This window comes from Salvia hispanica, chromosome 5 (genome assembly GCF_029641045.1).
Source record: "Salvia hispanica isolate PSC_SH4W2 chromosome 5, Shi_PSC_v1, whole genome shotgun sequence".
NCBI classification, from domain to species: Eukaryota; Viridiplantae; Streptophyta; class Magnoliopsida; order Lamiales; family Lamiaceae; genus Salvia; species Salvia hispanica.
This window is the reverse complement of record NC_142696.1, coordinates 10,788,415-10,859,988: the sequence shown is the minus strand read 5'-3', so window position 1 is coordinate 10,859,988 and position 71,574 is coordinate 10,788,415. Positions and strand designations below refer to the sequence as shown.

At 38.2% G+C, this 71,574-nt stretch overlaps 3 protein-coding genes, 3 long non-coding RNA genes and 2 pseudogenes across 21 annotated transcripts; 2 read left to right on the top strand and 6 right to left on the bottom strand.

Annotated features, from left to right (window-relative positions):
- Nucleotides 1-20,197: 20,197 nt before the first annotated feature.
- LOC125189881 (uncharacterized) lies at nt 20,198-21,219 on the bottom strand (annotated as a pseudogene).
- Nucleotides 21,220-25,628: 4,409 nt separating this feature from the next.
- On the bottom strand, nt 25,629-26,712 carry LOC148926272 (uncharacterized). The gene is made up of 2 exons (XM_089059058.1): nt 25,748-26,712; nt 25,629-25,656 (listed from the first exon to the last, which is right to left on the bottom strand). Exons 1-2 carry the CDS (start codon nt 26,710-26,712, stop codon nt 25,629-25,631), a joined length of 993 nt encoding a protein of 330 aa, XP_088915184.1.
- Nucleotides 26,713-35,978: 9,266 nt separating this feature from the next.
- On the top strand, nt 35,979-43,799 carry MUS81 (Restriction endonuclease, type II-like superfamily protein). 8 transcript variants are annotated; one of them, XM_089057855.1, is made up of 16 exons: nt 35,979-36,334; nt 36,601-36,689; nt 36,797-36,875; nt 36,971-37,057; nt 37,144-37,269; nt 37,676-37,731; nt 37,834-37,898; nt 38,322-38,442; nt 38,534-38,655; nt 39,275-39,432; nt 40,447-40,504; nt 40,700-40,858; nt 41,410-41,489; nt 41,752-42,046; nt 42,449-42,535; nt 43,591-43,799. In XM_089057855.1, exons 1-16 carry the CDS (start codon nt 36,141-36,143, stop codon nt 43,693-43,695), a joined length of 1,881 nt encoding a protein of 626 aa, XP_088913981.1. In that variant the 5' UTR covers nt 35,979-36,140; the 3' UTR covers nt 43,696-43,799. The 8 variants fall into 8 exon arrangements, with proteins under 8 accessions (XP_088913981.1, XP_047941321.1, XP_047941324.1 ...); XM_048085364.2 differs by having other exon boundaries at nt 35,980-36,334; nt 37,676-37,898; XM_048085367.2 differs by lacking the exon at nt 43,591-43,799 and adding an exon at nt 42,745-42,884 and having other exon boundaries at nt 35,980-36,334; nt 37,676-37,898.
- A 3,282-nt stretch (nt 43,800-47,081) lies between these two features.
- LOC125188847 (uncharacterized) lies at nt 47,082-52,382 on the top strand. 8 transcript variants are annotated; one of them, XR_016130133.1, is made up of 11 exons: nt 47,082-47,435; nt 47,526-47,632; nt 47,886-47,961; nt 48,601-48,694; nt 48,772-48,876; nt 49,096-49,194; nt 49,374-49,488; nt 50,528-50,687; nt 51,260-51,554; nt 51,751-51,940; nt 52,156-52,382. It is a non-coding gene; the product is annotated as an uncharacterized LOC125188847 (long non-coding RNA). The 8 variants fall into 8 exon arrangements; XR_007170788.2 differs by having other exon boundaries at nt 48,601-48,698; XR_007170785.2 differs by having other exon boundaries at nt 47,883-47,961; nt 48,601-48,698.
- LOC148926271 (uncharacterized) lies at nt 48,208-50,219 on the bottom strand. Its single transcript, XR_016130138.1, has 2 exons — nt 50,041-50,219; nt 48,208-48,455 (listed from the first exon to the last, which is right to left on the bottom strand). It is a non-coding gene; the product is annotated as an uncharacterized LOC148926271 (long non-coding RNA).
- A 1,088-nt stretch (nt 52,383-53,470) lies between the features above and the next one.
- On the bottom strand, nt 53,471-58,601 carry LOC125190550 (putative calcium-transporting ATPase 11, plasma membrane-type). The gene is made up of 6 exons (XM_048087878.2): nt 58,428-58,601; nt 57,280-57,334; nt 54,754-56,702; nt 54,524-54,682; nt 53,997-54,458; nt 53,471-53,903 (listed from the first exon to the last, which is right to left on the bottom strand). The coding sequence occupies exons 1-6, from the start codon at nt 58,599-58,601 to the stop codon at nt 53,598-53,600; spliced, it is 3,105 nt and encodes a 1,034-aa protein (XP_047943835.2). The 3' UTR covers nt 53,471-53,597.
- Nucleotides 58,602-60,565: 1,964 nt separating this feature from the next.
- LOC125189883 (protein transport protein SEC31 homolog B-like) lies at nt 60,566-70,305 on the bottom strand (annotated as a pseudogene). Its single transcript, XR_016130758.1, has 24 exons — nt 70,202-70,305; nt 69,824-69,951; nt 69,704-69,761; nt 69,504-69,626; nt 69,239-69,338; nt 69,127-69,163; nt 68,938-69,043; nt 68,818-68,873; nt 68,629-68,726; nt 68,430-68,549; nt 64,662-64,704; nt 64,004-64,101; nt 63,803-63,953; nt 63,241-63,737; nt 63,010-63,020; nt 62,840-62,932; nt 62,405-62,590; nt 62,100-62,318; nt 61,946-62,043; nt 61,799-61,876; nt 61,643-61,729; nt 61,418-61,574; nt 60,866-61,108; nt 60,566-60,788 (listed from the first exon to the last, which is right to left on the bottom strand). The product of XR_016130758.1 is annotated as a protein transport protein SEC31 homolog B-like (transcript).
- LOC125187861 (uncharacterized) lies at nt 65,601-68,330 on the bottom strand. Its single transcript, XR_016130368.1, has 3 exons — nt 67,458-68,330; nt 66,418-66,480; nt 65,601-65,952 (listed from the first exon to the last, which is right to left on the bottom strand). It is a non-coding gene; the product is annotated as an uncharacterized LOC125187861 (long non-coding RNA).
- Nucleotides 70,306-71,574: the final 1,269 nt, after the last annotated feature.

Sequence of the window (71,574 nt, the reverse complement as noted above, 5' to 3'; positions counted from 1 at the left end):
ATCACTTGCATCGCACATTACTTCAAAGGGGTAATTCCAGTCTGGCGCGCGGATTATCGGGGGGAAAACAAGTCTATCCTTCAGTATTTGGAACGCCTTCTTACACCCTTCATCAAAATCAAACTCCACATCATTGTGCAAGAGATGCGTAAGCGGTTGGACAATTTTTGCGAAATCTTTGATGAACCTCCTATAAAAGCCTTTATGACCCAGGAACCCTCTATCCTTCTTCTGATTCGTGGGGTAGGGCAGCTTCGAGATTACATCCACCTTGGCTTTATCCACTTGAATCCCTCTCTCAGAGACTACATGACCGAGGACTATTCCTTCGGGTACTATAAAATGGCATTTCTCGAAGTTTAGGACTAAATTCTTCTCCTGACACCTTCTCAATACCAGATCCAAATTGGCCAAGCACGCATCGAAGGAATTCCCATACACCGTGAAATCATCCATAAAAATTTCAATGCATACCTCCAACAGATCTGAGAAGATGCTCATCATACAACACTGGAATGTACCCGGTGCATTGCATAATCCAAACGGCATTCTTCTATACGCATAAGTGCCAAACGGGCAGATAAAGGTTGTCTTCTCCTGATCTTCAGGATCCACATATATCTTGAAGTATCCACTGTATCCGTCTAGGAAGCAAAAATATTGCTTTCCAGCCAATCTTTCCAACATCTGGTCAATGAAAGGTAAAGGAAAGTGATCCTTTTTGGTGGCTTCATTAAGCTTCCGGTAATCAATGCACATTCTCCATCCAGTCACCAATCTAGTAGGTACCAACTCATTCTTGTCATTTTCAATAACTTGCATTCCCAACTTCTTTGGCACCATGTGAACTGGGCTGACCCATTCGCTGTCTGGAATGGAGTAAATAATCCCCAAGGATAGCAACTTCAAAACTTCCTTCAGAACCTCTTCCCTCATGTTTGGGTTTAGCTTACGCTGCGGTTCTCTATGCGCCTTTGCCCCCTCTTCCAGTCGGATGTGATGCATGCAAAGGTCGGGGCTGATTCCCACCAGGTCGCAGAGCGTCCACCCTATGGCCTTTTTGTTCCTCCGGATTACTTCCAGTAGATCATTCTCCTATTCCGCTGTCAAGTGGCTGTTGATTATCACTGGGAATGTTTCATCTTCCCCAAGGTAGGCATACTTTAGGGTCTCGGGTAGTTTCTTCAACTCCTTCTTTGGTGTGATGGCTTCCTGGGGCAGGGGGGTTTTTCTCCAGACCTCCTGTTGCCATTTCACCCAAGTCAGTTCCCTCGTCTGGGCCCCTCACTTGAATAGACCCCGTAGACTCGAATGACAGTGGTTGGTTGCAAAATGCCATGATCGCTTCATTAATCTGTTCGTCTGTCAGGTTCCGAGTTAATAGGGTTTCACACCATCCTGCTACCTCCTTGTCAACAGACTGACTCAGCTCCAAATTGTTAAACTGTTCCTGCATTAATTCGATCTCAAGGTACTCCTGGACCAGGGGGTTAATAACATCAACAACATGCAAATTTTCCACATCCAATGGTTTTTTCATAGCTTCATCAATGTTAAAGGTGTATTTCTCTCTATGATAGTCTAGGCATATAGTACCGTCAAACACATCAATAATAGTCTTAGCGGTGCGTAAGAATGGCCTTCCTGAAAGCACTCCGCTAGACTCAGCAGATTCAGTATCACTCATTTTTATTACATGGAAATCAGCTGGGTACAGGAAATCATGCACTTTTACTATCACATTCTCCAGCACACCTTCGGGTGAAATGCATGTTCTATCGGCTAACTGAATTACTACTTTCGTATCAACCAGACTTACCTCTATCAACTTCTTATATATCGAAAGTGGTAACACATTTATCGAGGCTCCTAGATCACACATCGCATGCTCAATTTTTATGTCACCCAGGGAAATGGGCAAAGTGAACATACCTGGGTCTGTGCATTTTATGGCATCCTCCTCTTCTGTATCACAACCGACACATTTTCTCCAATTACTATCTTCCCGTCGGGCTTGGTTTTTCCCGCTATGAACTCCTTAATGAATTTACTGAATATAGGAAGCTTCAAAGCTTGTAGGAAGGGCAGGTTGATCTCCAGTTTGCCAAAAATCTCCATGAAGTCTTCGGTGTCGTCCTTCTTCTTTTTGGCTTCCCCCCCGATGAGGGAATGGCTTCATGCGTTTCAACGTTCCTGCTGGACCTGGGACGGACGATTCTCTGACTTTTTTCCTTTCTTCCTCAACCTCCACTCCAGGCTCTTGGTCTAAGAAAAATGGATCAGCCATTCGAGGTAGTGGTTTCTCCAGGTCCCCTTTTTGAAGACCGTCTTCCACTCTGATATTCCTTATCTCAGTATCCTCTAGGTCAGGGGTCAGTTTCCTGCCTTCCTTGCTCGTCAAAAGAGGTGTACTCTCATCTTCTTTCATCACCAGACCTTCATAGCCCCGTCCTGACCTCAAAGTTATCTGACTAATATTTGCAAGATCAGGTGGTTTTACTGAAGCTGGTATCCTTCCCTCGTGTCCCCTCATCTCATTCAATGACGTGGCCAATTGCGACATTTGCTTGGCCAACATATCCATGGCAGACTTCTGCTCTTGTTGTGTATCTTCAATTTTGTGTACCACATCATTGTTTGTATGCATATTGTTCTGCATGTATTGTTGAGAGCTGACTAGGTCATGTACCATATCATCCAGATTCCTCGAAGGTTTATAGTTCGATTGATTTGCACTTGACCCCTGATTGTGGCTCGGTCCACTCCCCTAGTTCGGGCGATTGTTTCCCTAACCTCCTTGATTGTTGCCGAACTGGCTCCCTGACTCTTGATTTCCCTGGTGTGTATGCTGGAAATTCTGATTATTTCCAGTGGCGTTCCTCTGGTGTGGAAATTCTGATTATTTCCCCATGGTGGCGTTCTCTCCATGGTGCCTCCTTAATCCTCCACTGATTCCAGCTTGTATTCTGATTATTTTGATTCCAATTTCCCACTGCATATACCTGGGCTTGGAACTCTCCATCGGACGGTGGACCATAACAGAGCTGGAGTTGATTTTCCTCTGGACCTGGCGGTTTCTCTTTCTCCTGCGAGGTCGGGGAATTCTTTTTCTTAATCGCACTCAGAAGTGCCTTCTCCAACCGATCTATCATGTCCCCAACTCCTTCTCCTTCTTGTTCCTTGATTGCGTTAGCTGAACCTCTCCTCATGATACGTGGGTGGTCGTATGCCTTCTTTGCGTCGATCAGCCTTCCCAAAATCTCACGTGCTTCACTTGCCTTGTTCTTTGTAAAATTCCCACCGCTCGAGGAATTCATTAAGTCCTTCGACTCAGGATTAGCTCCTTCATAGAACAAGTAAAAAGTCTCAGCCTCCATCATCCTATGATTGGGGTAGGCGTCGAGCAGCCCCTTAAAACGAGGCCAGTACTGACTCAAGGACTCATCGTAATCCTGCTTGCATTCCTGAATCTCCTTCTTTAGGGCATTTGTTTTGTTGGACGGGAAGAAATAGTCCAGGAATTCCAGTTTGAAATCCTTCCATGTGTTGATCGAGTCTGGTGGAAGCCTCAGCAGCCAAGTATTAGCCTCCCCCTTAAGGGTAAATGGGACTGCACGCAGGCGGTAGTCCTCCTCAGTGGCATCGTTGGGTCGCTTTTGGATACTTCACAGCTTACTAAACTCGTTTAGGAATTCGTAAGGACATTCATTCCTTCGTCCAGAGAATGTAGGTAAAACACCCAACACATTTGTCTTGATATCAATAGTCCTCTGGCGCTGGTTCGAGACTATGGCATGGGCGGGTTCACTGTCCAGATGCGCGGTGAGTGAACCTATCTCCGGGTCGGGATCCTCCAGGTGTGCTATATCTATGTCTTCCTCCTCCTCGGTTTCGGAGTGCTCTGTTTCTGTAGACGACTTCGGGTCCTCTTCTCATGACGAGTTCCACTCCTTCTCACTTTCTGATTCGAATGGAAATGGATCTACTGTCGTAAACCCTGATCTGGTGGTGACTGTGGATGTTGATTCCTTAACCTGCCACCTGACTTGAGCGTCCCTCGACCCAGACGGGTTACTCCAGTTCCCAAATCGTGAGCCCTTGCTTATAAACTGTCAAGAAAAACAAATAACAGAAATTAAAACTATATACACTAAATTCTCAAACACGTAAACAAACTACGCCATCCATCCCCAGCGCAACGGCGCCATTTGAAGAGCTGTGAGTTTAATGGTCAGCGAAAGAGTGTTCAAAATTAAAATCCCTCGATCCAGAAAATCCTCTAGACGCTGGGTCTAGGAACTCAGAGAATCTTGAGCTATCTGTCGTTGGGCACACAATCACTACCTTAACCCCCTTCAAAACCCTCAACCCGCTTTAGCTAAAAGATTAGTACAAGGAAGTAGGGATCGAATCCACAGAGATGGATGCGTAAGTAAACATGTTCAAAGACCCGGAAACTATTTTTGGCTGCTGCCACGCAATTTTTGGGGTTGAGACTTACATCCTAGACTTTGGAATTTAAAGAACTTATCTTAACAGCTAGATCTAGACGGGATCTTTAGCATGCATAAACAGAATAAAGCAAGGCAATTACTGGATCTTTAGACGTGGGGACCATTCCCCAAAATGGCATAGTACGACTGAAAAGCTGCAAAATAACTAACCTAAGGACTAACTAACAGCGACATCAACTTCTCCAACTTTTATCATGAAACAACCAGTGAAAAACAGAGCAAAACGAAGATCGAAACAAGGTGAACAAAATTAAACCGATAGAAACGAAGAACAGGTAAAACTAATGCGGATCTGCGACTACTAGATGAGGCAAACAAGAATGCAGAATTTAAACAACAAAATCAAGCGAAATCAGTAGATCCATCCATGGGACGCTTAATCCACTCCGGATCCAAGCCATCCACAACAATCAAACATCATTTCCATCTCCGATTGATGCACTATTTATTAGCACTAAAAATACTTGCAAGTATACAAGGTAGATCTAGTATAGCTAAAGGTCAGTACCGAGATATCGAACACATGGAATAAGATTGCAACTGTCTATCATATACTAAGCATCATATACTATTTAGAGACACGAGATTTTTGGGTTTGGAATTTTTAAACTAGAAATAAATACATATCTAAAAAAACATTAAAAAATAAATAAAAAATAATATATAAAACATGCTGAAGAATGTAGAAGTTTAGGAACCACAATCAAAAAGCTAATATCCAAAAGACTTCCTTGAATTACGGTTTCTAGAGTTACTAAGCTATCACAGATGTAAAATTATATCTTCTCTCGAAGCATACAATTTGTAGATTGCTACCTAGAACCGAAGTGTCCTTCCTAGAACTAAGGCAACAACTCCTAAAAGCTCCTAAGATAAATTTGCTTCATTCAAAGGCTCAAATCTCTCGATTATATTGGCAAAGACGTCAATTTCCCCTCTTTCAAATTAGATTACTTACTTCTCAGTTCTTGTAGTAAAATCCACATGCATTCATAAGATGGCCAATCAAACAAATGTATAAGCACAAGAGAAATCGAAATAACTACAAGAGCTACCAAGGAAAAACAATTGAATAAATAACTTATAATCATAGCATGTTACCAAAAATTCTACAAAAGATGTTTAATACTCATAGACAAGTAAAACAACAAAAAGTACTAGATATGAAGAAAAACAAAACAAAACACAAAACCCAAGGTTGAATTATGCAATCTTCAGTCTTCTCTTGCCTGGATCTGCAGAGTTCCGCTCCAATGGAAGATGGAACAATAATATGTGGAATATGGGATGGAAGAAGTATAGGGATGGAGAGGATTGGAGGCTCTGAGATGAAGATTATGAATTAGGTTAGAGGTATTTATAGGATGGAAAAAAGTTTATTTTTGATAATTTTCGTGGCCTACAAGAAATAGGAGAGATTTGGCTTCCCAATATAGTAATTTCTTTTCTTCCGTGAATTTCCGCCTAAATTTCCACCAGCTTTTGACTGCACTGCGCAACATTCGTAAAATGGCCATAACTTTCTCCACAGAACTCCGATTTAGATGTTCAAGGTACCCACGCGAAGATCTTTCGAAAATGAAGAGAATGTTATGTATTAAGCACTGATTGGACTTCAAACTAGTTGGCAGATGGTCTCGAACAGAGGCTGTGTACCTTGGCCTTTTTGCACCATTTTTTCTATCTTTTTCTATCATTTATCAACAAACACATCAAAATACCAAAATATATAATATATGCAATTTAAGAACATAATTTGCAAGATTGAAATTTAAAACGAGCCAAATCTAGGCCTTAAAAACATCCAAATCCCATGTTTATCACCGATCCTCACAAGTTTACGTAGATTCAACCAGTCAACAACAAATTTCTCACAATCCAACTCCAAACTCAAATCAACCAACAATAATCAGTAAATCAAACCCACAACACAGCAATAAGGTAAACAAAACAAAAGTAGCGACATCCATTCCAAAATACGGAGTATTCAACGACAATAACGAAACAGAGCTGAGCCACGAACAGCGAGGACTCGGAAAGTACGAAAAGTAAACTGGAAAGCAAATGATAATTGTTTCTTCGCCTCTTTTTCCTGGACTTCGTCCAGCTTATACCTCTAGATTATTTTTATTTATTTTTTCTTTCCTCCTCTGGACTTTGTCCTGCTTATACCTCTAGGTATGAAACCTTTTTTTTTTAATCTCCTTTCTAAATTCTTCTCTCTAAGCATCAGGTAGCAACCCCTTTTATCATGTTAGCACTCAATGTTAAGACTTTTAACTTACATCAGTAGTGGGGCTTCACAATTAGGTTAGTTAAGGCAGCTTCTATCATTCTTGCCTCCTCCAACCGATTTCAACTTTTAAAAGAAAGAGGTCTCAAAGTTGCATGCATCCTATTCTCAATTACTTTTACTAAGAGAATCTTGCCTTATTATTATCACCAGTTCATGCTAACACATAGATCCTAAAAAGAAAACTAAATCCTAGACTTAGAGACTCTAACACATGCTGAGCACACAGTGCACTAACTCTCCCACCCCCTCCCACTTCACTCCAGCTTGTTCCCAAGCTATCCTAGTGAAGGGGGGAAATGAGGGAGTTGGTGCACATAATAAAAAAACACAATAAAACTTCTCACACTTAGACCGAGCAACGGGCTAAGTGAGAGAAAACAAAGACATAAAACAGGAAATAACATACGGAATCTAAACAAAAACTTTTCACACTTAGACCAAGAATTGGGCTAAGTGGGAGATAACCACCTTATCACAGAGAAAACACATGCTGAAGGAACACATAAACTTCTCACACTCAGACCATAGATTGGGCTAAATGGGAGAACTGATGTGGATCCATGTATTTTGTGATCCATTTCCCAAGAATTTACCCAATTTGGATGCTTGATCTAGGTATTTTTTGTGAGAATTGATTTTCTATTTTATCAATAAAGGGCAACCCAACAAGAAATAAGGAAGCTAAGATAAACAAGAAGGAAATAACATTGGATAGGGCGGAAATTGTGATACATAGTCATTGATGAAGCAAGCTAAGGCACTTACAACATAACTAACATGCATCCATGGCTAGATCTTCAAGGGAACCACAAACCTCAAAGCATACCTCTACTTGATCCATGCTTGAACTAGCAATTGATGGAAATCCCATGCTTGAACTAGCAATTGATGGATTCAAGCAACCTAAATCTAGGAATTAGATAGAAACCCTCTCCAAGAGGAAACAAAGCTCTCAAGCATATAATTCAGCAAAAACCTAAGGAAAAGAAATGACATCAAGAGGTATTTATACTATGGGTCCAAAAATAGAAAGTTGGCCCAAAACGCCCGGTCGGGCGTTTTTCCCGAAGCTCCCGGCCTTCTCTGCGCGACTTCCGTAAAACCACCATAACTCCCTCATTCGGACTCCGATTGGGATGTGCAAGATACCCACGCGAAGCCGTTTCCAAGACAAAGACAATGGTGGCAGTTTCATAGCTTTCGGATATCATCTCGATAGGACGGTTTTCGGTTGAATCCAGCTGTAGCTGAAATCCTTGACGCACGACCTCCATGATCGTATCATCCTCCCCTTCTTGGAAAGGATTTGTCCTCAAATCCGAGCCTTCTCTATTCCTCGCATCCTCGGGAGGCCCTCTAGCTTTATTGGATCCTTGGCATGTCTTCTCTTTCATCCTTGGGCCCCAATCAACCCATGGTTCACGCCGAAGGGAGGACCCTTGACGTCAAGCACCCGTGGTCATATCATCCTCCCCTTCTTGGAAAGGATTTGCCCTCAAATCCGGATTCTGTACACCTATAAAATAGCACGAGATCAAATCAAATATCCATGTAGGATGATAGAGATTAAGACCACTAACGACTCTAATAGAAGTCACCATACCACGACGGTGGACACACTCTAACAAGCTCAAAAACTAATACATAAGCTATGTTGAAACAAATACCCAGGCAATCTTTTACATTGAAGTCCCAAACAAAACCATGTGATGCATAGTCTTTGACAAAATGACAATAAAAGATACCAACCCCACTAAACGGCTTGATTGTCATGCAATGAAAACAAGTATTATGCCAGACACAAGCTTCACACAATTTGACTCTTTTTGCCTCAAACATTTCCACATTATCTATACCCATGTCCTTCAACATCTTCACAAAAGATTTGGCATTCTCATCAAGACAAGGCATATACAAGAAAGGGTCCTCATATGGTGCAAAATGGAAATTTATCAAGAGAGGCCTAAGCACACAAATCTTATTCTCACGCTCATGCAACGAACAATCATTTTCAATCATTAACACACCATTCTTGCTCAAATAAGAAGTTCTCTTCCATAAATTGACAAACTCTAGGTCAGGATATAGAGGAGGTTTATGATAATTCACATTAAGTTTGCAAGAAAGTGTCTCAACCAACAAACCAAGTTTATTACAAGGAATCTCACTCAATTGTCCCAACAATTTGAAGAAATGATAAAAAATATATGAGCAATGCATCCATATACCTTCATGCACAACATGTAGAGTAAGAACAACATCATGCATGGGGAACTTATGAGAAGCAACATCAAGTATCAAGAGAAATGTTTCCAAATTACCCCCACACAAATGCTCCAACAATTTTAAAATAATACCACAAACATGAGAACGATGCAATTTTATGTCATTAATCACAACACCATCAACAAGAGACATATGAGTGGAAAAATCCTTCACAAAACGGCCATAGAACACTCCAATCCCATTGAAGGGTTTAACCACTTTGCAATGAAGACATAGCAAACACCAAGTTCTAAAGTCATTATCCACGTTACTCTTCTTGGTCTTACTATCCTCACCCACATACACATGAAGCTCAAAATTACCAACAAATGAAAGCTTAGGCATCTTAGCATACAAGGAAGTCACTCCAACATTCAAGGTAGAAGCCACAAGAGAAATGTCATGTCTCTCAATGCTTGATTTTACCAAGAAAGGATCAATATATGGTGCAAAGGTAGATTTAGCATTCAAAGTTTCAAGCTCATGAGACCACTTTTTACACAAGACATCAATAACAAATTTATCCACACAAAGGGGCTTCTCTAATATAATTTCATTCAATGAAACATCACAAGGAGATAAGGATAGTGCACTTGAACCTTGGGCAAGGAGTTCATCCACTTGCCCTCGTTCCTCTTGTTCCTTCTCCGGGTGAGTAGTTTCCAAGCCATGTACAACATGATGCCTCACTTCCATGCCTTCAATTAAATTTCCTACAAATTCATGAACACAAAAAGACATAGAAGAAGTGTTAGTGGGTAAGGGTTTAGTTTCCTCACCAAGGGCAAGAGGCAAAGGATCATTTGGTGCCCACCCAAGGTTGACCTTAGAATCTAACAAGCACCCTTTACTCACTTGTGCTTGTGGTTTTTCTCTCATTTGATATTTTTCTTTTCTCTCACCCCCACCACTCTCTCTTGACTTTTGCACCTCACACTCTTGTCTTTTGTCACGCTCTCTTGGCTTTTTAGACTCACATTCAATCTCAAGCCTTTTCTCTCTCTCTCGTTCTTTTTCTCTACTAATTTGGATTAAGCTCATCGAAGAGGAGATATTTCCATATACATCAAGAGACTTATGTGAGATATGGAAAGAAGAGGATGTAGTCAAATTACTTGATGAGTTACCTCTTTGGTTTGTGTCAACACCACCATGTGGGTAGGTAGGCCTCAATCGAGCTTTATATGAGACTTCTTCTTCAATTGGTCTCTCAAACCCGTTATGGCTAACATGATCTCTCACCCTCTTAGAATGCCACTCTCCATGAGACTTGGGAGCTCGTTTCCCACTATATCCTCTATCAAGCCCATCTCCATGATACCTTGATTCATAGTCACCTTTAAAATGGCCATGAGCACCATTTCTTCCCCCAAACCGATCATTCTCCATGTGATTGACTCTATTTCTATCATTCCCCCGTTGCCATCCCTCATACACCACTTCTTCCATCATCTCCTCTGGGGCAACATTAGGTAGATGGTTACCCCTAGAAGTAGGAGTCCTAGATGTGCGGCCTCCCTTCAAGGTGTTGAACTCCTCAAATAATGTGTTTTGGGCGGCAAACATGCGGGCTTCAGATTCTTTTGATCGAGCAATGGAGTCTTTTGCTCGCACATCCATTTGGATCATCATCTCTTGTTTGAATTCCTTCATCATTCGGGCCATCATGCTCACAAGGTCCCCATCGGGTATAGGGTGAGTCATGCTTGTTTCCTCCCCTTCCGCACTTGTCCCCGCCATTTTGTTGGACCGGGTGCGAGGAGGCATAGAGTAAGTACCTACAAATCAAACAAACACTAGGAACTAGTCCTAGAGGTTAGTAATAAAAGAAAGTAGAATTTAAGAAGATGAACTCAACCTTGATGTCCCAAACCCCCCCTCAAATCACTCCCCAATAACTCTCGACAAAGGCTTAGAATATTTTGAGAAAGGTGGATTCACTCACACTCACAACTCCAATTCCAAGATTTAAGTGCTTGAGGTGGATCAATCAAGGTATACTCGGTCAACAAAATCAAGAAGACAAAGCCATAAACACATATTAGCAAGATGCAAGTCAAAGAAAAACAAACAAGGGGTGCCACTTTTGCTGAAATTTGGCTGATCTTTATGATTTTTTTTGGTATTGATTCCCGCGCCCAATTTGGATGAATTTTGGTGGATAGATTCCCAAACAAGTCTAGATCAAGGGAAAAATGGCCATATATAGTCAGATTTGATGATTGGATATGTTTTGTATGGTTTTCCCCAACTATGCCAAAACAGGGCAATGATGTTAATCTCCACGGTTAACTAGGAAAACGAAGGAATTTTTTGATGAAATTTTGCAGGTACGTAGGTCACATAACATAGATCATACACACCAAATTTCAGCTTAATATAAGTACAATTGATCAATCCGATCATCCCAACAAAACAGAGTAAAAACAAAAGACCAAAAGGAAAAAAATAACCCAACCCAAAGCAACAAAAGATCAAACACCTAGTGGGTACTAGGCTCTAGATACCAAATGATGTGGATCCATGTATTTTGTGATCCATTTCCCAAGAATTTACCTAATTTGGATGCTTGATCTAGGTATTTTTTTTTGAGAATTGATTTTCTATTTTATCAATAAAGGGCAACCCAACAAGAAATAAGGAAGTTAAGATAAACAAGAAGGAAATAACATTGGATAGGGTGGAAATTGTGATACATAGTCATTGATGAAGCAAGCTAAGGCACTTACAACATAATTAACATGCATCCATGGCTAGATCTTCAAGGGAACCACAAATCTCAAAGCATACCTCTACTTGATCCATGCTTGAACTAGCAATTGATGGAAATCCCATGCTTGAACTAGCAATTGATGGATTCAAGCAACCTAAATCTAGGAATAAGATAGAAACCCTCTCCAAGAGGAAACAAAGCTCTCAAGCATATAATTCAGCAAAAACCTAAGGAAAAGAAATGACATCAAGAGGTATTTATACTATGGGTCCAAAAATATAAAGTTGGCCCAAAACGCCCGGTCGGGCGTTTTTCCCGAAGCTCCCGGCCTTCTCTCCGCGACTTCCGTAAAACCGCCATAACTCCCTCATTCGGACTCCGATTGGGATGTTCAAGATACCCACGCGAAGCCGTTTCCAAGACGAAGACAATGGTGGCAGTTTCATAGCTTTCGGATATCATCTCGATAGGACGGTTTTCGGTTGAATCCAGCTGTAGCTGAAATCCTTGACGCACGACCTCCATGATCGTATCAAGAACACACAAGAAAACAATTACACATGCTCAGCACAAGCAACATGGATATATATAAAATAAACAAAAATGAAATGACTGAAATATAAAATTTACTTGGTCAACTGGGGGAATTCAATTCTGGGTCTGGCTCCTTTGGGAGCCAGACTTGGATGGTACGTTGGGGCGGTTCACTTTCACTTTCTTCTTGTTGCTTCTTAAACTAGACTTTCCTGGGGTATATGAAAATATCGGGTTACGCCTCTAAAGCTTGTTGAATGAGTATAGCATGTTAACAAGAAATCAGTCCAGTGCAGGTGATATATTAGAAGTTAGATGATGAATCATGGAATTGCTTTACATTTAGGATATTAAATAAGCAAAGAGGAAAGGGTTTAGTTTATAGTAGTATCCTTTCCTTATAAACTTATGTGTGTTATGATGCTATAAAGTAGCTAAACCCATATGTTTGCATAGGATAGGAAAAAAAAGATCGGCGAAAGAAGAAACGACAATCGGAATGGTTTGGATATAAACGCAGTCCAGGTAGCATGCTCAACACTTAAAAGGCCTAATTCTCTTATGTGCTTTTATGTGAAAATTAAATTTCCTTATGTGCTCTATGTGATTATATGTAAATATGTGAATTATGAACTCGATGAATTATAATTAATTATGGAATAAGAGACTAATAAGTAAACTATGAATATATGGTGAATTATTGCATTATTTGACAATGAATTAGGAAAAGGGAAGAATATGGGTTTATGCTATTCTTCTATTCGTTTGCATTGGGTTATAAGGTAGTGTATTCTACATTAGGTCTTAATATCTTGAATTAAGTCTGCTTGATTGCATATAGAATATTGTGTGCTATTTAGTGATACATTATGTGATTTGTATATGTTGCCTGTGACGTGAAAAAATGTGAATCTATGATGGTATTGACAGAATTGGAATTTAATCTGTTAATTTGAATTGTTATTGATATGATATGGTAACAAAAGAAGTTGCTGATATGTTACATTAAAGATTATTGGAATTAAGAATTTTCATGAAAATGAGTGTACTTGCTTGTGTTTATGCCCCGTGCTTGAGTGTATTCTGTGGGTACAATTGGCATGCCATAGGACAGCAGCGCTGCATTATCTGCGATCACTCGTCTTCTGGATAACCGAAGCGAGGATCGTCTCTGTCTCTGATTTATCTGGTATCTGTGATCTCTGTCTCTGTCTGCACCCTAACTGGGTGGTCTGTGCAGAGTCCTCTCGAGGACAAATTCCGCTTTGCATCTAATTCTGTTTCTGATCTGGTCCGCGTACCCTAATCTGTCACTAAGCACATAAAGGGGCTATGCGTGAAATTTCGTGATGGTGTCAATCAAATTAGATGACGATATATGTGATATATGAGTTTATGTGAAATATTTGTTATAATGTGATAGGTTAATATCTTATACATGAAATTGGATTATGTTATGATATAAATATTGAAAACCTGAGAACTTGCTGAGAATGGTTATGACATGAGTGAAGAATTCGTATTACCATGCACTTTCTGTGGACGTAGTTTGGAGTTTGATGTCGTGGGTGAAGGTTTCACTGCTCGTATGTGTATGTTGATATGCTCGGTTACTGAATAAGTAAACTGCCAATGAGGTAAAAGTAATTCGAAATATTTGGCTATATGTCTGGATATGTGAAAATATGATTGAACTGTATATGTGCTATATGTACTAGAATGTGATGTATGTTGGTATATGGTTATCACGTACTGGGTGCTATGTAAATGTAGATAACTATTGATATGTTCAGCGATTAATACTGTCTATTACTGGAGTACGGGAATGTGTTAGTTATAAGAAAGGTGCTTCCTACTAAAAAGGAATAAGACGACGATAATATGATAGTTGTGATAATAATTGGTAAATAAAACAATAATAAGAATTGTAAGAATTTTAAGTTGTATGATTATTACTTGAAGAGAATTTTGGCTAAAGTGTTGAGTGTGCTACAGGTTAGTTGGAATTGGAGAGTACCAGTCGATGTTTGTTCATGTCTTTCTGATCAGTGCTGCATCCTTGGTGGGTCACTAAGCTCTATTAGAGATAGATTTTTGAATTGTTGGTTGTGGCATGTTAGCACTAAATTTTATACTAAGTTATTTCTGTTGTAATTGTAAATATTAAATAATAATTTAAATATTTGGTTTTGAATGGTTCAGAAAATGAAAATTTTAAATTGCCATACTTGACTTGTAACATTACCTATTCGGCATGCAGATGCCGTGTAGGGGGGTGTTAAGCATATGCTTCATATATGATGTTTCGGTTTTAATTAGTTAGTATGGGAAAAGTATGTGCAACTGCCACACATTAAGAAACTTCAGAAAAAACAAAATGGTATTGTATATAACTGATCAGGATAAGATTCCCGACATAGCTGAGTCGTTGGCACGACAATCGGAACCTGGTATCAAACAAATTTTCTCAACCCACTTCTACTGGTTAGTATAGTGGAGGTAAGGGTCGAATCCCACAAGGATGGACACGTTCGGATAACTGTGGTGATATTCCTGGGTGTTTTTGGTTAGCTACCACGCTTTTGGGGTTGGGATTCTACCTAGGCGAGAAATAAAGATGGTGCTCTACTGACTAGTAGGCGTGAAAATGACAGACATGTGGTTGTGTTCGTGAGAATAGGGAACAAGGTATCTCACAGACATGTGAAAAGTAAAAAGTTACTAAAAGAGGAAACTTAGACAACAGGGTATATCTGGTGGCTGGTTGGCTTTCTGACAGGTCTGGAAGGTACAACTGAAAAGTAGGAGACAAAAGCAAAAGTAACTAAAAAACAAAAGTGGTCCAAGGCAAAAGTTGATTTTGACTTTTTCTTCTTCACCAAGTATTAACAGAGATCATATGAACACAAACTCCATGACTAAACTCAAATACATAAATTCAAACTCAAGATCCATTAATAAAAATGCTTAACTTAAGATGAACAGCTGAAATTGCAGATTACCTCTACTGACTAACATGCAAGGTGGTGATCACAGCGCAGAACATGAAACTCATGCACGAAAACTTAAACTGAGACATAACTACAAATTTTGATCAACAACTTCAGATCTAGCCTACTCGAAAGAAAATACATGCACGCACTTAAAAATTAAAAGCGATAACTAAATCTAACTTTCCTAGGCAGAATGAAGCAAACTCAAACCAAAGAGACATTCGGAATAGAAAATTCATAACTTAAACGTTTGGATCATCACCAAGTACTTCAAAAGGCAACAAAGATAAATGTTTGCAACAGATCTAACGAAGAAAGCAGGTAAAAATTAAACTAGAAAGCAAATAACGATTGTTTTGCCTCTCCGGGCGGTGACACTGCTATACTACTACGACAAACTAGCTGGAACGGTAGAACGATGATTTCTCCGGCAGACTCTTGGACGTCAAGTGACCATAGCTGTGGCGAGGAACAAGAGACTGGATAATTCTGAAAGATTGTTCTTCTAGAGAGAATTATACTAAGTGTGAGGAGTGAACGACCCGAGTGTGTTTTGTGAACTTCCAACTCTTTTTCTCTCTCCAAGTGGCTTCTTTTATAGGAAGGCTTGCCCTTGCTTTTAGGGTAGACTTCCTTCTCGATTTGACTTTTCTGCCCTTGTTAATGATCATCCCAGCTATCCTTCTTCTCCATCTCGAGCCTTTTCTCTGGCATGCATCCTGGTCAGTATTGCAACCCTTCTAGCACTCTTTTCACTTGCGTCGCCTCCTACTGGCTTGGATCCCTTAATCCTGCACACTTGAGCAACTGTTTTGCAGATAATACATGCATTTCACGACATACTGATCAGTAACCAAGGCTTAGAATAAGACTTATCAAACTGCTCACACTTACCACGTGCTTGTCCTCAAGCATGAAGACAAATAAAAAGAAATAAGTCGAATTCGAGCCTAGTTACTCCCCCTGACCGACTCTACCTAACCTAGACTCAAGACTCTGACGCAAAGAAAAACATAACGACACAACACATAAACATATATAAAATAACTCAAACACATAGAGCATGCTATATTTTCAACCATCCCCCCCTTGGGATCAGGTGCAATCCGGCCTTAGACAGCCTTGAACTTCTGCCGCTCCCCCTTTCCTTCCCAGTCAGTATATCCGCTTGTCAGGATAACCCAATTCTAGGTCAAACACTGGATTCACTCAGTCACTCATTCCTCGCAGGGGATGTTAGGACTGTTTTCTCTCAATGCTTAACCACAGATGTTTCGGACTCAGATCTCACGCGCAGTTCCTGAAGGTCTTTAGGGCTTGTAACGGGGCAATTAGCTTGTAATGTTTGGGGTGGTGGTTCCTAAGGCTCTGAGGTTCAAAAACTAACTACTTATTTTGATGTGGGAGAACTGTGTGCATTTAGGCTTCTGGCTAGGGCTTTTTCTTCGGCTGGACAAAATCTGACATTGGCTCTCAACTGGTCAGTAGCTTCCTTGTGGCTTCACCACCCTTATTTCTTCTTCCTCCCTTCTCTTTTTGTGGTCAAGTATCTGCGACCATTTTCTTCGATTTTCTTTTTTGTGGCTTTGCCACCCTTATACCTTCTTATATTTTTTTGGATCTGGAATTTTTCCAGATCGATTTTCTCCCCCTTTTTTTTCTTTTCTTCAGCTGGTTCTTTTTGTATGTCCTCCTGGGTAGTTGCTTCCTTGCCTTATGCATTGCACACACACAGTCCTAGTGGCTGATGGGTTATTTCGGGGTGTAGATCAGGTTAGAAAATGGGGTTCTAAGGGTAGGATTTTTTTTTTTGGGTGGTTTCCTACTGCCTTCAGGGTTTGCTACACGCCGTCACCTTGCCCTAGACCTCATGTGGTAGCCACTCTTCTTTTTTTTTTTTTTTCTGTGTTTAGTGGAAAGTAGTTCCACTTTGGGCTTCTAACTCACCTTTTAAGAGGGCTTGCATGTCTGACCTAAGGAATGTGTTTTTTCCTTCATACTTGCATCATCTATACTGACTAGGAGCTACTGTGGGGGGTGGTTTCTGTTTTCCAGCCTGTCTTATCTCCCTCAATTCCCTCCACCGTCAGTTTGAGGCAGTTGAGTTTTAAGCCCATTCATAAAAACACAAAAATCCTAGACCTAAACAAACCTTAAAAATACTAACATGCACTGACTCAAATAACACATATATACATGTCATACTGGCCATTTGCTCCCCTGTCACGCCCGCATTTTCTAAGGATAGAAAGCACGGTGAATCGTGTCTAGGGGTGGGTTAAAGAAACGGGGAAGAAAGGAGGAAACAAAGAAACTCGACCATAGATCAACATAAATGGAATAGCTCGAATAAAATCAGAGTATCAATTCAACAATCAACAACTCGAAACGAATATTATCTAAACAATACTTGGAATAAAAGAAACAACATTCAGCGGAAGCATTCGAGAGAGGAATAATACTATGTATGAAGACATAATATATTCGAGATCTTTTATTTGTTATCTTCTTCACTTTTATGCTCAACACCCACCTCGCTCGTCACAGCTCAACCTGCACATTTTTCAAAAGAAATGCAGGGCTGAGAACTTGATGCACTCAGTGGACTCATGCCGAAAACATTTTTATAAAAAGTATTTATCATGCCACCATTGAGTGCCCTCGGGGTTTAACTTTAAAAATGCCGAGACACTAAAATCATTCCATTGTAAAATTCGACTACAGTCATTTTCTAATAGATGTCTACCATATCTGATCCATCGATGACAAGGAATGTGGCCACATTCCAAGTCACTAGACCGGCCGACCCAAAAGACGGCTCATGATCCCCATTGGTGTACACTATCCTGAGTAGGGACTCGCTCCCTAGTCAGACCCGAATTCGATTATCCATAGATGGCAAAAGCCACAACAGATAGGTTCCATAGATAAAACAAAACACGGCATGACAAATATTCATTTTCACATAAAAATATACTTAGGGCATTGCCCTTATTTAAAAAGAAAGCCCACCTCGTTCCCTTAAATCCTCAATCACTTTCTGTTCACCGCAACATCGTGCAACAGTTCACCCTTTTTAAAATAACATGATATGCTAAAATCAGACTTTGCCAAATATTACTTAAAGAAAAGCATGCATCCTATGTGTGTGTGCTCAAAATTATTCTTCGCTAAAACCGATTCATCAATTAAACACAGAAGTCCACAATATACTAAATCTCTCGGTCATCACTAGAAAAATATAGGCCAAAAACATAAATTTCCAACACATAAGTTCCAGAGCTTAATATAATTTAGACCAACCCAAAATTAATCGGTCACTCCCATTTAACAAAACTAAAGAATAAAAGAAAATCTGTAACTTAATATACTCCCAACATCACACGTTAATACTCTCCCTTCCCAACACTGTTATTAAACTAAAGAAAAGAAACAGAATTAGTACATAAAAATACATACTCCCACCTACAGGTATGTATACAAAAGGAAAGAACAAAATCAAATAATAAACCAAATATACATACTCCCTGCCGTCAACTACTATAAATAAAATATATATATATACTCCGTCGCCAAAACAAGTCTACTCCCATATGCACCCTACTGTCTCAACATTCTAATCTCTCCCTTCCGTCTCATATTCTTACGCCATCCCTCTGCATAATTCAAATTGACAGCAAGAACACCCAGCAACAAACTCTCCCTCAACTCTCGTCTCTATCTCCGTTCACCACTGCCGAGTTGCCCCACCTTCACCGCCGTTGTCCGCCGCCATTCCAGACGGCCAACACTCCGTCGGGCATTGCTGCTGTCTCTGTCAGCCCATTCCCGCAGGTAAGATTTCTCTACCCTCCCCCCCCCCCCCTTTACTTCTCTATTTATTCGATTCTAAATATTAATGTGTAGGTAGAAGTATAGAGGAAACAAAAAGACAATATCTAATAGCATTAAAGATGCAGGCTTTAGCAAGAACTATAAAACACAGTTTCAAGAAAATTTCAATTCGGTGGCTACCGTGAATGTGCAATTATGCTACGAAATTGATGTAAAAGAGTATACCTTTAGCACGAAAGAATAAACTGAGATTGCAGGAAAAAAAATTGGATTCACAGGCTGCTCGGTTTCCTCTCAACTATGACAAGAAAAATATGGTGTCATGGATTCCATATCCAAAGCTTTGTATAAAATGAATTAAAGTGGAAGATTTTACCTTTGTTGCAAAGGAAGAAAAACTGCACTGAAATTTTGAAACGGCGGATGATTGAATGATATTGTGGGAAGGATATATGTATGGACTTAATGGGTATTTGGTTGGTGATTTTAAGGGAGAATGGAGATATGGGGAAATCGTGTGGGAGAAGTTAGGGAGATATTTGACCAATTAGTTGACTGTAGATTTGGAATAAATAATTGATTTTTGGGCTTCTTAAAATTGGTCCATACTAAAAGAAATAAAATGACTATAACAAGATAGATAAAAAGTGATAGGCCTAAACATTGAGTTTCTTTCTCTTTTATCTTGTCAGCGAAGAAAATTAATTAAATTCATAGTATTTCGTTTTTAGTACTTTGGTGTTATTCCAACTACTCGCGAAAGTAACTTCTAATTTCTCTACGACATAATCCACAGCATTCCTCGAGATTCCAACAACGCGATTCAAAATATTTGCCGATCCTTTGATGAAACATACCCATTGATTGTCGAAACAAAACAAGGACGATAAAAAAATTACCCCAAAAAGAAAGGAAAAAGGCGGGCGTTACAATCTACCCAACTTAACAAAAATTTCGTCCCGAAATTTGCAAAAATAAAATTAAACGGTTCCTAGTACTCTTCATCTTATCTTCCAAATTCTCAAGCGTACTCCTAGTAGCCACAATGTTACTGTTGGTCTAGGGTTGGAGTTGGGTCTCCTCTCGGCGCAGCTTGAATTGCTTGCAGTTGTGGGCGTGGTCCGTGGTCGTTTTGTCTTGCACCCTCTCCGACATTCTTACTTGGGCAATCTCTAGAGAAATGGCCACTTCCACCACAGTTGTAGCATCCATCAAACTTGAGTCTACACTCTCCACAGTGGTATCTAGAGCATATAGTGCATGGAGGAATCCTTGGTCGGAAATTACCCCTCTGGTTGGGAGCGGTCTGGATATGTTGTTGCCTTTTATTTTCATATGGAATCTGATCACCATCCCATTTCCTTTTGTCTCTGAAATTATATTGTTGCTGCGGTGGTGGTGATGTAGTTTTCGCGACCGTACTATCCTTGGGCAGCTCCTCTTCCACGTCTAAGGCGCAACTCAAAACCTCCGAGTATGTAATTCCTCTACGGCTAGCCACAGCTGCTCTTATATCGTGTCCGAGCCCAGCACGAAATTTTTCCGCCATCTCCGCATCTGTGTCTACTAACTCAGGCGCATATCGGGTCAATTCGCAAAGGGCCCGGTCGTACTCTGTCACAGTCATGCGTCCTTGCTTGAGAGTATGAAATTCCTCTACTTTTGCTCGCTTATAACTCATGGGGACGTACTTATTGTTCAACTCCTCCTTGAATCCCTCCCATGTCAGCGCTTCACGGCGTGCAGGGTCCATGGTCCTTAGCTTGGTATCCCACCAAAAATCGGCGGGCCCAGTTAGTTGAAATTTCACACAAGCAAGTCGTTCCTTATCGGTGCTCTCCATAAACTCGAATATACGCTCGAGAGCGCGTATCCAAGTCTCTACCATTGATGGCTCTCCCATCCATCAAACTGTGGGGGTTTTTGGCTCGTGAAAGTCTCGATGTATCGTTTTGGCTGAGGCGGGGGTGGGGGTGGCGGTGGCGGTGGCGGTGGAGGTGTATGCCCAACAGACTCCTCGGACTGTTCTCCCTCATTGCGCCTTGGTTGTCTACCACGTCTTGGTGGCATTCCCGTTCGTTCTGTTTCTCGGAAAAGCGAGAGCGAAGTCGTCAACTTACAACTAAGATCGATATTTTTCATATACAAAGTTTATATGTTTCGTCCCTCCACATCCGTAAACCATCAATCAAAAACATCATTAATATCTCACACACTAAAACATGCATAAACTACCTTTAACACTCCTCCATAGTATAACATTATCATAGTTTGCACCTCATAACAAAAATATCATCACCCTTCCATAGCTCAATTTTCCAAAAGAAAGAGTTAAAATTTATTTTCCTTGAAACTGAATTTTTTTTTAATAGTTCCTAAACACAACATTTTCCATTGATCAATGTTTTTCATAAAAGATAAGTCCCGTTGCATAGCATATATATTTTTTATCACCATTGATTTTCAACTTCTCGAAAAAAAACAAAACAATTTTTTTTTTTTTACAACCATAGCTCCTCCATCCCATTGTAAAACATACTTTGTTTTCATAACCATAGTTTCTCATCACCCTTTCACCAAAACTCTTTCATAAAAATTTCTCATAAAAACATTACCTCTTTCTCGGTTGAGCGTGGTGAAGCGAGATGTTGAGCCTTCAATACACCATTATTATTTTATTTTATTCATTTATTTATTTACTTTTTTAGTCTAGCGAAACAAGTCTAGACTAAGACTGAAAAAGACTCTCGGGTCCAGAGCGGAAAGAAAAATTGCTCTGATACCAATTTGTCACGCCCGCATTTTCTAAGGATAGAAAACACAGTGAATCGCGACTAGGGGTTGGTTAAAGAAGCGGGGAAGAAAGGGGGAAACAACAAAACTCGACCATAGCTCAACATAAATGGAATAGCTCGAATAAAATCAGAGTATCAATTCAACAATCAACAACTCGAAACGAATATTATCTCAACAATACTTGGAATAAAAGAAACAACATTCAGCGGAAGCATTCGAGAGAAGAATAATATTATGTATGAAGACATAATATATTCGAGATCTTTTATTTGTTATCTTTTTCACTTTTATGCTCAACACCCACCGCGCTCGTCACAGCTCAACTTGCACATTTTTCAAAAGAAATGCAGGGCTGAGAACTTGATGCACTCAGTGGACTCATGCCGAAAATATTTTTATAAAAAGTATTTATCATGCCACCATTGAGTGCCCTCGGGGTTTAACTTTAAAAATACCGAGACACTAAAATCATTCCATTGTAAAATTCGACTGCAGTCATTTTCCCATAGATGTCTACCATATTTGATCCATCGATGACAAGGAATGTGGCCACATTCCAAGTCACTAGACCGGCCGACCCAAAAGACGGCTCATGATCCCCATTGGTGTACACTATCCTGAGTAGGGACTCGCTCCCTAGTCAGACCCGAATTCGATTATCCATAGATGGCAAAAGCCACAACAGATAGGTTCCATAGATAAAACAAAACACGGCATGACAAATATTTATTTTCACATAAAAATATACTTAGGGCATTGCCCTTATTTAAAAAGAAAGCCCACCTCGTTCTCTTAAATCCTCAATCACTTTCTGTTCACCGCAACATCGTGCAACAGTTCACCCTTTTTAAAATAACATGATATGCTAAAATCAGACTTTGCCAAATATTACTTAAAGAAATGCATGCATCCTATGTGTGTGCTCAAAATTATTCTTCGCTAAAACCGATTCATCAATTAAACACAGAAGTCCACAATATACTAAATCTCTCGGTCATCACTAGAAAAATATAGGCCAAAAACATAAATTTCCAACACATAAGTTCCAGAGGTTAATATAATTTAGACCAACCCAAAATTAATCGGTCACTCCCATTTAACAAAACTAAAGAATAAAAGAAAATCTGTAACTTAATATACTCCCAACATCACACGTTAATACTCTCCCTTCCCAACACCGTTATTAAACTAAAGAAAAGAAACAGAATTAGTACATAAAAATACATACTCCCACCTACAGGTATGTATACAAAAGGAAAGAACAAAATCAAATAATAAACCAAATATACATACTCCCTGCCGTCAACTACTATAAATAAAATATAAATATACTCCGTCGCCAAAACAAGTCTACTCCCATATGCACCCTACTGTCTCAACATTCTAATCTCTCCCTTCCGTCTCAAATTCTCACGCCCTCCCTCTGCATAATTCAAATTGACAGCAAGAACACCCAGCAACAAACTCTCCCTCAACTCTCGTCTCTATCTCCGTTCACCACTGCCGAGTCGCCCCACCTTCACCGCCGTTGTCCGCCGCCATTCCAAACGGCCAGCACTCCGTCTGGCAGCGCTGCTGTCTCTGTCGGCCCATTCTCGCAGGTAAGATTTCTCTACCCTCCCCCCCCCCCCCCCCCCTTACTTCTCTATCTATTCGATTCTAAATATTAATGTGTAGGTAGAAGTATAGAGGAAACAAAAAGACAATATCTAATAGCATTAAAGATGGAGGCTTTAGCAAGAACTATAAAACACAGTTTCAAGAAAATTTCAATTCGGTGGGCTACCGTGAATGTGCAATTATGCTACGAAATTGATGTAAAAGAGTATACCTTTAGCACGAAAGAATAAATTGAGATTGCAGGAAAAATATATTGGATTCACAGGCTGCTCGGTTTCCTCTCAACTGTGACAAGAAAAATATGGTGTCATGGATTCCATATCCAAAGCTTTGTATAAAATGAATTGAAGTGGAAGATTTTACCTTTGTTGCAAAGGAAGAAAAACTGCACTGAAATTTTGAAACGGCGGATGATTGAATGATATTGTGGGAAGGATATATGTATGGACTTAATGGGTATTTGGTTGGAGATTTTTAAGGGAGAATGGAGATATGGGGAAATCGTGTGGGAGAAGTTAGGGAGATATTTGACCAATTAGTTGACTGTAGATTTGGAATAAATAATTGATTTTTGGGCTTCTTAAAATTGGTCCCAACTAAAAGAAATAAATTGACTATAACAAGATAGATAAAAAGGGATAGGCCTAAACATTGAGTTTCTTTCTCTTTTATCTTGTCAGCGAAGAAAATTAATTAAATTCATAGTATTTCGTTTTTAGTACTTTGGTGTTATTCCAAGTACTCGCGAAAGTAACTTCTAATTTCTCTACGAGATAATCCACAACATTCCTCGAGATTCCAACAACACAATTCAAAACATTTGCCGATCCTTCGATAAAACATACCCATTGATTGTTGAAACAAAACAAGGACGATGAAAAAAAATTACCCTAAAAAGAAAGGAAAAAGGCGGGCGTTACATCCCCCCTCTCCCTTCACAAGTGTCTGCCCCAAATACGGGCTGTGAAGTGAAAAATGGGAATGGCTAGTATGACAGACACACATTTATAACAAACACATACTATATATAAAAACTTCTCACACTTAGACTATGCAATAGGCTAAGTGGGAGAGTTTTAGATATAAACATAGATTTAACAAAACATGACAGAATATTACAAAACATGATATATAAACATATAAACTCCTCACACTTAGACTGCGCAGTAGGCTAAGTGTGAGTTAACATGCATATAACAGAACACAAAAACATAAACATAACACATGCATCAAAGTAGTAAACCTTTTACTTCTCACACTTAGAATATTAGATAGGCTAAGTGTTATGAATGAGGTTTGCACACATGACTACACATATACATTTATCTAAACAATAAAAGTAATTAAAACTAAAAATTGAGAATTAAAAAGAAAACTAACTGGTCAGTAGGGGGGGAGGGTCGTTCAGACATTCCTCCTGCTCCTCCTTAGCGCAGGAGTCTATGCAGGTGGTTCCTTGGGTTCCTCTTCAGTGGATTCCGGTTGGTTATCTTCTGCCTCCTCTGGTTCAACACCTTCTTCTTCCTCAGGTTCGGTGGGTTCATCGTTCTGGCCTCCATGGCCACTTGTTCCAGCTCCTGTGCTTTCCTTTGCTCTCGTTAATTCTTTAAGTACATTCTCCATCAGGATTGTCAGCCTTGCCATCTCTGCCCGTGATTGTCTGTTCTCCTCTGCCAGTTCGGTTACTGCCATCTCCAGACTTTCTTGCCTCAGTCTTTGCGCTTGTTCGTTTTGCCCAGCTTGCCCCTCTTGCCCCCGTTGTGCCCTTCCACCAGGGGCTTCTCCCATCGGGTAGAACTGAGGGACTCCTTCTCGGTAGTATAAAACTTTTGTGCGGACGAAGAAGGGTATATCGAACAGGCCAGGAGAGTCGACCATGTACATTGGAGATAGGTCGTCTGCCTCTGTTATGATGATGTTGTTGCGCACGAAAGCTCCTAGTATGTTGCAGAGGGACAAGTTCCTAGCTGGGTGGGTAGCTATCAGGTGGCATTGGTAGGCTGTCCAGAATCCCAAATGCAGCCTCCTCCCGCGAGTAGCGCACCACACCATGTACAATTCGGTCATAGAAGTTCTGGCAGCTGAATTACTCTGTCCCAGTAAGTTGTAGCCTAAGTAGAGTTGCACCAGTCTGAGCATGGAATTGTTGAAGTGGGTGGATCTGGATGTGGTGGAGGCTAACTGACTAGGATCGGGGTGGGTTAGCTCCTCCCAGGCTTCTTGGGGTTCAAAGTCTACATGTCGCCTTGGTATCCCCCTTTCTCGGCTTCTCCATTCTGGTCCTATAGCCTCCTCTAAGCTACACATCCCCAATCTCACAATCAACTCGATTAGACTCATGGACAACTCTCCACCGAATATTCTGAAGGAAATTGACACTTCATCTAGGTCTGTTGTGGCTTGGAACCTAAACGTAGTGAAGAATTCCTTGGCTAATCTTACTAATATCTCCGAGTCTCTATTCTCTAACAGCCACTCAAAACCCAATGCTTCCATACTGGCTAGGAAAGAATCATGCACAGATAACTCATCCAGAGAGGGTATGTGGAGTACCTTTCCGCATTTGACTTGCTTGCTGCTATCTTCCTTGTCGTCAAATGCGCCTTGAAGCTTCTTGGTGTTGTAGTGCTTCATGTCCTCCATAAGCTCATCAGTGAGCTCTACCCGCCACCTTCGGTACACAATCCTCTCTACCGGCGGGTGGACTAGTTCTTGGTGATTATCGGGGAGCTGCCGCTCATGGTATTCCTCCCATTCTAGAGAGATATCACTCTCTGATTCTGACTCTTCGCTGGAAGTGTAGTCACTGTCACTCAACTTCCTTCTCTCTTCTTTCTCTCTGATCACTATGCCGGTATTGGTTGTGCGCTGTTTCTTGACGACTTGCTTCTTCCTGATAGGGGCTTTCCCCTTTCTCTTCCTTTCCTTGTTGTATATGTCTTCCTTTTCATTTGTCGTCGCTTCTTCGTCGGCTTGTGTTGAAATGTCCTCCTGGGCAGTATGCTCGGTTACCATGCGGGTACTAGTATCACTTCCTATCGCCTCCTCCCGACCTACTGACTCCGATGTGAGGTCCAGACCCCCAGCCACCTTGTCAGCCTCTTCCTCCTGGTCAGTCGGCATTGATGAAACTGTCCCTTTTGCCATTTGTCCTTCTGGCTAGTTGTCGAGGACTTCTCCCCAGGTTTTGTAGGAGTAGTCTTCTCGTCTTCACTAGAGATCTCCTCTGCATCTGCTGCCGTGTTTGCTCCTGCCTTGTTGGACTTCCACTTTCCTAAGCATCTCTGTGACACTCTTTTGGGCTTTTGCCATTCTGCTTTGGGGTCGTTTTTCAACACTAGCTTCATCTTGACTGCTTTGGTTTAGACACGATTGGGGCTTCCGTTTTTTGCTCCTTCATTTCGGCCTCTCCTTCTGTTTCCTTCTTTTCCTCTGACTGGTGTGTCTCTGGTTCCTGCCTCTCCTCTTCAGTTTTTTTAGCTTCCTCGGTTTGTCCTTCTCTCATTTCCTCCACTGGCTGGTGGACTACCCCCTCTGACTCATCTGCTCCCATGGCTGTTTCCTCTCTTCCTCCTGCCTGGGATGCGAGGTTTAGTACCTCAGCCACCCCTTCAGGGTTTACCACTATCCTATCTCCCCCGCCTAAAACCGATTGGAACTCATCATCCGTCATTAGCCCTTGCTTCTTGGCCATTTCATTCAGATCTATCTCCTCCCTCTCTGCTTCTTCGGCTCTGGTTTCAGTGGCTGTTGTCTCCTCTGCTTTATCCTTCTCGTCTTCTCTTACCTTCTCTTCCCTCTCCCTTTCCTCTGTTTCTCCCCAGTTGGGATCTTGATAGGCGGAAAGTGGGCTAACGTCGAGTGACTCTGTTTGTTGGTGTTTGGGAGAAAGGTTAGAGGGTTCTGACTGTGCAGTTGTTGTTGGGGAGGTCTTTTCGGATGTGGGGTTTGAGGTATTTGGGGTGGTGATGGGTGGGTTCACGGTGGTCGCAGTTGGGGTAGGGCTTGGTATCGCCGGCATTCCTCCGGTCAGGCTAAATCCGGCCAGGGTCGCTGTCCAATCTTTGTTCGGGTCTTGTTGCCTTAGATACGCCGCCTGTGCGTCTAAAGGAACCATCGCCAGAATTTTTGTGGCGTCGGTGTTGGCTGTGATCGTTGTGGACTCGGCGGTCGCGATTCCGCTGTCGCTCGGACTTCTGGGGGGTTGTCGCCGGTGGTAGATGCCGGGTTGCTGGTTGCTTTTTTCTTTGCCATGGGTTGTATCAGTGGCGGTTCTCTGTTTCCGGTAGTGATTCACGGTGGTTTTTCAGAGTGGGGTGGTGGTTGTCGAGGGCGGTTGTTTTGGGTGAGAGAATGCAGGTAAGGGTTTGTAAAGTGAAGGGGAGTAGGCGGTGGGGTATTTTATAGTAGGGTGGGCAGTTGAGGGTTTTGACCGGTTGCAGACGGTTACCAGGTCGCGATGCTTCGGGTGGGAGACGGTTGTGCGTTCTTGCAGCTGATTGGACGTCCCCTGTCACGTCTCTGCTCCACGCGCCCTCCCAGTCACTGCACTCGCCTGCAAAGCTGCACCACGCACCAAAATTCAAATTTCACTCTATACCTCCCTCTCAATTAGCTAAAAATAGAATTAAAGCAATAAAAGGACTCTTAAATACAATTCAGAGTTTTACCTAAATGGTATCCTCGTGGTCAGTACGGACTCCAAATTAATATTTAAGATCGGAAAATCTTTTTGGTATTTTTAATATTTTCCTACTTAACTCAAGTTAAATTACTAAATATTCACAATATTTACGTCATCACTAAAGGTATTTGAAATTCTACCTGGTCAATAAGCACAAATTATATAAAGTTGGCCAGGTGGAACTCCAAACCCCTTTTCTACTGGCCATTAGACGCTATTAAAGTGTAGTGGCATTTCTTCCACCACACACATTTCTTCATTTTCCCTATATATTTTCAACCACTGCCCATTTACGACAAAAGGTTCAGAGTTAGGGATACTCCCTGAAATCTCGACCGCTCCATTAGCACGTAGTGCAGTGATAATGTAAGGTCCTGCCCATTTTGACTTGAGTTTATCAGGCATTAGCTTCAGTCTCGACTGCAAGAGTAGTACTTTCTGACCAACTTGGAGATCCTTGATTCTCAGATTTTTGTCGTGCCACATCTTCGTTTTCTCCTTGTACCACATGTCTGAGTCAAATGACTCCAATCTGAGTTCTTCCAGCTCATGTAGCTGCAACTTCCTTTCCTCCTCACAGGCTTTAGCATCCATGTTAACTTGTTGAACTGCCCAGTACGCTCGGTGCTCAATTCCCACTGGCAAGTGGCACATCTTGCCAAAAACGATGCGGTATGGGGACATCCCTATAGGCATTTTGTAGGCTGTCCGATACGCCCACAGAGCATCTTCCAACCTTGTGCTCCAATATTTTCTGGAGGGGTTGACTGTCTTCTCCAAGATGCTTTTTATCTCTCCGTTTGAGATCTTCGCTTGCCCATTGGCTTGAGGGTGGTAAGGACTAGATAGGCGGTGATGAACCCCGTACTTCTTCATCAAGGCTTCGACCGTTCGGTTGCAGAACTGAGTCCCTTGATCGGATATGATTGCCCTTGATATCCCAAATCGGCTGAATATATGACTCTTGAGGAACTTGGTGACTTCTTTGGATTCACAAGGGCTCATGGCTTTGGCTTCTATCCACTTTGATACATAGTCGACTGCCACCAAGATGTAGGAATTCCCATAAGATGAGGGAAAAGGACCCATGAAGTCCATGCCCCAGATGTCGAACACTTCACAAACAATCATTGGAACTTGTGGCATTTCATCCCTTGCGGAGATCCCACCGGTCAGTTGGAAACGGTCACAACCCTTGCAGAACTCGTATGCATCTCTGTTCAGAGTCGGCTAGAAGAATCCGCTATCCAACACCTTTCTTGCAGTTTTCCTTGGTCCGAAATGTCCTCCACATGCCAAGGAGTGACAGTGTGTTAGAGCAACTCCAAGGGAAGAAGGTAAATGAAAAGGGTATATCATGCTTATACCTTCCCAAAAAGTGCAATATACCTTTCTAAAAAGCAATCAACTCCAAGGATAAAAGGTATATAGAAAGGTATATCATTTAAAAAAAATAAAATAATAGTACAAGATGCATTAAAAAATATAAAGTGTAATACCTTCTCAAATACCTACCCCCTTGGAGAATGATTTTTTATGAAAAAAAGGTAAATATGGTGGTTATATGATTTTACCTCTCCATTGATGGAGAGGTAAAGATACCTCTTCAAAATGGGAAAAGATATAATACCTTCTCAAATACCTCTCCCCTCGGAGAATGATTTTTCATGAATAAAAGGTAAATATGGTAGTTATATGACCCCTTCATTTACCTCTCCCCTTGGAGATGCTCTTAGTACATCCCGTTGCTCCCAGTCAGGAATACATCTCCTTATTACTTGGTCGGCTCCTGCCTTCCACAAGTATGAGTCATCCCAGAAATAATACTTTGCTTCATTCTTGATTTTCATCCTCTGAGCATTTGTCACGTTTGGCACCATTGGTAGCCCTCCTGTCACTAGGTAGTTGGCCAAGTCTGCATACCAGGGTTCCTATCCTACTTTTTCCTTGCCCTTGGTTGTTGCGTCCTGCCCAGTAAGCCTCATTACTTCTTCCTAATCGATCTTCCTTGCGGAGAAAATCACCTCACACAATGCTCTTCCGAGAATCAATCTCGCACATCCTCACTGTTCCCTTCTTGCACTATTCTGCTCAAATGGTCCGCTACTTTGTTCTCAACCCCCTTCTTGTCTTCTTGCACCCATCTGATCAGTCGGGGTTTTGAATCTTTCTTCGCGATGAGATACTTAATGGCCGCATGGTCAGTATAGAGGGTGACTCTGGATCCTAATAGGTACTGCCTGAACTTCTCGAACGAATAAACAACGGCCAACATCTCTTTCTCGGTGGTGTCATAGTTCCGTTGGGCTTGATTCAAGGTCTTAGATGCATAGAATATCACGTAACTCTTCCCATCGACCTTCTGACCGAGTACGGACCCCACGGCATAGTCACTAGCATCGCACATCACCTCAAAGGGGTGATCCCAGTTAGGAGCTCGAATGATCGGTGCAGAAATCAACTTTTCCTTGAGAAGGTTAAAGGCAGCCTTGCAATGCTCATCGAAAACGAACTCCATCTCATTCTGGAGGAATCTAGTAAGAGGTTGGGCGATCTTGGCGAAATCTTTGATAAATCTTCGATAAAATCCAGCATGCCCCAGAAAACCTCTTATTCCCTTCTGATCAGCAGGGAAGGGTAGTTTGGATATGACATCCACCTTGGCTTGATCCACCTGGATCCCTCTTTCTGACACCACGTGTCCTAAGAAGATTCCTTTTGTAACCATAAAATGGCATTTTTCAAAATTCAAAAGCAGATTCTTCGCTTGGCACCTTTCCAGCACGAGATCCAAATGTTGCAAGCATGAGTCAAAAGAGTCTCCGTAGACCGTGAAATCATCCATGAAGATCTCTACACAATCTTCAATCAAATCCGAGAATATGCTCATCATACATCGTTGGAAAGTACCTGGGGTGTTGCATAGGCCGAAGGGCATACGCCTATACGCATAGGTTCCAAATGGACAGGTGAACGTGGTCTTATCCTGGTCCTCGGGATTCCCGTAAATTTAAAAATAGCCACTGTACCCATCCAAAAAACAGAAGTACTTCCTCCCAGCCAGTCGCTCCAGCATTTAATCGATGTATGGCAGGGGAAAATGGTCCTTCCTGGTTGCAGTGTTCAGCTTGCGGTAATCTATACACATTCGCCATCCAGTGACCAGTCTGGTGGGCACTAGCTCATTCCTCTCATTCTTGACCACCTGGATCCCTAATTTCTTGGGGACCATATGGATCGGATTGACCCATTCACTATCGGGTACTGAGTATATAATGCCCAATGAGAGCAACTTCAAGATCTCCTTCAGTATCTCTTCCCGCATGTTTGGGTTCACCTTCCTTTGTGAATCTCTATGTGCCTTGGCTCCCTCCTCCAGCCTAATGTGGTGCATGCAGACATCCGGGCTTATCCCCACCAGGACCGTAAGGCTCCATCCAATAGCCTTCTTGTTTTTGCTCAACACGGTTAGTAGCCTTGCCTCTTGTTCTTCAGCCAACCCGCTATTGATGATTACAGGGAATGAGTCTTCCTCCCCGAGGTAGGCATACTTAAGATTCGCTAGCAACTTCTTCAACTCCACTTGTGGGGGTAGTGTGTCTGTAGGCAGAGGGTTCTTTTCAGAATCCCCCTCTTGATCATGTTCACCATCTGATTTCTCCTCCATACTGTCGGTAGTAAAGCCCCTGCGGATCCCGCTAGTTCCGACTTCTGACAGAATTCCGTAATTGCTCCTTCGATCTCCTCGTCAGTTAACCCTCGGCTACTGATCAGATCACACCATGCAGCTGCCTCCACATCAACCTGTGCATACACATCCAAGCCTTGGAGTTTTTCCTGCAATAATTCGGTCTCAAGAAATTCTTGGACTAGGGGGTCAACAACATCAACATAGCATAGATTTCCAGAATCTATTGGGTTTTTCATGGCTTGTTTGATGTCAAAAACAAATTTCTCACCATTAAAATCAATGCAGATTGTCCCCTCAGCCATATCTACAATTGTCTTAGCCATTCTTAAAAATGGTCTTCCTAACAATATCTCTGATACGCTCGGATTTTGCACTATTTTAAGGCCATTATTTGGTCCGTTTTTAATGTCAAAGTCACTCTACACGTCCATTATTTGCATATTTTGTCTATTTTGGTATTTTGACGTGTTTTGTGAGAAATGTGCATAATTGAGCCGAAAAAGGGAGCCAAAACGCCAAGTTTGGAAATCTGGAGTCAGACGTCGACCGGCGACCGCCGGCGCCCGGCGGGCAGATCAATGCAGCGGTCCGTCTCGAAAAAATGTGCTTGGAAGAGAAGTCTCGTCCGGCGACCGCCGGAAGACGTGCGGCGGTCCGCCGCCGAGGGAACAGACTCTCTGGAATCCAACGCGGCGACCGCTGGCCAAGGTGCGGCGGCCCGCCGGAGAAAGGCGGCGAATTCGAGAAGCCCTAGATTTGCGCCCAGATTTACCATATTTTGGAGATCTTTTCCTTTTACAACAAGGAGTGGCTTTCCCCTATAAATAAGACCTCAAGCTTCATCAAAAAGAGAGAACTTCTACTTGCAAAATACTTCATAGAGATCAAGACCTAGAGTACTTCATTGGTGCAAGGAGTTGGAGAAGGATTTCAAGAACATCAAGAACGACAAGGATTCAACCTACGGGTTTTATTTGCTTTAGTTTTATGTTCAAATTTTCTTCCCTTCAATCTATGTTTTTAGCTTATTCAATTATGTGTAACTAAACTCATAGGATTCTAGGGATGTGTTAGTAACAACTTTGGTTATACAAATTCCTTTTTCTATTTAATATCCGTTTTGTTTTTACTTTGTTTCTTCCCTAAGTAGTTTTGATGCTGCATGATTTAGTGACACAATCATGTATGATTTAATATAACTTGCTTCATAACTGTGACAGAGTTCTAGCGAGTTAGATTCACTTAGTAGACACTACATTTAGCTTCCCTTAAAACGGCACTGTTAATTGAGAGTGAGGACTTTTCAAGGGTCTTAGGAGCTTTTTGGAGTTACGTGTTAGGATTGACAACCCTAATCTTGTAATCAACATTTGTATCGCATGAGCATAAGCTAGGTGACTCGTCCTTTCAAAGTATAAATTGTGTTAGGGTTTGTAGTTGGAATTTTGTATAACCATAACTGTGAACACACATCCCTGAGATTCCCTTATCAATATCGTCTTTCTCCGTGTTTTATTCGCTTTTAGTTGGTCTATGCTTTCCATTGTTTTTAGTTTTTCAAAAGTTTTCAAAACCCAATTGTTTTTCCAGATAGTATTTGAGTCTTAGTAGAGGATAGACACTTTGTGTTCTATCTCCAAGTGACTTCTTTTATAGGGAGGCTTGCCCTTGCTTTTAGGGTAGACTTCCTTCTCGATTTGACTTTTCTGCCCTTGTTAATGATCATCCCAGCTATCCTTCTTCTCTATCTCGAGTCTTTTCTCTGGTATGCATCCTGGTCAGTAATGCACCCTTCTAGCGCTCTTTTCACTTGCGTCGCCTGAATCGTCTCCTACTGGCTTGGATCCCTTAATCCTGCACACTTGAGCAACCGTTTTGCAGATAATACATGCATTTCACGACATACTGACCAGTAACCAAGGCTTAGAATACGACTTATCACTCAACAACTAAAAGAATCAATCTTCAACAATATCAAAAGATAAATGGAACAAAGTTCAGCGGAAGCATTCGAGAGAAGAATAATGTCATGCATGAAGACACAACATATTCAGAACATTTGACAATCATTTCCTTTACTTTTATGCCCAACATCCTCCGCACTCGTCACAACTCAACCTGCACATAGCGAAAACACATGCATGGCTGAGTACTTTGATGCACTCAGTGAACTTATGCCGAAAATATTTTCATAAAATAAAATCATGTCCATCTTTGAGTGTAGTCGGGTTTTACTTTTAAAAAAGATGCCGAGAAACACTAAAATTCTTTCAACTTTAAAATGGTGATCGGCCGATCTACTATCATCATCATCAATCGTCACATACCAAATCTGAACTATCTTGTGAAACGAGAATGTGGCCACAAACTCGATCACTGGACCGGCCGACCCAAAAGACGGCTCGCGATCCCTATCTGTGTACACTAGCCTGAGTAAGGGCTCACCCCCTAGTCAGACCCGAATTCATTAACTATCAAAGTCTAGAGGGAATCAAACCCAGTAGATAATCAGATTGACAACTCCATCAAAAACCAAAATATGGCAAGACATAACGCATTTGCAAAGTAGATACACCATTTGGCAAAATAATTCAAAATATTTCAAAAGAAAGCCCACCTCAACAAGTTAATATTTTCCTTAATCAAACGCCTAGGTCCAGCCTTAACTTGTGTGCGGACAAGCTTTTTGAAAAAAACAATTAAAATACACATAAATCTCGAGAAAATAAACATTTAGAATGCATGCATCCAATGGTTCAATTATTCTCGCTCTTCTTTAGGAATTCCGTTGGATGTTGAAATTATAATTAAATCGCTTGATTTAACTAATTCTCGTTCTTTCCTTGGGCTTCATTAACTTTGATAAGTCGTGTCTTCGCATCTCGTGTAATCCCTTCATTTTCCTTGGAGAGCATGCCGGAATTTATTTAAAACTAGTATTACCCACGTGCGATGCACGACCCATTTTCTTTTGTTTAAACTTATTTTATACTGTAAAATGATTTTATAAATTCATAAAAATATCATTGTATGAAATCTGAAATCATAAATATATAAAATAAAAACAATTATTAAAAAATATAAAATCAAACAAAGAAAAAAAAAAGCACATATACCGAATGAGAAACAATATTATCATTTCAAGTTCTAAACTCATATAACCAAATAAGTTTATAAACTAAAAATTCCACACAAATCACATATCATTTAAATCACTTTTAGATCTATTCTATAAAAAATCAATCACGAACACATGTCAATAAAAATAATGTATAAATATATATTAGAAGACAGTCAAATCGATCAAAATCATCAACAAAAATACAGCAAAATAGCATGGAATATACAACCTATATGGGCCGTGTTCATGCACGGCCATAGCAAAGAGGGCCACCCCGTCTGCTACAAAGTACGAAATTATTTGCTCTTTATCTAGCATCTCTAGTACTCAAAACTGTATTTGGGAGTACGGCCGAAGAGTATAAATTGTTACCCTCCAATCTTAAACTCCTGCATCATTATAAAACATGAAACATACGTATTTAAGAGTTAGAAAACCAATAGGTTTTGTTTTCAAGTCTTGCTTTTCTTCGGCTATATGTTGTTGTGCAACATCACCACTAACTATACCATCACCACTAACTATACCACTAATCCATGGAAATTAAATAACTAATTACTTAATCACACGTTTTATATATTTTTAGATCAATTAATATCTATTTTAAATGATCATTTCCCTAAATACCCTTAAATTTCCTCTTATTTTCCTAAACACCCCCAAAACTCCCCCTTTATGCGTAAATGTATTAAATCTGTTCTTTCCTATCAACGAACTAATAATAAAACTGTTTCCCCGAAATTAAATTGGGTCAAAGACATTTTATAAACCCTCATTCCAATTTTATAAACCATCAATCCAATCCTATGTAAATTAGTGAATCAATTCGACTTAATAAAAACGTGGCCCAACTAAACAAAATATTTGGTCAAAACACTCTCAATTAAAAGAAAGAATGTAAACAAAAAGAGAAGTAAAAATACTCCCCAACCCGTCGTCACTCGTCACTCCTAAATCAACAAAATTTCAAAATCAAATTTAGGGCTTAAATCCAAAATCGATTTCGCTTCCTCCTCAAACCTCTCTCTCGCTGCAAAATTGTATCCAAAACAACTGAATTCCGCCGTCGAGAACAGTTAATGGATAGTGCAAGAAAGACTGCGTGCCCGGAAAATGAAGATGTGGCGGCGTATTTGATGAACAAGCGGCACGAATTGGCGCAGAGTTCCAAGGGGATTTCCGACAATATGGACATGACGCTTTCAAAGGCCCATTCAAACATCTGTAACCACCAAAACCCAATTAGAAACCTCAAAGACTTGGCGCAGATTAAGTGAGTGAAAATGCTACTGGAATTACAACTTTTGTCGGTATGGTTGATTAGTTATTTTATTCGTAATCTTTTGTTGTTACTACTTGGATGTTAACTTATCCTAAGCATGAGTTTTTATTATGCTGTGTTCACATCGAGGTAAGCTTAGCCTACACTGTTAAGCCCTTTGCATTTGCATAACGACATGGCTTGTACCCTTGTACGCACCTGTGAGCATATAGAAATGGGATGTGATTATTGCGGTTGTATCGCATGCTTCATTGCAGGGGCGTGGGTAAGTGGATTTTGAAGCAGATGCAGGGTTTTTTTCATGCGGATGGTGATCCTTCTGAGATTGAAGACTTGACGAAAAAGGGTATCTTTTCTTGTATGAAAGCAAACTAGCTATAAAGCCGGATTTTTTAAGTTGTTAACATACATGATTCTTGTACATGGCTCTGTAATTAACTAGTGTGGCTATAGGAAATAAAAATAAGGGACCAAAGCGTTATGTGCCACAAAAGAATTCTGTTGCTTATGCTCTACTAATTTCACTTTTCAGGTAAACAGTTAGAATCTGTCTTTTGCATATTATTTTCTGTCATCGTAACTAGAATTTCAATGATGAAGCATTACTTCTTTTTTATTTTGGTTTAGGGGAACAGAAAATGGAAATGAATTTATGCACAAAAAGGAACTCATCGATGCTGCTGAAACAAGTGGATTATCTCGTGTACCAATTGCGTATGTTTTCAGTAAGCACTAGATTTCGTATTTTGGCTATGCTGTTCAAGATTGATCAAGTCTCTCCTTTCTTTCTTCTGGTTTAGGCCAGAAAAGGCAAAGGAAAAAGCTGGACATTTTGGGAGCTCGCCGAGGGACTGGTACACTGGATGGAACTGTATGAAAACACTGATAAGTAGAGGCCTTGTTGTGAAGTCCAGTTGCCCAGCTAAGTATGTTTTCTTGAGCCAGCATTTCAGTTCATTCATTTCTTCTACTGGATTTGTTAGTTGTACAACATTTACTTCTCCATGCTATTGAAGTTAGTTTCCCATGTTTATTAACAATTTTTAAAAAATCAAATATTTGTGTTGCCCACTTGAAAATCAGTTTATGTTGCACTTATTATCTTTCTGAAGTCTGAACAATAGAAATAGCGTGTTAGAACGAATAAGACTATAAGACACATACGCAGAATTATATATCTTACCTAATGGACTTCTTTTGAAACAAATTACTTGTCAACTGAAATTTCCAATTTTGGAAATTTATTGTTAAATCAAGACTTATAACATCAGCTCCATATGAAATGTGCGTCTAACTGCTGATGTCGTGGGCTTTTGATGATTATAAATGCAGGTATATGTTGACAGAAGAAGGAAAAGAAGTAGCACATGAATGCCTATTGAGATCTGGTATGGTTGGTCCTAATAAGAAATTTGATGGTCTGGAAAGATGTCCAGATTTGGTCCAAAGAGACAAAGTGTCTGTTGTTGATTTGCATGAAGACTTGCCAGATGTAGAGTGTGTGAAAAAGAAGGCAAAGATATCTGTAGATATTCCACCTGATTATCTTGAGAAGGTATTCTGATTTCTTTATAATGTTACAAGTTTGTGTAGCTTCTGCTGCTCTATAGGATTACACTGTTTTGGTGCTTGTTTTTCTGTCTTTCCTTATTTATTGGAATTGAGTCAGATGTTCCTTCATGTCACTAAGTGAATATGTCAATTGTCATTGGTTTGAGCTACTAATGTAATGATATCTAGCTGATTCATTTTGATTGATGCCTACTTTTGTGTTCTTAAATTCTTGCACCAATAAGTTCTAAGTTCTACAAGGCTTATATTACTTTCATCAATATTTTAATTTTTATAGTTTATACCTTCAATTAAGTTTTTTCTTTTATTTAATTAATTTATGTTTTGGTAGTTTTAGCTATAAATATTGGGTTTTGTGAATAGCACAAATTTTACTTGTTTTTTCTGAAGTTAAAAAACATCTCAGGGAACAGACATATCATCACTTGATTTCCTTCAAGAAGATGATATTGATAGTATAAGTTTCATCTCGAAATCAAGAACGGACGGCCATTATGCATCATCATCTTTGTTCCAACTTAGAGATGGTAGCAATCTCTCTCCCCCAGCTATATGTCTATTTATCTATCCAGCAGAAGATGGTAATAATAGCCTGAAGTTGCCATCATTTGTTGGCAGGTAGAGCAGGGACAAATTCAGGTGATATGCAAAGACATGCAAATGATGTTCCTAGCAATAAAAGTTCGTTGCTTCATACTTTTGGACGGAGTTCTTGTACTTTGAAACCGTGCTCATCCAATGTAAGTCTGATTTCAGATTGCCTATGGTATGGTGGCTATCAAATTGGCTATAATTGTTTGGGGCAGTGAGGTACAGATTCATTTAAACAGGAAAGAGTTATCTTGTTTATTAGAAAGAAGAAGGGTTTATAAAGTAGAATCGACAAGAAGAGTTGAAAGTAGCAAAGACAAAAAGAAATACTGAAAGTCATGAAGTACAAAAACAACTGTGCTTGAACATGGTATTATTTTCCTTACCTTTTTGGCCCAACCTCCACCAATTAAAAACACTCATATGCTTCAGATAAGATGTTTCGGTTTAATTAGTCAGTATGGGAAAAGTATGTGCAACTGCCACACATTAAGGAATTTCAGAAAAAAACAAAATGGTACTATATATAAGGTTAAATTTCACAAGTTTATCTGATTTTTGTTTCAATATTATGATATACCCCATCTTGTAAGAATTTAGTATATGGAGATATCCTTGTTATATATTGTTAGTCATCATATAAATATAAAACTAACCGACTAGATTGTATAGATCAAATAGACCCATTTAACCAAACTAAGGACTTGTGTTATCTATGGTAAGAAAATCATGGGTGTCTGAATCTTTCCTTCAACTACGTGTCCACAGAATGTTCAGGAAAATGTTACTAGCCAGCCTGGCTTCCAAGGATCAGAAGCTAATCCCATTGCTTTGGCAACACCGCCTTTGGCATTTGGAGAGAAGTTTGGGGATGTTTATGAAGTAGTTCTGCTATTAGACAACCGGGAGCAATTTGCTATGCAAGGGTGAGTGAGTTCTGCCATAAAATTCTGTTTATAAGCCTTTTTTTTTTCTGGATTTGTCTGCTCAACTCAATTTAAGCATATGTGATGGATTCCTTAACACATGTAGGAATATTCAATTGTAGCGGTTAATGATGCCGATTGTTCGAAACCTGTTTTGGGTATATAATCTTAGCCCTTGACAGAGGACAAGTAAATCAAAGATATGCAGAACAAGAGTGACTCTCACTAGGCTATTATTAGTATTTTGAAGTTGTCTATCACAATAAAGAAATGTGTAGTATCTTTCTTGAAACCTCGAAAGGGTTTAATGCATCATTATATTATCTTACCAAAGTTACTAACTATGAGTATGTGACTGTTGATAGTTGGTACTTGATACATCCATGGACATTACTTTTCAATTTGTGCAAGGACTTTATGTTATGGACAATCTTCTGTATGTTTTTAATGTATAACCATTCTTTATTTAGCTTTACAATAAGAATGAGAGCCTTATAGGGAATGGGTTAGGCGCTCAGCCTGCATGTTTCTTTGCAAATCGTTTTTGAATCCTCTTTCATAAAAAGTCCTACTGGACCAACTGTCCTATTCTACCTTATAATCCTTTGTTGGTTTTGGGTAAGTGTCTCACATTTGATGTATATTACACAGCCATTTCCAACATGCTCCCCAAATTGCCATTTTTGTACTCCATAATAACTTTTTAAGTTTAAAACATCTAAGCCATGTTTTATTGCATGCTCATCTCCTCTTGATTTGTGGCACAAAGTGCTCCTCTCCTTTAGATGAACTGTGCCTGTGGGATAGTGTTAGGTTGGACAGCCATGATTTCATGGCTTGCTTTAGTGTTTCATCCCTTCTGGCAAGACTTTTGATATTGAACATAAGTATTGGTAGTCATCACATCACTCTGTTGCTTCAGTTATAGAATGGTATTTACTATGGTCTGAAAACGTTTGTAGTTTCTTCTCGTGAATTTTTACAGTACCATGATCTCATTCACGTTATTTGCAGATCACGTTCAAGAAAAATTATTGAGAACATATGCTCTCTGTTTCAAATTCAGATAGAGGTTAGCACAATTTGTCGTTATTTTTGTCCCCAATTAGACTCTATTATCTTCTAAAAACAGGACCATTTTTTGTGCAACTGCCACCTTACTTGAGGTGGTTCATTTATTGCTAGTGTGCTGTTGGTCTTGCACTGTAGGCCGATATGTCTGCACATAATTATTGTAAATGATGAGACTCAGATATGATGTTTACAGGTTAGAAGGCTGCCTGTGGGTGATGGAATTTGGATAGCTCGTCATAAGTATCTTGGAAGTGAATTCGTACTTGATTTTATTGTTGAGAGGAAGAAGGTTGATGATTTGCGTCAGTCAATAAGGGACAATAGGTATCGAGATCAGAAAATGCGGCTTGTGGTAATGTTTTCTTTGCAAATCCCAAGTGTTATGTACTCTTGATTGTGTTGTGTGGCAACATAACTGGATCTATTTTTTTTTATTCAATATTTTAAGTAATATATTTAATCACATTATCTGAGTGTGACTACATTATTTCCATAATAAAATCTTGGAAACTGTAGTCAGCTATTTTCTAATATTTAATAGCACCCTTGAATGTATAAGAGCAGGTATCCATCAAAGTGGATGAGGGTACAGATGAAAATATTTACATAAAGAAGTATGAAGTAATTGTTGGCTAATTAGTTAGTTGGATATCCGTTGCACAAAGAATGGCTCTTATTATCCACCTCATGCCCTGCCATTTTTCTTCGTTATCTTTTCTGATTTTTCCGGTGTACTTCAACTTCCATAGCTATCAGTTGGGTGAAATCTTTGGTTTTTGAATTGACTTTTTTTATACATTGATAATAATTGGAAGTTCTTTTCTTCCCCTGCTTTGAAGAGATCAGACCACATGTTTTATATATCTTATCCTTTTTCATGTATCAATTCAAATATCCTTGAAGCGATGTGGGCTTAAGAAGATGATATATCTGGTGGAAGGTGATCCAAATTCCTCAGAGGCAGCTGAAAGCATCAAAACGGCGTAAGCAATACTGCCTACTCTCTTGTTTTATGATGTTATTTTATTAACCTTTTGGTTAGCCTGGATAGCTTTTAACAGTACTTAACTTCATGCACGATGCAGTATCAATATTATGTTATGTAGGTAGCAAATGAATTTTATAGCACATTCTGATTCCTACTATAATTTTGTTGTATGGGCTACTAAGTCTATTTTTCAGGTTTTCCTAAAGTACATATTCTGGTTACAGCTTTTTTAGGACTTAAAACATTTGTTAATGCAGTTGCTTCACGACTGAGATCTTGGAGGGTTTTGATGTGCAACGAACTAATGGACTAGCTGATACATTGAAAAAGTATGGTAATCTTACTCAATCAATCAACCAATACTACAGATCTCTAGATACCATGCAACAGTGCATTGGTGGATGCCCTCCTTTTGATGAATTTATCAAAAGGTGTGAAGACTTGGGTAAAATGACAGTTAGTGATGTATTTGGTATCCAGCTCATGCAGGTATGGCTCATATTCCAGATGCTCAATCGACATAATTGTTCACTATTCCCAGCATGTCTACATGTAATTGTTTACTTATAGCATTTCCCTTTAATAATATCTGATAGTGATGGTTGATAGTAGAACCACATTGACTTCCTTTCTTCTACTTAGTTATTGTTGAAAACTGCATTGTTGCTAATAAGATAATTGCTGTTTTAGTTATTTTAACGGTTTATTCCATGCTACACAAGGAGTACAACTGGATCTTTAAATTTCCACCACTTACCCTGTTACCCAAGAGTATTGGTGGAATCCATGGTTGATTTTCTAACTGCAGTTGTACTCCTAGGAGCAGAGCATCATCTACCGAACCTTTTTTGACTTTGTGATGCAAGAGGATACAAACTTGATCTAAAATTGAAGTGCAAGAAAAGAGTTTGTTGTTGTCATTAGTTGATAAATTTTGAATAATTATTAATGCAGGTTTCCCAGGTAACAGAGGAAATAGCTCTTGCTGTTTTAGATATGTACCCAACATTGTTGTCCCTTGCTTCTGCGTATTCTCTTCTGGTAAGTTCTCTTGTTACTTTTAGTATTAACATATTATTGCATCTTAGTCAATACTGGAGTTTTTATAATGTTAACTTTTTTGACAAATTTAGAACACATTAATGTTGCTGTCACTTTCTAGTTCATTAATGGAAGCAAATATAGTTTTCTTTAGTATTGCTGATTGCTGACTACTGATTAATACCTTTTCACTCTTTCATTGGTACTAGTCTCTCCATTATGCAGTTACTGGAAGAACTGTTTATTGAGATCTAGTGTTTTAGGAAAGAACGTGTAACTATTGTCGATTAGCGTGAAGTAATTTCACTGTAATTAATCCTGGATGACAACCTTATGTTTTATGTGTCAACCTTATTGGCTTATTCACAAATCATAAGTTTTGGGAGAATCCGGGAACAAATAATTTGATGTTAGCGCAAGGTTAGTTTATAGGAGTATAACACAAGTAGTTGAGATGTAAATCTCTCAACGTAGCTCTATCCTCCCTAGACAGAAAGGAGAAACAACATAGAATTCTGTATTCAGGTGGCATTGAAAAGAGTAGAGCATCATCATATTATTGAACTGCAGATGATGTACATTACTGATGCTGTGGTCAAATTATGTTTTGGTTAGCAGAAGAGTTTTGATATTCTGAAATTCAAATGCCTTAAAGTAAGATCCAAACCCTTCATTCGCCCCACACTTCATCTGTCAGGTTTTGCATAAGATGATAAATTCATGTCAACTTCAGAATCCCTATTGATTGGGAATCTGGTTTCACTTCATTGCTTTCAACAGTCGGCTTCTTATTGCGTTCTTTCCTAGTATAAATAAATGTTATCCAATTATCGAGAGATAAGTGAGGGAGATTGCATAACGAATTTAATAGGAATGTGTATGGGTTAACTTTAGTAACTCAAATTAGAAGTTGAGGGAATGTTAATGAATATCCAATGTTATTACTGTGATTTATACATTTGAGTTTGGCTCAACCTTACATTCAACTAGCAAGCATGCCTTTCTTTTCAGTAGTGTTTTTTTTTTTTTTTCAAATTTCGGTATCATATTTATAGGAGGGTGATGCTATTGCACAAGAGGAAATGCTCAAAAGGCAGAGCAACAACTTGATCAGTGGGCCCGCCAGCAAAAATATATTCCAATTAATTTGGGGTGGTTAAAGTACTAATGTATTAATATATGGGATTTGTCAAGGTTGTAAAGTTGCAAGAGAAAAGGATGCCTTGCAAATGTTTCGTCTATATCCTCCGCAGTGGTTTTGATTCGTTTGCTGGTAAAATTTATGTACTCTCTCCGTTCCCTCGTAGTTGAGGCGAAACTTTTTGTCAGGGAGTTTAAGAAAGGAATTTTGAGTGTGTTAAATGAATAGATAAGAAAGTAAGAAAGATAAAAAATTAGTGAAAATAAAGTAAAAAATGATAAAGAAGAGAGAGTAAAGTAAGAAGATAAAAAAGTTAACTCTCTTTGCCCACCAAAAATGTCACACTCATGGGACGACATGGGATTTTAGGAGGTTTTGTTTTGTGTGTAGAATGGAGAGAGAGAATATAATTTTTATATTGATGTGAGAAATTTTTTCAAAAAAGAAAATATGACATCTTTTATGGGACAAACTAAAAAGTAAAGCGTGACATTTATTATGGGACGGAGGAAGTACTATATATGAAAATGATTCAATTATGAGGGAATTTTTTAAAATGGAAAAATAATTCAACTATGTGGGAATAGAGGAAGTACTACTATATCTTTTCCCTTAAATGCCTGTGTGATTTTACTTTCAAGTATTTCTCCCTTATGGATTAAATGTCCATTTCGATTCTAACATAAGTTTTAAAAAATTGTAAATTAAATGGATGAAAAAAAGTGGTTTATTTATCAAATAGTTGGTGATTTATTTAAAATGTAAATTAGTTTAATTGATGAATTAACCAGAAAATACTTGTTTTAGAGTAAGTTAAAATAAATTCATGTTCTCATCACTATAAAGTAATTTTCGACTAAAACACATAGGTTGTTCTTCGCATAATACTATTTGAGGTGTCACTAAAAATAAAATACATTGGTTCCTCTCTACACATGGTTGTTCTTCGCATAATACTCTTTGAGGTGTCACTAAAATTGCAAACTCTTATAAATTGAAAATTGCATATCTCACAAAATTTATTACATTTCATTTTATTTTTACTATTTTTAGTAGTAAATCCTATATAAATAACTAATTTAGTTTCACTCACATTTTATTATAAAACTAATACTTTCCCCTTCGTCCCAAAGAAGATGACTCTCTCCTTGAGTGTCATGAAATTTTATTGATGGAGACGCACCCAAGCTGTTCTACAAGGACAACACGATAGATCCCTTGATCATTCAAAATGTGCTAATTACAAGAGCTAGAGCTAAGAAGATAAATGAGTCCATAATGCTTTTAGTTGCTGTAATAAAAGTCCAAGTCAAAGATCAACCAACATTAGGTCATATGGTTTTTCAAGTTGATGGACAGCCCAATGCATGAAGTTTGGAATCACTATATATCACATTTTGGGAGGCCCAAGTTGAAGATAAAATGATGCATTTTCTTGCATAATGGAGCAGCCAAAATGAAGAGTCATTTTAAGTTACATTTTGTGTTAAAAAGGTGATTTTAGATGTCTCAAAGTCACACCAATAGTTTAGGAGTTACTTTTGAGTTATTATGAACTAGTTTTACCACCCGTACTATGCACGGGCCAATTGATTTTCAAAAAATAAGAAAATATATTTATTATGAATTAAACGAAATTAAAATATATATAAACATAATGAAAAAATTATTGAAAAACATGTATATAAACTTCGATGGTAGACCTTGTATTGATAAGATTATAATGATTTAAAGAAAATACTTCTACTTCTACATGTATCAATCTACCAATATACTGTAATAAAAGGAAATGAGGGAAAGAAAGAGAAATATTTTGTGTGCATAGGATATACACATAACATAAATAAAATTGTTTGAAAAAATAAACTGTTTCACACATATTCTCAATAAAATAGTAACAAACATCTCTCTGATATCCCAATAATCTACAGATTGAAAAATGGATTAATTTAATTAATCCGCAGTAAAAATAATATTTTTTAAAAAAACTAAACTAATTAATAAAAGCGAACATTCTAACATGATAAAAAAATTGATATAACAGAATCTAAATAATAATAAAAATTTATATCCAGATTAAAACAAAGATGACGATTCAACAGTGCTCCCTTCCACAATAGATGTACCAAGTTCATCACCAATAACATCATTTATAAAAATATGATTCTCAACAGATCCACCAACAAAGGCTTAAAAAAAATTAGTACAACAATATTAACGAATAAATAATTGATAATTTGCTTATATTAAATACATACAAAATCAATTCATTGTTATTAAGATTAAAAATTTCAACCAATTGTTCAACTAATGCAAATAGAATAGTTCAATGAAAACTAAATAGAAATATAATCATATGATTCCAAACAAAACCAAAATATTATACATTAATGTATTGTAGAATACATCTTCTCTTAATCAATAAAATACTTAAATAAGGAAAAAAACGTTAATAATTTAAATTTGATTATACATGGTATACCTAAGTACACACGATATTATGAATGAAATAAATCAAACACACTTTTTAATTAATATATAAACTATTAAATAAAAAAATCAACAAAATATAATACGGAGTATATTTTTTTTCATATTTATATAAAACTACAAAACACAATTATTATAATTATTATATAATATAAATATAAAGACTATTACACAAATAAATGGACCAACACATGGAAATATACCCAAGTAAAGAATATATAAGCCCAATCCAATTTACTCAAGCCCAAACCCAAGCCAATTCTACAAAATTTAATAAAAAACACAATTATTATGTTTATTATATAATATAATAATAAACGCTAATACACAATGAAATGAACCAACACATGGAAACTTATACCCAAGAAAAGAATATATAAGCCCAATCCGATTTATTCAAACATTGGGGCCTATTCTAAAAAAAATTATATATAATCTTAAATTTTGTAGAATACATCTTAATTAATAAAATACTTAAATAAGGAAAACAATGTAAATAGTTTTAATTTCATAGACAATGATATACCTAATTACTGTACATCATATTATGAATAAAAAAAAATAATTAATACACAAACTATTACATAAATAAATTCAACAAAATATAATAAAAACATATTTTTCGAATTTATATATAAACATTAAAACCAATTATTATACAACAATTATAAAGCTCTAATTGCACCATTAAATGGCCCAACACATTAAAACACATACCCATAAACACAATGATATAAGCCCAATTCTATATTTTTAAATTGGCCCATGCATCTAAATAATGCAGGCCCAAAATCACGAGCCCAATATCAACATTAATATTAGTGGGAACTAATTAACTTAATTAGACTATATCACAATTAATTAACACACTTAAGAAATAAAACCATAATTTATACACCATATATAACACATTCTCTGATTCTCTCCTCTATCTCTCCTCCCTCCTCGGCGCCGACGCAAACCCTAAAAATCCAACGCCCCGATTCGCCGGAAAATCCGTCGCCTACCACCGAATCACCGCCGGAAACGACACCACTACACCTTACCACTGTTAATCCAAAGATTTAGACCTAAACGACTACCAAAACAATCTCAAGCCCTAATTTTCCAACATTCAATTGCCGACGAATTTCTCTTCGCCGACAGTTTACCGACGCCTCCATAACCGATTTAACTTAGACGACGGAGGGTGGTGTAAAATCCGATTCACAACAGCAAAAAAACCATTGATATGCTAATCAATTACATCAAAATCGGTTTCGATTAAAGGTATATTCTACCAAAATTTAAATTAATATACAAATATGTCGAACATTAGACCTATTCTGGCCTTTTTCATTGGCTTTATTTTTTTTTCAGAATCGTCGAAGTGGCGGAACACTTTCTACGATTCAACAAATAGATCGAAAATATTGGACAAAATGCGAAAAAAAATGCGAAAACCCCAAATTAGCATGCCTGATCAAGTAAGTTTCTTCACACTAAGTTCGTTTCATAAATATTTTGAGCAATTACATGTTGGAATGTTGTTGACAGACTCTATTAAGCAGATATCTAAAATTGTGACCAAATATAAACAAATTTTATATCACTATCAGATTTCACATTGATGTAAAATAATTGGATAAAAGAGGATTTTTTAAAAATTTAAGAATCTGTGTAAGTGTAGCTGTCTATTATAAATTAAAGTAGTATCAATCAATTGTCTAATGACAGCAGAAATATTGAAAGACAATGATATATGCAAGAAGAAGGATAAAAAGATTCTGCAGTCAATTCATCAAGCCAATCAGAGGTAAAATACTCACTTGAAGCTTCAGTTGATACACCTAAATAGGAGCAACCCTTTATAGTTGTGGAACTCTTCAACTTTTTCATTGCATACACCCAAAAATGTAAAATAGAATATTTATTGAAATATCTTATTTAAAAATATGATACAACAGAATATCTATTGAAATACATGTAGAATATCTATTGAAATACATGTAGAAGGTTACTGTAAAAAAAGAATGCAAAAGAGCCAAGCAAAAAAACAAAATTAGTAAATCCTTTACTACATTTACTAACTGGAATACATCAGTATTTATCTTACTTAAGATTCAAATAAGTCCAGCCATGACAATGCTATATGATAGAAAACCAAAAGAAAGATAAACTAATAACTGATAAAACTTAACCCAAATAAATACTTCAACAAAAGCAACCATCAAATGTGCCTCCTTCTCTAAATTTGTGTTCCAAATTTTGAAGTACTTTCTTTGTAAATGTGGCTTGAATGCATGGCCCCTGATAATAAAATAATTTAGATCTTAGGGATTAGATAAATACCAGACATGAGAAACAGATCAATATAATAGATATTAGATATTAGATATGTAGATATACATCAGAAACCTAACATATGCACTAAATTATGTCTTTTCTTTTGCAGGTGAAGATCTATTATCAATTTCATGGTGCAGATTCCAAAAAGGATAAAGGATGATGACATTGAAGATCAATGAAATACTTATAAATGGCAGAAAGTTGGTAAATAAAACCCTATTCTATTTATAAATAATGTTATTCTTAATAACTTTCTAATCTTTTTTATACACTTCAGCCTAAAAACTGTGGAATAAGAAGATGGCAAAGTAGTATCAATCGATTGGAAAAAGGTGGAGAGCATAAAAAAGAAGAATGAAACAGAAGAAAAAAGAACTCAAAGGTCAGTTCTTCTATACTAAACTGAGGTAGCATTCAACTGTGTATGATTAACGGAGTAATAATGTAGAGTTGCAGAAAAAAGAACAATCTAATCTAAATATAATCTAATCTAATCTAAATAACTAAAAATAACAGATATAAGATTAGGATACACTTGGTATCATGAAAACCAAATAATCACATAAGCACAATTTTTTTTATTTCTGTTTCTTCTTTTCAGGTGCACAAATAAAAGTGGATGAGAATCAAGATCAATAGAAAAAAGTTGAAAACAAAGAAAAAAAAAAAGTAAAGAACAGAAGATATCAACACATCAAAGGTGAGATACACTAAACTAAACTAAAATGCTGAAACTTCAAATGAAAATAACAATAGAAGTTTTCGCATTGTCTAAAGTAGAGTTGCAATAAAAGAATCTTAACACACATTACAATAGACTACACTATAGAACTTTAACATAAGCACAATTTTTTTTTGACTTCTGTTTCTTCTTTACAGGTGCACAAAATCAGAATCTATCAGTGATAAAAGTTGCTAAGAATCAAGATCAATTGAAAAAAGTTGAAAAACAAAGATAAAAGGGGAAAGAACTGAAGATATCAAGACATCAAAGGTGAGATATACTAAACTAAACTGCTGAAAGTTCAATTGAATATAAAGATTGAAGGTAAAGTAGATAACATAGAGTTGCAATAAAAGAACACCATCAATAGCTAAAACTACTAAAGATATGATTAGGCAGAATAGATGAGGTGTAGGAGAATTAGATAGATTAGACAGATGGAAGTAACACACATACCAAAAGTAGAATGATATTCTAAGCTGGTGAAGAAGATATTGCAGAGTAAATAAAAGAGAAGTAGAAGGGGGTATTTATAGATGTTTGTTGCTGTTTATTTGTAGACACAGTAGAATAAAAACAAATAAATTAGGAAAACAAACATAATCATGAGTGAGACCTTTCAAATAACACAAATAAATGATAATCAAACAAAATCGGGAATAAAAAACAAAACTTCGATTAAAAACTGGAAAAAATAGATTTATAAGAAACAGAAACGAACACATTAAGAACAGAGTGAAGATTCATAAGAGAATATATAAGAATAAATGGAAAGAGATCGAGTATGCAAAAAATGAAATAATGAAGAAGAAGAAACTGAACTGTTATACTGTTGGTTTTCTTGACTGATTTTGGTTGAGAGAGGATGTTAACTGGTTATGGGAGTGTTAGGACAGGTTATTTATAGGGCTCTCTTGTCTAGTGTGCTGGTTAGAAAATCATGCAGGTTCCCTATAAAACAGAATGATAGAGACCTTCCAAATAACTAATTATGAGGAGAATTGTAAAGTACATAAAATAATAATATCTAAATCAAAAATTCTTTTAATTGCTGCATGCTAAGTTTAAAACATTCTGTTTTAAACTTATGGTCATATTAATACGAATATAAGTTAATATAACAGACTGATATTATAATTAATTCGGCCCATTTAAATTCATTAGTTTGCAACCATATAAGTTCATTTAAGACCCATTTCATTTCAGCAGTAATTACCCTTTCTTGCATTAGTATAATAAATCTCACTTATTGACTTAAAAAAAAGCCTAACCTAAATATAAAAAACCAACTCTAACTCCTACTCTTCAGGAAAAAGGGAAAAGAAGAAAAAGAAGATTAGCTGTCTCCTTTCTCTCTTCAAACTACCATCATTACAGAGAGAAGAGAAAAAGATGAGATGGCAAGCATGAGAGGCTTACAAAGCCTACTCCTACTGATTCTGATTTCTTCTCTCAGTTTTCAAAAAGAGGTATGCAATTCTTTCTTTTTAATTGTTTTCACTTTAATCCTATGACTGCTACACGCCTACACATTCTATCATCTATGATTAATACAAAAATATTAATCACATACTACAATTCTACACATTCTTTCTATTTAATTTATGAATATAAAAGTATATTCACAATAGGTTAGGAACTTAGCCCTATTAGGTGCACATTAACTTCTATAACTGCTAAACATTTCATGATCTATGTTTATCAATTACTACTCTTTTGCAATAATTATTTCCAGTTTGCTTTGCAAATTCTATTCATAAATAACTAAAGTTTATTATTACAGACTTTCAAACTTATAATTTGGATTTTAAATATAAAACCTAGTAACATATTTTTTAACTTTGTTCAATGAGACCATGCATTGGAATCTGATAAAAGTAATTGCAATTGCTTAGCAGGAATGACTTTTTTATTTAATAACCTGTCACCCCCCCTCTCTCTATTACTTTCTCTGTTTTCTATGTTCTAAACTTTGATATTGTTATCTTATTTTTTTATGTTAGAAAGAATTGATTTTATTATCTAACTATTCATATCACAGGTATTAATTGCATATGCAGAAAATCTGAATCTCTCTCTTTCTCTCTCTTGGAAACTGCATACTCTCTCTCTGTTGGAAACTGCAGAAAATATAAAACTCTCTCTCTCTCTCTCTCTCTCTCTCTCTCTCGCTCTCGCTCTCGCTCTCGCTCTGAGCTCTCTCTCTCGCTCTCTCTCTCTCTCTCTCTCTCTCTCTCTCTCTCGCTCTCTCTCTCTCTCTCTCTCTCTCTCTCTCTCGGTAAACCTACAATTGCTCAGCAAAAAGTAGGAGATGAGAGAAGAAAGAAGATAAAGAGGTACTCCCTAAGATTAACTCTGTTAGTGAATTCGCAGTAAAGGTTCTTTAGTTCTATATCCAATATAATAATAGATAATAAGGAAACATTAAAACCTGAATGCATTTGAATGTTCAATAAATGGGCCCAATCAGCACCAATTTAAATAGCTTATTTTTGGATTTTTTTACTATTTAACAATAGCATTTTATTGCAGGAATACAAATAGGGTTATATCAAACCCTAATAAACAGGAGCCGCCTCTACTATAGCAGAAAAAGGAGAGAGAAAGAGATATTACTGTATAAAGGTGGTTACATCATAATCATTTTATAGGCCTGCAGAGGACCATATATTCACTTTATTACACAAACATAATTCAAGGAAGAAGAAGAATATAATTCAAGGTACGACTCTTTGACTGGCAAATTTAATGACACAGTGTCCAGCCGTCTCCCTCCTTCTATAGATTTTAATAATAGTTAGAAAGTGGTACTAATTATATTATTATATCAGTAAGCAAATGATATATATTTTATTTTAAATGTTGTATTAGTAACACCATTCAATAACCCTTGAAAGTTTGTTTAGATTTTAACTAATGATGTATTTAATTTTTCAGGTATGGATTGTAAAGAGGTCTAAAGGAGAATGGAATAGCTTGAAAGAATGGAATAAATATATAATGTAATAGTAGTAAATAGATGTAATAGTAGTAAATAGTAAATATTGTAATAGAATAGAATAGTAGGAGTATATAAAAAGTAGGCCTTATGGCAGATATAGGCCTGTCTCTACACAATTTTCCATAAAATGACCGAAAATACAACAATGAAGCTAAATTTAATAGGATTGATGATATTTACACAATTGATACATAAAAAAACATAAACATACAGCTGCTATAATGCCCAGTTTTCCGCCAAAAAGGGCAAAATTGGCATTTAAAAAACTTCCCAAAAAACTGTCACTTTATATATTGATAAATGTGTCTTAAGTTGTAATAATGATGTGAAAATATCAAAAGTCCATCTAGCCTATAAAAAGGCTCGTAAGCATGTCATATTTTGGGGGATCATTGATAAAATACGAAAATAGACTTTGTCTTTGTGTGTTGAATTCTCTTTGTAGAGTATTTCACTTGTTTGGCTTATCAAGATGCTTTGAGCAAGTTCTTGTGGCGTTCAATCATACCGAGGTTCTTGACTGATCATATAGCCAACGGGTCGAGGTTTTCCAAGTTCTTGGAGTGGATGACACCAGAAGATTCTCAATCAAGGGAGTCCGCTGCCAATCCTTATACGTGGGTTTCTTGGATCAATATATCCAATGGGTCCTTCGTCGTATCTCAATCCATATCATTTATGCAAATTAATTTTGTGTGTTGAGTGGAGAAAATAAAGTAAAAGAGAGAATAAAGTAAAGATAAATGTGTTTCTATTTTTTAAGTAATGGACCATCTTAATTGTGACAAACTAAAAAGGAAAGTGAGTCATTTTCGGTGGAACGGAGAGAGTATATAAAAGTAGGACACATTCAACTAACTTTTTAACTCACTTTCTATAACATTTCAACAAAACGCGTGCCCAGTCAAAGTGTGACAAAATTTATGGCACGGAGGGAGTACTTTTTGTTTAAATAGAAATATTACTTTCTCTATTTATTCTCTTTCCATTTAACTCACTAAACAATTCTGAATAAAATCTCGTGTTGAATAAAAATACATTAGCATATTTTATCTTAAAGGAATGCGCATGAGTGGAGAAACATTAGTGCAATGAGTCACACTTTTATCATAAGAAATACGCATGCATAATAATATAAAAAGATGTTTTATTATTTTCATAAAAAATTGCTTAGTAAATTATTTTCATAAAGATTTTACTTGTATAATTTCTATAATTTCTTTCGGTTCTATTTCTGTAATGATTCTGTACTTATTTCAGAAGGAAGACAATGTTTATAATTGAGTGAACATGGAATGTTTAATTATTTATAGAAAGGAAAATGAGCGACACAACACTTCCCTTTTGGCAACATTATTAGGAGTATAATGTACGTAATCTAAGCGAGGTCTGGTCCGGACGGCAATGGTTCATATCCATCGTGATGCTTGTTGCTCGGAACGTTGGGAACCGGAATACATTTGAGGAGCGCTCCAACCACTAACCCCACCGCTCCCAACAACACGCTCACCGCCCACAGCTTCCCGTTCAATGGCACTGTCCCCGCAAATTTACACAACACTTGCACCATCACTACTTGGAATCCCACCGTCGACACCATTATCATTATGAATATCCAACTGCTCAATATCCCTCGAAATATGTTTATCTGCTCCATGTCTCTGCTGTTTATCTCATTGAATACCTTCCCATTTTTAAATATGGTATCGATCAGTTGCTAATTGCTGACTGCTAACTATGTTGACATAGTTGTCATTTATTATATATACGTACGTACCTGGCAGAAAACAAAGGTGTTGAAGATCAAGGAGCTAAGAGTGGCATCACTATCGAGGTTAAGCATTTGTTTCCCGTAAAACTGGAGCACACCGAGCACGATCAACTGGTAGATGCTTTGCCCGATGATGTTTCTCCACATAACCCTCGTGATGATGTGGGCGTTCCTTCCCACGGGCGGTTGTTTCACCAATCCGTCGTGGGGCGGCTCTGTCGCCAGGGCTAGCGCGCCTAGCGTGTCCATGATCATGTTCACCCACAGCAGCTCCACCGCCGTCAGTGGCGCCGACCCTGACACGCACGCGCAAATGAAGTTTGTCATCAGCGCCACAATGTTCACTGTCAGCTGGAATTGCACGAACTTTTGAATGTTGATGTAGACCGAACGACCCCATTTCGCCACATTCAATATCGTTGCGAAGTTATCATCCATTATCACCACATCCGCACTCTCTTTTGCCACCTGAAATACGATACAAATTGAAAATACGACTCAACTAACTTAAAACAGAAGGAGTATATACGAACCTCAGTTCCTGCTATACCCATTGCCAGCCCAATATCTGCCTCATGGAGGGCTGGTGCATCATTGGTACCATCACCTGTCACTGCAACTACTTCTTGGTATTCCTTTCTCAGCATAGACACCAATTTATGCTTATCTAAAGGCAAAGATCTTGCCATTACCTGCACAAATTAATTAAACCAACCCTACATTTGATGATAAATTTAACAAATTTATGAGCTCTCTATCAAACCTGCAGTTTGGGCAACACATCCTTCATCTCCTCAGCACTTTTATCTCTCAGCTCCGCCCCTTCAATCGCGATCCCATCACTAGTCAATATCCCACATTCCTTCGCAATAGCCTTGGCCGTATTGATATTGTCCCCGGTCACCATCCGCACCAGAATCCCAGCATTCAAACACGTCTTGACCGCCTCTTTAACCCCAGGGCGCAGCGGATCTTTGATCCCGACCAGCGCCACCAGCGTGTACCCCTCCTCAGGAATACTCAATTCATCAGACGACTGCTCCATATCCCTGAACGCCACACACAACGTCCTCAGAGCCTCACAAGCGAAACCGTCTATAACCCCATTTATCATCTTCCTCTGCTCATCTGAAATCGGCAACGACTCCCCATCCTTCCCCACACTCTTGTCGCACATCCCAAATATAATCTCCGATGCACCCTTGATAAAAGCCCGCTTCCCTCCACCTCCCTCGCCACCGCCTCTACTCTGCACGAGCACAGACATCTTCTTCTTCACCGAATTAAACGGCTCAACTTTCAAAATCTCCCACCCCTGCCTCAGCCCTCTGAAGTCCTTATGAAACAAAAGGCCGAATTCGATCAGCGCAGTCTCGGTCGGTGACCCTAATATCTCACTCCTCCCATCCTTCCCTTTCACCACATCCGCAGCAGTGTTGAGAAACAGAGCGTCAACCAAAACCTGCTTCCCTGGCTCACAAGTAACCACGTTTTCAAGCTTTTTCCCATCAACATTCCTCTGTTCTCCACCCATCCAGATCTTCGTCACCACCATATGATTCGTCGTCAGCGTCCCCGTCTTATCCGTGCAGATACAGCTGGCCGATCCCATTGTCTCGCACGCGGACAGATGCCGTATCAGCGCCCGATCGTTCATCAGCTTCTTCATCGCAAAAGCCAAACTCAACGTGACAGCCAAAGGCAGTCCCTCCGGCACCGCCACCACAAGTATAGTCACCGCCACTGCGAAAAAGTTAAGCAAACTGACGACATCTCGCATCGACCAGCTGCCAATCTCCCCATCAAAGGCCTTCACAGTCAGGTATCTTATAGTGAGCACCGCAAACGTTAAAACCGCGAAAACCAGCCCGATTTTGCCAATCACAGTGGCGACGCCGTTGAGCTTCACCTGCAGGGGAGTCTCGTCGTCGCCGCCCTCGCTGAGAGTGACCATGAGGCGCCCCCATTCCGTCCTCATCCCAACGGAAGTCACCACCATCTTTCCAGAACCTTCCTGAACCTTGGTGCCAGAGAGTAGAAACGGCCTCCCTTTGTCGATCTGCACAGGCTCGCTCTCCCCTGACAAGCTGGATTCGTCGATGTATAAGCTGTATCCGGAAATGAACAAGCCATCGGCGGGGACCTGATCTCCGATCGACAAATTGACGACGTCGCCGACGACGAGGTCGTAAATAGAGACTTTCTGGCGGTTAGCGGCTCTGGTGACGTGGACGGTGACGTTGCGTTTCTCCTTATCCAAATCGCGGAACTGGAGGGACTGCTTGTAGTCGCTGAGGGCGGTGACGGCCACGACGAGGAGGATGCAGAGGATAATGCCGATGCCGTCGTACAAGCCCTTGGGCCAGCCCTCGGTGGCGAGGCCGACAGCAACGGAGATGAAGGAGCAGACGATGAGCATGATGAGGGTGAGGTCCTGCATGGCGTCCCACACGAACATCCAGAGTGGGCGAGGGGGTTTTTCCAGGAATCTGTTCTCGCCGAACAGACTCCGGCGGGTGGGGATGTCCGGAGGGGAGAGGCCGTTTTCCAGGGAGACCGAGAGCTTTTTCGAGATGCCATCCACGCCGCCGTGGGAGTCCAGGCGCTTCAGGTCGTGGGACCGGACGAGAGAGGAGAGCTCGTCGGGGCTGATGTTGAATCCGGCTTGCTTTACGTCGTCGGGGATTTTTAGCTTCTCGGTTCGATCAACGGCTGCGCAAGTGATGTACTAAATCAAACTTTACCTAAACTTAAAACTTTTTGTACTAATATGAAATAAAAGGTGAAATATTGTATACTCCATCAGTCTCAACTAAGTTGAGTCAAAAATTAAGAAATAGTATTGAAAAATAGGAGAAATGAATAAAGTAGAAAAAATAAAGACAGAGTAAAGTATGTGAGAGTGATTTGATGTTTTGTTTTTTCAAAAAAAGAAATTACTTTTTCCATCTAAGTTGGAACGGAGAGAGTATAAGTTATGTACTCCCTCCGTTCTATAGTAATAGAGTCATTTTTCATTTTGGTTAGTTCTATAGTAATAGAGTCATTTCCCCTTTTTAGTAAAAGTCAATATATTTTTCTACATATACTTTACTCTCTCTTACTTTTTTTTTTCTTTTCTATCTCTCTACTTTTTTCAATTTCCACTTTATTCTCCCTTTACTTAAAACAATTTTTCTTAATCTCCGTGAAAAAAAAAAACGCCTCCATTATTATGGAATGGAGAGAGTATTTACTTGATCACACACAAATCTCACCAAAAGAGTTTTGTTTTGGATTTAGGGTTTACCGTCGATAAAATATAATGCTGCCTTTTGGACGTACAAAGCTATTCGTATTTTCTCCTGTAACAAAAATGAAGCAAAGACACAGAAAATGATTAACATTTGGATATTAGTGGAACTGAATTTTGCTGTTTCTATAGATTAGCATTTGATTATGATGAAAGATGGAGTACTAAAATTAGTACTCCTTCTGTCCGTGAAAAAGTACTAAAATTAGGAGAGGACCGAGTAACTAAAAAAGTATTTCCCCCTCCTTTCACGGTTTATACACTTCTTTTTGGCACTAAGGGTAAGAAATGGATATTTAGTATGTTAAGTATGGTAAGAGAAGAAAAAAAGTAAAGAGAATTAAGTAGAAAAATGAACAAAGTAAAAGAAATAAAGTAAGAGAGAATAAAGCAGGAAAGAAAAAGTGAGTTAATTATTACTCCCTTCGTCCCAGTTTTTTATTTTGGCCCGCCCCTTATTAATTGTCTCATTTCACTTTTACTACTTTTGGTAATGGACCTTACATTACACTAACTTAATTCCACTCACATTTTATTATAAAGCTAATATATTAAAGTAGGACCTACATACCATTAGCCTTTTCAATCCATTTTCTTTTACATTTCTTAAAACTGTGTCGGGTCAAAGTGAGACACATATTGAGAAACAGAGAGACTACTATATAGGAAAATGACTCAACGATAAGAAACTTCTTAGTATTAGAAAAATAATTCAATTATAAAGGAACGAATGAAGGGAGTACTACTAGTAATTTGCATGCAATCATGCAAATTTCATTGCATTAATTCAGGTCATATATGTATTGTGTACCAATATCTACTAAATAGAACATTTAGTTATTTTTAAATACAATCCACAGACACACATCAGTCGTTTGAACTTCCTACTTATTAATGGAAGACAATATCTTATTAATACTAATTTGTGTTTTGTTATTACTTATTATGAGACTCTACAATTTACTTTGATCAATTAATTAGTTTGCACTTTATGATCATCTTATTACTCCTATCAATCTATCATACTAGTATCACTCAAATTAAAAGCTCTATTATATAGTTAGAAGCAAAATTAATTAATTTGATCCTATTTCCATATGGTGAAGTGCGTAGGAAAACATGTACTGAAAAATATATAAATGAACCTGGATCTTGCGGCGTTTGCGCTCAGCCTCGGCGCGCTTGGCGAGGTCGGCGACCATACGGAAGCGACGACGAGGGTTCTTGACGAGCCAGACCGCGGATCGCCATCTCTTGAGATTTTCTTCGGATGGCCTCTTGGCTTCTACGTCAAAGTTTTTCTTCAAATAATCATCCATGCTAGTATGGTATATGAGATGAATTCAAATTAGAGTTGAAACACTTTTATGACACCAAAATATTGGGATTGTTCTGGCTAGCGTTGATTGAAAGATTCAAACTAGTGTTTCCTTTCCCTTTTGAATAGGCGGGGAAAGAGCAAGACTTCCTCTACCGTACAACTATTTTTAAACGTCACATTATGCTTAATTCATCTTCCTATGTATGTCCATTTAGTTAGATTGAGAATGCATACTACCAGTATTACAAAAAAAGAAATACATTCCCTTGAAATTCTATACAACGGTGAAATGAAGCGTAATTGAGTCTGTCAGTTAGAGGGCCTGTTGAATATTGTGTGGTCTACTTCGGTTTGGGCTGCTGTATTTAGTGTTTGGGCTGGACCCAATAGATTAAATGCCAGGCCCAATCTTATGTATGGGAAGCCCGGTTATGGCTTGTTGACCCATTACTTACCTTGACCGCCCCGATTGCCGCCACGTGTAGCTCTCACCCGGTTCCTGGATTGAGACCGTTGATCTTGAGCTGTGTTAGTTAAGTGAGAGGCCGACCTCTCACTTACCTCATTCATTCACTCAGTCTGTTTTCTCTCTCTTTGCGATTAGGGTTTTCTCTCTGCCTTCTCTCTTCTTTCTCTCTCTACATCTCAGGCGTTTTTCGCTGGTGAACTCCTCTGATCTTTGGTTTCCACCGATTAATCCTTATTTTAGTAGGATCTATCGGTTTAGATCGTGAGTTTGGAGACTCTCTCGGTTTCCATCAGAGTGCTCGGTTGATTCTGACCTAGGGTTTTGAATCTGACGAAGATTGGGCTTGTAGAAGTGATAACTGGTGAAGTGATTGTGAGACTTGTGAGTTTCTGGTGATTGTGAGCAGAATAGACGTTCGGTGGCAATCGGTGTGGCTAGGGGTTCTGACCTAGCATTCGACAGTTTCTCATCTTGTGACTTGTGGTAGAAGCGTGTGGGGAGGTCCTTGGCCTAGTGCAGTCACCATTGTGACCTGAGCCATATTCCTACTGTTCTTGCTCAGTTGCTTGGTCTATTGCTGTTTCTTAGATCCGAGAGGATCTTGTGTTGGTTTACTAACTTGTCTACTTAGTGTGCAGGTTTCTATTGGCAAGAGCTTCGGTTCCAGATTGGTCAAGAATCTTGAACCAGCTAGGGTTCCAATTAGGGGTTATAATCTGTAATAGTTAGACAATCTTTGTTGTAGATTACTTATAATCTTGTAACAACTTTTGTACTTGGCTTGTAAGCCAGCTCAGAGATCAATCAATAAAAAGAGGTCCCGGTAATTAGTGAATCCTGAGTGATCTGATCCCTACATGGCCCAATGAGTCGGGGCCTAGGGTTGACAGATCACGCTGCCAGAGACGTCATCCCGAGCATTACAAGGTTTATGTCATTGTTGAATTTACTTTTTATTATTTTTTGCTTTAATTTAATGTAACGTGTCGAACAAAATTATTATAAGCTCAATTTCAAGTTCTTTGTAAGATCTTTCCCATAATACAAAAAAGAGTTGAACCACTTAGAGTCCTAGTATTATAAATAGGACCAGTGTATATTTTATTCACTTAAGAAATACATTATCTCATTGGTATTGTATTTTTTAATCTTAAACTTAAAAAACTCCAACTAAGGTTTTGCAAAACCCTAGTTCTTGCACCACACAATCGCTGGCCGCACCTCTTCTCCTAGAATCTCATAGATTTGTCCGACGAGTTCTCACCGATAGGAATTGACTCCTACCATTTAGGTTTTTATGTTTATGGTTCTACCTTTCTCGTGGATTCGACACCCTATTTAAGACGTACTAGTATTTTGGCAAGTGATGAATGAATTGAGAGTTTGGAGGCGTGTCTTTTCCTTCCCATGACGACATGTCAATAATTTCCATATCAAAGCTCACAATTTTTTTTCTTAATTATTTATTTTATATGCACAAATATTTCTTTTATTGCATTTAACCAAAAAAGTACAATTCTCCAATCCAGACATCAATATGCTATGATGCGCTTAGAGTGAGGTCGATATTTATGTAACAAGCCGGTACAATCATAAAAGATGATGGTAAATAGGAATTTTTGTGAGCTATCTCAAGTTTTGCCTTGTCTTCATCATTCTTTTGAGTGTTGACAGCCAAAAGTTGCATTCATCCCAATCACTCGTCGTGAGAAGAACCTATATTATATACAAGAACAGCACATTGAAATGTATCGATCATTCACACATATATTAAAATTATTGGTAGCTTCTACCTGGATTTGAAGGGCATTTCCATAGTTACCCTTATCAAGTGCATGACATAATTGTATGAGCTTCTCTGCAGCATTTTTTGATATGTCTCCACTGGTCAACTTTGCATACAAGGCTCCCAGCTTCCTTGAGTTGACTTCTATTTCCCCTTTCTTAGCTGGATTTGCTTGCTCGCGCTCCTCCTAATGCCTCGGTTAACTCATTGTAAAGTCTCGTTAAAGTAGTGATGACTGCCTTCTGTGGCGCTGTAGCATATTTGCAACATATCATATATTTACAACAGATCATATACTCCATCTGTCTCATTAAAAATGAAACGTTTTCCTTTTCGGGTTGTCTCATTAAAATGAAACGAAACGCTTCCAAAAATTAAAAATACCATCTCTACTTTTTCCCCCCTCTTCATTAACTCACAAAACAACACTGCACAAAATTACTTATAAACCAAATGCTTCATATTTATTGGGACGGAGGGAGTATATAAGAAGGTGATGCCAATCATCTTTTCGTCTCATCATACATCTTGATTTAGATAGCAGCCTCATTTTACTTACCAGGAACATTTGACGTATCGACAGTGTGTAGAGTTGGCTGTACAGGAGCAGGACTAGGAGGTTGTGAGGAATTACTGAGTGGCATGAAAACTGTAGGAGCCGTTGTTTGCATTGGAGTGGCTCCGTATCCAGTAGCACGTTGATAATCAGCCCCCTCCTAAGTGAGACGGGGCAAAATCAGAACAACGGTTAAGTTGATTATATAAGTTGAAGAGTTGCGCGTACTTTGTACAGATGAGAAGCCAAAGTTGGTGGCTGCTGGTACTGCTCCGACACAGGAGGAGGCTGAGTATTCGCATGAGGAAAGTGTGCCTGTAAGCACAGAAAGGAATCATCAGCTTCGCAAAAATCTCAACAAACATTCACACTATATATAATCACCACTGGAGTTGGAACAAATCTTCCCGGTTGAACATCGTTTTGTTGTGGATATGCACTGTTGTTACTGTACGGTTGCACCTGAGGTGGAGAAAATAACACTGATGTTATTAGGCAACATCTACGTCCCGAAAAACATGAAAAACTTACTTGATAATAAGTTTGAACGCCACAATAGCTTGATTCATCAGCAGCTCCAGTTTGTAACTCAGTTTTATCACAAGCCTCGCCACTCTCAGTCTCCGCGTCTGTATATGTAGATTATTTCAATTCACAGGAACGATGATTAAACTTCATATTTTAGGCGCACCTGGCTTGATTGAATGAGCTATTCGATCGCGCAAGATAATAAGTTCAGTAGACAATTCTTGGGTACCCAAAAGATTCAAGTATCCATTGCTATAGTTAAGAGACCTTGGCTTGCTAAAATTTCAGCATATTTCTCGACTAACGTGTAGAATGAAGAGCTAAACCGTTTCAGTCTGGTCGCCAAAGCAAAGACAATTGTCTTCTCCATTAAATCCTTACAAGTAGCATATATGTGCGTAAGTTGTTCGGTCCTGCTTAATTTTTGTTTTCTGAATCCATCTATATTCTATACAAGCTTACCTGAAGACGATCCATGTAGGAGTTACCATCATGCTCTTCTGTAAGGTTCTTTGACCACATATCCACTGCTTTATCAATGTTCCCAGCACATATATAGCATTCTGTTGCTGCAGCTGTATCACCTGCTGCAATGAGCCTAGCAACAAGAGTGTCGCATAACAGAATCCACTCGTCTGCATGAGCAAACTGAATGATGACAATGTGCACACTATTGTCAAGAGATTTCACCAGATGAATCGACGTTTATGTCAAATTACCACACTATGTACAACCATAGAATGAAATTCTTTTGTTGTGGAATTAGCTTCAACGAGAATAGGTGACAAGAAGCATTTATACAGTCAATGTACATACCATTGAACTGATAAACATATAATCTTGGTTCACAGAGGAAACAATCACACAACTTGGTTTGTGAGGGAAAGAAAGACTTACGATACAGAATAGAGCGAGGGATTCCTTCCACGATTTTAGGGGCCTTCTTTTCACGATGCTCATGAGGTCATTGTTTACCATGGCAGAAACAACCTGAGGTATAACAAATATAGAGAAAATTGTACCAAAAAACATGAAGAAACCTATACGAATTCGGAAAACATAATCACCTTTAGGTACGAAGAACAACTCATGCAGACGAGTGGATTCTGTTATGCGACACTCTTGCTGCTAGGCTCATTGCAGCAGGTGATACAGCTGCAGCAACAGAATGCTATATATGTGCTGGGAACATTGATAAAGCAGTGGATATGTGGTCAAAGAACCTTACAGAAGAGCATGATGGTAACTCCTACATGGATCGTCTTCAGGTAAGCTTGTATAGAATATAGATGGATTCAGAAAACAACTCAACTTGAGGTACTGATCACGTGTCTTCTCCCACAAGGTGGCACTACCAACATGAGAAACGACCAAAGCATCCGCCAATCTATTTGCAGAAATGCATAGTGCAACTGCTTTATTGTAGTCCCCAACGACCAAAGCACATTGTACCGCATCATCAAATGAAGGATCCTCTCGGCCATTCAATTCTTGTTGGTATTCCGTACTAGAGCCTTCATCATTACAAGGTGTCAAAGGGGAATCTACCTTTGGACTAGGAAGATTGTTGAAGAAATCTTCCCCACTGTCAGCTGTATACAATGATGCGTCTTTAATCATCACACTATCATCAGTAGAGAGACTATTCCCTTTCTCAGAGACTTCATTGTTTATAGATTTAGTTTCTTCAACTGGAAGAATGAAACCAAGATGGGAAAGAAGCTTTGACCTTTCTGTCCCATTCTCAGTGAACATAGCCTTCATAAATCCCCATGTTTTCATGTCTTCATCAGACCTGAGAAGAATATAGTGTATTTAGACAAGACTATTAGGGAATAAGGCTGGAAATTGAAGACATACCGAGATTCTTGCGATTCCTATCACACAGAAGTTTCAGTGATGATCTATCCCTATCTTTGATTGCAGCTTCAAACTCAGAAGATCGACTTACCAAACCATCTTCTGCGATTAAATTGTGCACATATACTTGGATAAAGAACCTGTGGTCACACTAATGTAACATATGCAAGAAAAATCAACAATCAAAGCTCCTTTCAATACCTCTAAAGATTCATCATAGTTCAATGACACAAGTTTGCCTCCAAAACCAAATGATACTCCAGCACGATTGTTGTACCACTTTGGGGCCCTCAGTGGTGCTGCGAACACATGAATTGTATGGTATATAATAACCTAAAACCTAAATGCTGGTACTAAATGGAACTGCATGGGTTGTAGGAACAATGTGAAATTTATATATAACATGTAATGATACCAAAAGTTTATTATAAAAAATGTCCAGCATTTTGGATATGAACAAGAACAAAGATAAACTGGAAATGTAACTAAAATCCTTAGCTCTCATGTCTAATGTACTTCCATTTACACGAAGTTAACTTTCTTTTGTTTGAAACATAAATATACAACTTTACACATAAGGTAGGCCACACACAGTTTGGAAACTCAAGGTAAGCATTAACATGGCTACAATTTTAGGAGCATAAAATGTCTCCTCTAATGAATTTTAGCAGCACAAAATACATGGTAGAAGTTGTATAAATTGCAAGAATGTACAACTAAACCATGTTAATGATGCAAGGTACAATGGGCTTCAAGGTAACTATTTATCTTCTGTCCTCATTTGTCAAAGTAATCTAAGAAATTTTGAGACGAGCCCATTGTCAAAGATACATTTTCAAAAATGAAAGAAAGTAGATACCTGAACCACTGTAACGCTCTCTGAGACCATTTCGACCACAACCCTGAATTTAATAATGTTATTACAGTACTTCAAGTCCACAGTCGTTGAAACGAAAATGAGGAAGCGTGAGATCAGATACTAAAGACCCTTCTTGGTATGATGGAATGGAATGAAGGTAGGAATACAATGAAAATAGGAAAGAAATGACAATTTTTTTGCATTTCCTTTGCAGTTTCATTCATTATCTTCTTCATTCCATCGTACCAAGCAAATGACTAGAATGGAATTAGGAACCACATTCCATTCCATCCGACAAAGAAGTAAAGTCCATTTGGGCCCCTCAACATATAGACTTCTTTTTATTTTGTCCATAACAATATGCTTGTGTCGTTTGGGTTGTGTTGTTTTTTGTTATTTTGGACGTATCTATTCAAAGTTAACGAACAAGACTAGAAAGATCAATTTTGATAGAGATGGAATTATTGATCTTCATTGTCTTTGGAAATTACTTTCCATGTTTGAGGATGTGCTTCCTTCTTTATCTTTAAGTTGATATGCTTTCCTCCTTTAGAGTTAGTAGGAGACCTATTTGAAAGAGCTAGATATCTAAATAAATGAGTTTAGGAACTGTCTTCAGAGGAATGTTCTTTTGAGTTTAAATTCAAGTTCTTGTGTTGTTTCCTTGTCGTTATTTTTGTGTTCAACTGCCTATACTCCATAACAATTAATGTGGTGAACGTGGATCATGTCATGGTGAACACTCGCATAATAAAATAACGTCCTAACAAATTGGAGAAGGTAGTCAAAAAGTCAACACCAAGTTCGATGCCACTGACGTCAAGGTCAACAACTGCCTTCACTCTTAATTTACTATCAAAACTATTCCATCATCTATATATTGTAGAACAAGAGCTCAAACAATCAAGAACATACTCTCATGATGGTGCCTAGCAACAATTTCAAAAAGAAGAATGTCACGCCTGCATTTTTTAAGGATAGAAAACACGGTTGATCGCGACTAGGGGAGGGTTAAAGAAGCGGGCAAGAAAAGGGGAACAACGAAATATACACGACCAAAACAAAAGATTAACTAAGAAACTTAAAACAAACTCGAATACTGTCTCCACAAAACTAACTTCGAATAATAAGACCCAATGATAAAACAGTCCAAAGGAAATTTAGGATTTTAGCGGAAACGTCAAAACATGGAAAATTGCCGAGTATGAAGACCCGACAAATCCAACAACCAAACAAGATATAATTTTCCAACAACTCTGCTCAACATCCTCCACGTCCATCGCCGCTCAATCTGCATATTAAGAAAAACAATATGCATGGCTGAGTACTTGATGAACTCAGTGGACACATGCCAAAATACAGTTTGTCAAGCCATAAACGAGTGATCTTGGGGGTTTTAATTAAAAGAACCCAAGTACACTAAAAATATATTTTCCATAAAATTCGGTTGCGCAACCATTTTCCATCCACATCCACCATCACCATACCATATCTGAACTACATGACAAGGAACGTGGCCACGAACCAAGTCACTAGACCGGCCAACTTCAATGAGATAGCGCACGATCTACTGGGTGTACACCAGTCCGAGCAGGGTTTGCGGCCCTACTGGGACCCGAATTCGTTAACAATACATGGCATAGCCACTTCAGATATGTTCATTCAAATACAAAACATGGCAAGACAAACATTTTTCACCTCCTTTCACATAGTAAAAATATTTGGGACATAGTCCTTATTTAAAACGAAAGTCCACCTCAAAAGCTTAACTCCTCAATCACTTTCTGTTCCAACCGCAAACGACGTGCACAAATTCACCCTTTTTGAAATAACATGGTGTGCAAAATTAGACTTTGTAAAATAAATTAATTAAAAGACAATGCATGCATACTAAGTGTGTGCGCTCCCATTATTCCTCCATCTTTTCTTAAAGAAAAACTCACATATAGCAACTCAGTCTAACGACAGATCTAGAATTAATACATCAGATTAAACACAAAAGTCCCAACCAAAACTTATTCTCTCGATCTTCACTAAGCTGAAATAGGCTAACTGATTCAGTTCCAACCACCATAAATTCAATCACTATATAAACTAGTTCAGCGCTCCCATTAAACAAAACTAAAGAGAAAAAGAGTCAGTAGCTAAAAAAATGCTTCCAGCCACCATACGATACCTTCCTTTTAAAACTAGAAAAAATCAACACATAACTTATTAAAATACTCCCAAAGGGAACAAAAACAAACATTTAAAGAATAAAATAAATAAATACTCCCAGCTTAACACACTTACATCCTCCATACCCAAACTAATTCCTTTTTCTCAAATCGAAACCAACTAGTGAGACAAGAATGGCCCAATAAAATTAAAAGAAGACAAGTAATTCAAGAGTAAAAAGTATACTCCTTCACCACCATCGTATCTCTCTCATAAATCTCAAAAAGAACAAAACAGCTCCAACATCACAACTCGTCTCTCCCTCATCTCTAACACCTCTCTCTCGATTTTCATCTCATATTCCCGAATCAGAAACAGCAAGCTCATCTCCCTTTCTATCTACTACCTTAAAATTAAGGAAAACATCAAATTCTATTTGATTGATTTCACTTATTAATGGGCAAATAAGGATTTTAGGGATTTGGGATTGGAAGAAAGCAAAGGCTACTAAAGCATTAAAGATCCAAGCTTTATCAAGAATGCTTCATTCAACAATTTAAGAAATTCAAGGATGGACTAAATTCCCATGGATATACTACCGTGAATGATATGCAGTGGAATTTAGGAAAAGATATATACCTGTGTTGCAAAGAGTCGCAGGAAAACAATTTGAAGGACTCTCGGCTCTCTTACTCTAGCTATTTCTTCTCAACTGTGATTTCAAGAATTTATATTATGGAATCAAAATATGGAGGTTCTATTCTTGTGATTGAAAAGAAATTACTTTGTACTCCCTCTGTCCCAATAAATATCAATAAATATGAAACGTTTGCTTTTCGGCATAAGATTTTATGTAGTATTGTTTTGTAAGTTAAAAATGAGAGAGTAAAGTAAGAAAGAGGGAAAAATAGAGATAAAGTTATTTCTATTTTAAGAAACGTTTCAATTTTTAGTGGGACAATCCAAAAAGGAAAACGTTTCATTTCTAGTGGGACAGAGGGAGTAGAAGAAAGAAATTACGGCAGAGTGAATGTTGAATTCACAGTATTCTCTGTGCCTCCCTTTTTCTTTTGTTGTGAAGGAATGAGTAACCTGCATTGTGCAGTTGAGGCAAATATACGGAGTTGACAGATTTTGGTTGGAGATTTTTCAGGGACGTAGGGATGTTGGTGAAATCGTGTGTAACGTTGGGAAGTGAAAAGATTTGAAGTAAAATTGGGCTGCAAAATAGAATAAGGAGGAATTGGTTTCGGGCTTCACAAATGACTTCATTCAATATGAACAATTGGGCTGATATAGCAGGCCCAATAATTGTATTTAATTCCAAATACTTGTAAATGAAATTTCTATTTTCCCATTAACAATACTCATCGCACGTATCGATTTCTTACCCAACATGATTCGACAATATCAACCGAACATTCACAAAATTCCACTTCCATTGGCATACCAAACAAAACAAGAGCGGTATTTTTCTCAAAGTGTATCACTCGTCCGTACTCAAAACAAAATCTTAAAGTAAAAAGGTAATATTAAAAGCGGGTGTTACAAAGAAATTCATGTTTCTATATGTTTACCTTTTAAGCCAGTTTTCATTTGATAGTTATTTACCTCAATGTTATAAATGCCAACTTTGCCTTCAAAAGAAGAAGCTGATATAAGTCCAGGAATCTTAGAGTACCAGTGCACATCAAAATTCCAATTGGTTCCACCTGGTAATTCAGCCACAATCTACATGAGAATGACAATGACAATGACATGTGAGGCATCAGAAAGTTTATATAACAAACGTAAGAGTGATAGCATTCACCTCGCCAGACGCAGTATCCCAACACATTGTACGGTTATCTTTGGCGCATGTAAGTAAATAAGAGCTGTCAAGTGGACACCATGACATTGCAATCACACCTTATTCACAAGAAAATAACTTATATGAGTTAAGTGAATCAAATTTAAGTATCTCTACATGTTTGTTACTTTTAACCAAGTATGTATGTACCTTTGGTGTGTCCAACAAACTCTTTCACTGGAGACACTATGTCTCATATCCCACAGCTGACATGACCATTTGAATTATTATGATAATTTTGAAAAATAATGCGAAACTAAGTGTTTTTACCCTAAGAGAAGGTGAACTATCTTCATCTGAAGCAACAATGAGTTGGGTGGCAATGTCAGGGTGCCAATGCAAAACAGAACATCTTCTTCTAATTGAATCCGAGAAGCTGTAATATGAGTATATAAGGGTTCAGAATCGACAATGGTCGAAATATGAATACTCTAGGTTGACCAAGAAATGTGATGATACCTTAGCACTGACTTTTGCTTCTTTAGATCCCAGACCACTAAAATAACAAATCTGCTAATTACTCGAATTCGAAATGAAGAATACATGTATGCAAAAACAGATTCCTACATACCAGTTGTTCCATTATATGAAGTGGATGCTAATAATATGTGTTGAACGTTCCTATTCCATGACAAAAATGAAATTCCACCTTGTTCTGCAGATCCACCACCCTGTGAAAGAGTTTATTAAGTCTTGAGCTTCCTTCACTGCCCCAAAAATGGATCAATACTACGCATTTGAAAGTGCCCCGATGACTAACAGTTAAAAAATTGCATAATACATAAATTTTACAAAATCACCACAAATATAAGTTGAAACTGAAATAATTAACACACCTTGAGCGGTGGGAAGAGGCTTGGTTCGGATGGTTTCGATACATCCCATATACAAATATCTCTTTCTTCGGCCCCAGAAGCCAGAAGGTTGGGAGAAAGAGAATTGAACTCCAAGCCACGAACCTTGCTTGCCACAAAACTAACACTCCATAATTATTAAAAAAAAAAAAAAAAAAATAGAAGTAGCATCATAAACTTACTGCTCCTTTGTGTTTTGATAGATTTCCAGCAAGAGCATTCTCACCATTTTTATATTTACTGCAAATAAAAACTAAGGTATAAAATCAGAATCAGTTTAATAATGAGACAGATTAGATTACCTGATGAGAGTGTGAGGATTCCAAAGAGCAATATTGCCATCAACAAGGCCACCGGCGATGAATTGCAGACCCACCGCCCCGGCCATAGTCCCGGCCGACGCCGATCTGTTAGCGGTCTTTATACACCACTCCATGCACAAATCATGTAAATAAATGAATCTACATATGCATAATTTTCATCAATATCAATTACAGCTAGCATTCTACGTACGACTAATATGGTTATGGTATTTCACCTCTAACTAATACTACTACTATTTGATTTTATATAATTAAATTTCTGAAATTATACATAATATTTAACTAATAACATTATGACCATAGCATAAGAAACAAAGTACTGAAACAAACAAGATAATCTCATATTGCTACACTTACATAACCATCGCAGGTGAGTATCCAGTATATATAAATGTATAATAATGAGGAGAGCTGGAGTTGGGAGTTTGAAGAGGGATTGTGGGGCGGTCTCTCCATTACCAGAGAGGGAGAGATTGTCAATAACAAAAATCTATAATTAATTTTCGTATAGACTTCTAAATTAAAATTGGGTGTACAATATTATTGTGGCTTATAAAATTCTAATTTCTGTATACAGTTCTAAAATAAAATTGAGTGTACCACTATATTATTTTGTTTATAAAGTTCCAAATTGGGTCTTACTATATAATTATGTCTTAAAAGTTAGATTTTAATTTTGACTAGAGATGTCAATCTAGCCCAAAACCCACGGGTCGACCTGAATTACCTGTTAAAATCAATAGGGTTAGGGCCGGAAAATCGCAACACATATCAGAAGCGGGCTACACGGGCTAACCCGTTCAGGTCGGCGGGTTATGCGGGCTGGCCCGAGTGGGTGGCGGTTTAGCCCACGGGTTGAGCATTTAATATAAAAATATAATTAAAATTTTGGATTATATACTTATACGAAGTATATTTGGTAATATCAATATTAAATACAACATTATCAATGAAGAATATATAGTAATTATGTCTTCCATCTTAAATTCAAAGTTAGGGTTATATGAATTGATTAAAAGTTAGGGTTTTATGAATTGTATGATTTCCATTTAATTGTAGTCAGATTCATGTGTGCTATTAATTAAACGATATGTTTATCTATTTTGTTACAATTTTCAATTGCTATTATTTTTTTTTCTCTTGATCACTTTGATAATACTTTACTATTTGTTACAATATGCTTTTTAATAATTTAGAATATTGGATTGGATAGAAGAGAACATATAAGATTACTATTGACCCGAATAGCCCGTGGGTTAGCTCTAAACCCGAAGATTTAGTGTTAGGGCCGAAAATATATAACCCGAAAAATTCACAGCCCGAATAACCCGTACCCAAATAGCCTGACAACCTGAGTGGATTGGCCCGAACCCGAGCAGGTTAGCCCAATTGACATCCCTAATTTTGACTATTAATTTATTAGAATTTTTATAATCTATAGCATTTTTAAAGTTAAATCTTTTTTTAACTAAGTAATTAAATTATATACTCCGTAGTATTACTCCATATTGTTTTTTCATTCTATTTGTGTCAAAATGGAATTCTACTAAAAAATTTAATTTGTCCTCGGTTTGGGTCAAAATTGAAATTATATGCATTTATTGCAAGCTTCTTTTCCGCATAAATTCACTAAGCTAAATTCACTAAGTTTATAGTATAAATTATGGAATTAGATGAAATTATATATATTTAAAATTAATCTTAACTTATAAAGTTTGTATAAAGAGTGA

What these genes read in the sequence shown, in the direction of transcription:
- LOC148926272 (XM_089059058.1), bottom strand. Translation starts at nt 26,712, where the DNA reads ATGGCAAAAGGGACAGTTTCATCAATGCCGACTGACCAGGAGGAAGAG. An exon ending in ACCCACCCCGATCCTAGTCA is followed by an intron (nt 25,657 to 25,747) that starts GTTAGCCTCCAC and finishes TTACTGGGACAG; the next exon opens with AGTAATTCAGCTGCCAGAAC.
- MUS81 (XM_048085364.2), top strand. Translation starts at nt 36,141, where the DNA reads ATGGATAGTGCAAGAAAGACTGCGTGCCCGGAAAATGAAGATGTGGCG. An exon ending in AAGTCCAGTTGCCCAGCTAA is followed by an intron (nt 37,270 to 37,675) that starts GTATGTTTTCTT and finishes TTATAAATGCAG; the next exon opens with GTATATGTTGACAGAAGAAG. An exon ending in ATCAGAAAATGCGGCTTGTG is followed by an intron (nt 40,859 to 41,409) that starts GTAATGTTTTCT and finishes ATATCCTTGAAG; the next exon opens with CGATGTGGGCTTAAGAAGAT.
- LOC125190550 (XM_048087878.2), bottom strand. Translation starts at nt 58,601, where the DNA reads ATGGATGATTATTTGAAGAAAAACTTTGACGTAGAAGCCAAGAGGCCA. An exon ending in ATGTGTTGCCCAAACTGCAG is followed by an intron (nt 54,683 to 54,753) that starts GTTTGATAGAGA and finishes TAATTTGTGCAG; the next exon opens with GTAATGGCAAGATCTTTGCC. An exon ending in ACACCTTTGTTTTCTGCCAG is followed by an intron (nt 53,904 to 53,996) that starts GTACGTACGTAT and finishes AAAAATGGGAAG; the next exon opens with GTATTCAATGAGATAAACAG.